The sequence below is a fragment of the Emys orbicularis genome, chromosome 5 (assembly GCF_028017835.1).
Source record: "Emys orbicularis isolate rEmyOrb1 chromosome 5, rEmyOrb1.hap1, whole genome shotgun sequence".
Taxonomy (NCBI): domain Eukaryota; kingdom Metazoa; phylum Chordata; order Testudines; family Emydidae; genus Emys; species Emys orbicularis.
Window position 1 is genome coordinate 144,029,414 of NC_088687.1, and position 71,151 is coordinate 144,100,564.

The 71,151-nt window shown below is 50.7% G+C and overlaps 1 protein-coding gene across 1 annotated transcript; it reads left to right on the top strand.

Moving 5' to 3' along the window:
* The first annotated feature begins 9,656 nt into the window (after positions 1–9,656).
* On the top strand, positions 9,657–39,406 carry LOC135879710 (C-type lectin domain family 4 member F-like). Its single transcript, XM_065405761.1, has 6 exons — positions 9,657–9,717; positions 25,091–25,198; positions 26,334–26,516; positions 37,194–37,345; positions 38,225–38,343; positions 39,244–39,406. Exons 1-6 carry the CDS (start codon positions 9,657–9,659, stop codon positions 39,404–39,406), a joined length of 786 nt encoding a protein of 261 aa, XP_065261833.1.
* Positions 39,407–71,151: the final 31,745 nt, after the last annotated feature.

Genomic DNA, 71,151 nt, shown 5'->3' on the forward strand with positions numbered 1-71,151 from the left:
CCATTCATTGACTTCCATTATTTGACCATTCATGGTAAAGAGGGATATAACTAGTAGGATGACTAGACAGCAAGTGTGAAAAACAGGACTGGGGGTGGGGGTAATAAGAGCCTATATAAGAAAAAGACTCCAAAATTGGGAATGTCCCTATAAAATCAGGACATCTGGTCACCCTAATAACTAGAAGTCTAATGATAAATCTGCAATACTTTATAAAACAATTAATCATGCCAACTCAATTATCTATTGCCACACTGTACGCCCCTTCTGCTCGTTATATCTCTCCGCTAATCCTTGGGTGGAGAGCGTGGCTAAAGGGAGTGTTGCCTCGAACTTCTTCAGTAATCAAGAGGAAGAAGCGAGATTTGGGAGCAACCTTATTAGGCGGAATGGGAGCTGGTTTGGGGGTACTTAATGCTGTGGATCAGCAATACTCGGCTAAGTGTACAGGAGAATTGGGCCATGATGCAGCCCCCCTCTCAGAACCTCTCAGTCCGGCATTCCAAAGCCTGGCATCTAGAACATTTGACATAGTGAATATTCTTCCACGCTGGCTCGAGATGCAGCAGCAAAACCACTTCCAAATATTGGGTGCTCTGAGTGTGTTGCAATCAAATCTCTCAGAATCTCTTCATGCATCGAGGCTCAGCAGTGGTTAATTAGTGTGGCAAAGTCTCTTGTACGAGATGGTTTAAATCAACAGCTGCCAAGAGAGTTAAAGAAAATAATTTATGAACATGCTAGTGACTTTGAAAAGTTATATCACTAATGGTGACGATTGCTCACATTTACTTATTTTCCCCAAAATGACACTCTCATGGCTTTGATTTTAACTTTGAAATCGGCTAAGGAGGAGAAAATACATCCATCAATATCTTTAGGCATGTATTCCAACAAGTCCTTACTTGTGCCTATCGAAGAACATAAATGGGTGCATATAAATAAGGAAAATAAGTACACTCCCATTAACCTATAGGCCTGTGTTAACCAATTAAATCTGGGATACACTTGCACCACGCAAGTGTGGGACGAGGATGAAACACGTTTAAGTCCTGAAGAAGGTACCTGCTTATATGAGGTTTTTCATCGTTCTGTCAGCCGTGCCTCTGCTGTGGTACAAGTAGATCAACACTGCTTTTGTATTAGGAGCCTGTGTCCTTATTTCTTTGTAAATATTTTCTACAAGGTTAGTCATGTTAAAAGAGGGAACCTATGTCTATGCCAAGTGATACAAATCTATGGGTGGGATGTTAATGTTACCACACATAGCGTGACTATGGAAACCATCCTGTATACTTACCCTTTGTATGATGAGTTAATGCCCAGCCATGTTGGCACAGATTTGGAGGCCTTTGAAAAACTTTTGGTGCATCCAAAGCTTGCCCAATATATAGATAATCTACAAAAGGAAGGGGCAAAAACATTATTGATGGTATAACACTCCATAACAGACATAAAAAGGATAAAAGAAGAGACTACTCCAGCTCATTGGTGGGAAGTTGTCTTCCATAATAACTTAGGTGATATCAGATCCACTTGGAATATCGTCTTACACCCCATTGGTGTATTGTTAATCATACAAGGTGTTATGTTAATATATCTGGTGATGTTAACTATTGGCTTTTGTATGTATAAAAAAGGAAATGATAAGAGGACACCCAGGGTACCATTTGATATTGATGCCTTGGGATTGTTAGTTTAAGTATCTGTTTTATATGTTTGAAGTAGTTATGCTTATCGCTATAACTCCTACAAGGAGGGGATTGTTGGGTTATGTCCATTTTGTATAATTTCAGGATCCCATATTGATTTTCAAAATGGAGTTTGTGCCCATGTGATCCAGCTGATCACAGTTTTCCCGCTTTTTATTTCTCCTCAGGAGTGGTAAAGAACTTCTAGATAGACCTGGTTTTTACCGCCTTTTCCACAGGGTTTCCCAGAAGGGGTTTTCTGCTCCTTCTACGGGGTTTCCCGAGCCAGATTATATAAGTCTGCCCCGAGTACTGCTCAGTTGCTGTCCATCTGAGTGACAGTAAGGGTCTGACTTGCACTCACCTCCCCATCCTAGTGGTAGAGGGGGCTCGGATTTTCCTTCCACAGCTCTGCTTCTACTTTGTCATCACCTGCAAGGAGAAGAGAAGGACAGACAGCCACATCCCACTTACCATCATCCACCTTCAGCTGCTGTCCCCCGACGGACCATCTGCTCTTCTACAGACACAGAGGAACATCAAGGGACTCCCTGGAGCTCCTCTGCAATGGCTTTCAACTAGCCGGAGGATTGAGGTCCCAGGCAACAATCGACGCTTGATCTATAGAAGGAGGTTTCTATTAAGGGGTTTACTTACCTGTTTATAGGGTTTATTTGGGGAAAATCACTGTCTTACATAATTTTACTGTTTACTCCCTCCTCTTCTTTGCCCCATTCATTGTGCACCAATCCCGCCATACACTTCATTTGTCTTTCACCTTATCACGACTGATTCCTTGTTATTCACGGTCGGAGGGACCCTTTATGGGAAGATCAACCCTACCAGATGACAGATGCTGGATAGGGAGGGTCGAATCTAAGGAAACAGGAAGCATAGGGATCTCTTGCCTTATCCCACATATATTTCTTTGCCTTTCTGCCCTTTCCTCTAACAAGTACAAAGAGAGTCCGAATACATGTTCTCTTGAGGTTAACAGTAGGCTGGAGCAGAACTTGGTTTTAACAGGAAACCCCCTTTTCCTCCTCTGAAAATGTTGTTTCTCACTTTGGCTGAGGATGGAAGCTAGCTTACAAAAACCTCCCGATGCAATAGGGCTGGGTTCTGCCATGCTAATCCACACTGGGTTATACCTTCCCCCACAAGCAGCCTCATTCAGTTCAAAGGGACCAGCTGCAAATTAAGGTACTTCTCATAGTGAGTCAAAGTGGCAGAATCTCACCCTCTGGCTCGGTTTACGCTACAGAGTTAGACACTGCGGGTTACTTACATCGGCTGTTGATTGTCATTCATGGAGCAGTTGTATTGTGAGCCTCTGTGACCGTGTAAACCACCAGACAGGAGAGGGACATTAACTGGTGTGACGTGCCGGTCTCCAGCAGAAGGTGTTACATCCTTCCCGACAGGAAAGGTCCATCGGCACCAGACGGACTGTTGTGGGATGTGAAAGAGGATAAGATACGTTGGTTGTTCTGCCCTTCCCCCGGGGAGATGAATCATGAAAGTGGATTCTTCCGTCAGCTGGGTTCACAGCTCAAAATACATGGCAGTTTCCTTTATATTTGTCTCTTTTATTTAACTCTTTTTAAATGCTCTTTTCTTAACCTACTCATATATTAAATACACCTTTTAAATTTATCTCAAACTGTTTTTATTCTTTAATAACATGCCAAACTAACCCTTTAAAAACAAAAATTGTTATTTTTCTTTAAGTTCTCTCTTTCTATTCTTTAACAACATGCCAAACTAGGCCTTTAAAATCATGTCTCCTTACTCAACCTCACCAAAAATCTGAGCACGGAGTGGGGAGCTGGGCAGGCGTAGCGCTGCTGGGATTGGGGAGCCTGAGCAGCAGGTGAGCTGGGAGCAGGGGCCAAGACCCTAGGGCGTAGCCGGGCTCTAGCTGGAGCTCCCCACACATCCCGGCGTTAAGAACATAAGAACATAAGAACATAAGAAAGGCCGTACTGGGTCAGACCAAAGGTCCATCTAGCCCAGTATCTGTCTACCGACAGTGGCCAATGCCAGGTGCCCCAGAGGGAATGAACCTAACAGGCAATGATCAAGTGATCTCTCTCCTGCCATCCATCTCCATCCTCTGACGAACAGAGGCTAGGGACACCATTCTTACCCATCCTGGCTAATAGCCATTTATGGACTTAGCCACCATGAATTTATCCAGTCCCCTTTTAAACATTGTTATAGTCCTAGCCTTCACAACCTCCTCAGGTAAGGAGTTCCACAAGTTGACTGTGCGCTGCGTGAAGAAGAACTTCCTTTTATTTGTTTTAAACCTGCTGCCTATTAATTTCTTTTGGTGACCCCTAGTTCTTGTATTATGGGAATAAGCAAATAACTTTTCCTTATCCACTTTCTCAACATCACTCATGATTTTATATACCTCTATCATGTCCCCCCTTAGTCTTCTCTTTTCCAAACTGAAGAGTCCTAGCCTCTTTAATCTTTCCTCATATGGGACCCTCTCTAAACCCTTAATCATTTTAGTTGCTCTTTTCTGAACCTTTTCTAGTGCTAGAATATCTTTTTTGAGGTGAGGAGACCACATCTGTACACAGTATTCGAGATGTGGGCGAACCATGGATTTATATAAGGGCAATAATATATTCTCAGTCTTATTCTCTATCCCCTTTTTAATGATTCCTAACATCCTGTTTGCTTTTTTGACCGCCTCTGCACACTGCGTGGACATCTTTAGAGAACTATCCACGATGACGCCAAGATCTTTTTCCTGACTCGTTGTAGCTAAATTAGCCCCCATCATGTTGTATGTATAGTCGGGGTTATTTTTTCCAATGTGCATTACTTTACATTTATCCACATTAAATTTCATTTGCCATTTTGTTGCCCAATCACTTAGTTTTGTGAGATCTTTTTGAAGTTCTTCACAATCTGCTTTGGTCTTAACTATCTTGAGTAGTTTAGTATCATCTGCAAACTTTGCCACCTCACTGTTTACCCCTTTCTCCAGATCATTTATGAATAAATTGAATAGGATAGGTCCTAGGACTGACCCTTGGGGAACACCACTAGTTACCCCTCTCCATTCTGAGAATTTACCATTAATTCCTACCCTTTGTTCCCTGTCCTTTAACCAGTTCTCAATCCATGAAAGGACCTTCCCTTTTATCCCATGACAGCTTAATTTACGTAAGAGCCTTTGGTGAGGGACCTTGTCAAAGGCTTTCTGGAAATCTAAGTACACTATGTCCACCGGATCCCCTTTGTCCACATGTTTGTTGACCCCTTCAAAGAACTCTAATAGATTAGTAAGACACGATTTCCCTTTACAGAAACCATGTTGACTATTGCTCAAGAGTTTATGTTTTTCTATGTGTCTGACAATTTTGTTCTTTACTATTGTTTCAACTAATTTGCCCGGTACCGACGTTAGACTTACCGGTCTGTAATTGCCGGGATCACCCCTAGAGCCCTTTTTAAATATTGGCGTTATATTAGCTAACTTCCAGTCATTGGGTACCGAAGCCGATTTAAAGGACAGGTTACAAACCTTAGTTAATAGTTCCGCAACTTCACATTTGAGTTCTTTCAGAACTCTTGGGTGAATGCCATCTGGTCCCGGTGACTTGTTAATGTTGAGTTTATCAATTAATTCCAAAACCTCCTCTAGTGATACTTCAATCTGTGACAGTTCCTCAGATTTGTCACCTACAAAAGCCAGCTCAGGTTTGGGAATCTCCCTAACATCCTCAGCCGTGAAGACTGAAGCAAAGAATCCATTTAGTTTCTCCGCAATGACTTTATCATCTTTAAGCGCTCCTTTTGTATTTTCATCGTCAAGGGGCCCCACTGGTTGTTTAGCAGGCTTCCTGCTTCTGATGTACTTAAAAAACATTTTGTTATTACCTTTGGAGTTTTTGGCTAGCCGTTCTTCAAACTCCTCTTTGGCTTTTCTTATTACACTCTTGCACTTAAGTTGGCAGTGTTTGTGCTCCTTTCTATTTGCCTCACTAGGATTTGACTTCCACTTTTTAAAGGAAGTCTTTTTATCTCTCACTGCTTCTTTTACATGGTTGTTAAGCCACGGTGGCTCTTTTTTAGTTCTTTTACTGTTTTTCTTAATTTGGGGTATACATTGAAGTTGAGCCTCTATTATGGTGTCTTTAAAAAGGGCCCACGCAACTTGCAGGGATTTCACTTTAGTCACTGAACCTTTTAACTTTTGTCTAACTAACCCCCTCATTTTTGTATAGTTCCCCCTTTTGAAATTAAAGGCGTTCTTGTCAATTTCACGGCTCCATGAATGACAACCAACCGCTGATGTGAGTAACTCGCAGTCTCTACACAGACAATGTGTTGCCCTGACTACACTGATATAAGGTCTATGCCTGTCGTGGAGGTGGGGTTATTATGTCAGTGTAGTAGGGCACTTACATCGGTGGGACCAAAGCTGTGGTGTGTACACGGACATGAATAGCTCGACGTAAGGCAGCTTACGTTGACCCAGCTCTGTAGTGTAGACCAAGCCAGAGGATGAGATTCTGCCTTTTACTCACTATGAGAAATACTTTAATTTGCAGCTGGTCCCCTTCAAATGAATGAGGCTGCTTGTGGAGAAAGGTGTGGATTAGCAGGGCAGAATCCAGCCCTACTGCATCGGGAGGTTTTTGTAAGCTAGCTTCCATCCTCAGCCAACGTGAGAAACATTTTCAGAGGAGGAAAGGGGGGTTTCCTGTTAAAACCAAGTTCCGCCCCAGCCTAGCGTTAACCTCAAGCGAACATGCATTCGGGCTCTCTTTGTACTCTGTGTGGCAGGAGATTTTTTCATTTGGGTTTAACCAAAAGATTCTAATTTTCATTAAAAGTCTTTTTCTCCATGCTAAGCAGTCCCCTGCAGCGCTCCTGAGCTCCGGATGGCCTCGTCTGGATGGGGAGAAAGGTTTGCCCTTAACTCAAGCTAAAACCTCATGGAGACAAGGTTGGTCATATTTTTCACAGTAGTTGTTAGGCTCCTCCACAGGCTTTAACTTGACCTGGTAACAACTCATGTGAAAACTACACACGGCCTTGTCTTCACTAGGATTTTACCTCAAGTTCGTTAACTCAAGTTCTAGGTCCAGTGTTGTTCAACATCTTCAGTAATGACCTGGTGTTACCCGGCGTTCTTTCAACCCAAAGCTCTTGGTAACATTTACTCCATGCGGGTGGTGTCAGGAAATAAATCAGGGGAGACACGGCCGTCCGACCGATAGATGGCCGGCACAAACAGGATAACACAAAGAGTCCCACTACCTCAAACTTTTCCCCCTTATTTATAATACAATGGCATGTCCCTTAAAGAAAACTTGTTAAGCAAGTAGTTTCAATGGTCCAGCAAGAGGCTTCCTTCTGATTATTGATTAACCAGGTGTGGGTTTTTCCCAGAGTTTGCAGCCTTGAGACCCTGTTAGACACATTCCTGAGGGCACATCCTGCTCTTCTAAAATGCATGCATCAGCAACTTCAACACAATTCTTATCAGGAAGGACACGGGGTCAAGCTGCTCTTTCTGTGGCACCCAAAACCCCCTCCCCTCCTTCCTTGGTTACGCTAAGCCTGCTGCATGACCACTTTACGGCCTGCTGACTTGGCTGCTTTTAGCAATAAGCCATAGTGGTTTACTGGTTTGCCAAAATCTCCCCGTACACTGGGTGTAGGCATGGAGAGCAAACTGATCAAGTTTGCAGATGACACAAGGCTAGGAGGGGAGGGTTGCAACACTTTGGAGGATAAGCTAGAATTCAGAGGGATCTTGATAAATTGGAGAACTGGGCTACAGACAACAACATGAAATTCAACACAGACAAATGTAAGGTGGTACACCTAGGGAAGAACAACCAAATACACAAATACAGAATGGGGGGGGGGGGAGAAGTGGCTTGGCAGCAGCACTGCCGAGAAGGATCTGGGAGTTGTGGTGGATTAACCTTTGCTTCCACACGTGCCCCCTCTCGTCCCATGTTACCGCCGGAGCAGTGAGCAGGTTCTGTCTCTTTGGACAGCAGAACTCCCACCTGTGGCTGGTCACACGTAAGAAAAAGATGCGGATTTGGACAGTCGTGGATGCCCATAGGATAGGGCCGGCCTTCGGGGCGGGCGATGTGGGTGACTGCCCTGGGTGCCACGGTTGGGGGGCGTTGTCAAGAGGCAAGGAGCAGGACACAGGCCTGGCCCCACACTGCTCCCAGCCTGCCCCTCACCGTGCTTTAGCGGGATGACGCTGGAGGCCCCACAACACAAGCGGGCCCCGGACACAGAGCAGGACTGCCATGGCTGGGGCAGAGCTGGGGGCAGCCCAGGAGGGGAGAGGGCACAGGCTTCCCCAGGCCCAGCCCCTCCGCTGCATGACCTCCGGCAGCCAACCGCACGCGCGGCGCACGGGGATGTGCTTTTACGCTCTCGCCAGAGCCCCACCCACGAGAGGGGGCCATAAAAGGCTGGGCACAGAGGGCTGCAACACTGTGAATAGTGGGGTGCTGAGAGCCACTGAACCGAACTGTAACCCTGCATGTGATGGAAACCGTTTCCAGCCAGGGGGTGCGGCAGCCCCCCTAGATCCAGCACCTATGGCCAGGTGCTGCCAATAGAGCCCTGTCTTCCTCTTCCCTCACGCCTCCTTCCCCCATCGAACCGCCTCTCCCCTCCACTCCCTCACCCTCCTGCCCCATCCCCAACCAGCCACCTCTCCCCTCCCTCTCCTTCCCCATCCACATGCCTTCCCCCTCCCCTCCTTCCCCCTCCAACCGCCCCTCCCCACCACCCCCATCCTTCCTCCCCTCCTTTCATCAACTCACCTCCCTGCCTCTCCCCCAGGGTTCCCGAGAGGGCGGGGATGCAGGGCTGTCGGAGGAGAAGAACAGGGGACGCTGGCCGGGGGGGGGAGGTTGGGACCAGGAACGAGGGGGCGGCTGGCCAGCCCCATGGGAGCTCAAGTCACCTCTGACTGACCTGCTTGTTTTGGGGCGGTTGGGCTTGTTTTTGAAAGGCAGGGTCGCATATTTATTTCGTGAGACGTGGCAACTTTGGTTGGCTTTTACCCATCTGCCTTGAGGTGAAAGGCTCTGTAGGCCTTTACCAAAGCCCTGATCCACCTCCTAGTTCCTCAGAATGGTAAATAGATGGGGGAAACTGAGGCATAGGCAGGTGAGCTAACTTGCCCACGGTCTCCCAGTGAGTTAGGTGCAAAGCAAGGAATAGGAACCGGGAGTCCCTATTGCCAGGGCTTGTCAGGGACCGGAGCAGCGGGGACAGCTGCTGGTCGGCTCTCTGAATAACTTCACTGCTAGACAACCTATAAGGCCATCTGCTCTTCCTGGGACCTGCCGGAGGAGCCACACCACTGGCTGGCTGCTGGCTCCCCAGCCCTGCTTCGAAGCCTGGCACCAGCTGAGATCAGCAGCTGCTCAATGTGTATCTTGCTCACTGCAGCTGTGCTTCCTCTTCGCCCAGTCCCTGCTCTGGCCGGCGTCCAGGCCTTGCTCCTGCTCTGCTCCAGCCCCTGCTCCCCTTCGGCTTTCGACGTCTGGTTTGATGCCCAGCCCTGCCCCTGCCTCACTACACTGCTTGGCCCCCCACTTCTGGCTTGGGCTTCTGTCTCTCTGGTACTGATCCCGGGCTCCGCCTCTGGCTGAGGACTCTGCTGTACCCCCCACCCTGGCTCTGGCATTTGGCTTCTGACCCTGGGCCCATTTCCTGGATGCTGCCCACGCTGGACCCAGCTCTAGCCCATTGGCTGAACGCTCACTTCCACCACTGGGGCTGACCGCACATGGCCCAGCTGGTGACAGGGTGGCTCTCACCACCAGGCATCACTTCCCATTTCTATTTCTGCACCAGGGCTGCTGTCAGAGAGAGGCTCTAACCCAGGAGGCTGCTGAAAGGACCCACAGACCAGTCATCGGGGGCTCGGCTCAGCGCGAAGGCAGGAGAATGGCGAGGGACAATATCTATGAGAACATGCAGGTGACGGAAGCTGCTCCCCAGCCCAAAGGTAAGCACAAGAGGCTGCACCGGACCCTGGACTCCCACTGGCCTTTCCTTGGCTTTGCGGTCTCTGCAGAGCGTTCTGGGCAGCGATCGCTTGCTCCACTGACCACGTCCCCAGAGCTCAGCCGTCTGCTGGCTAGACAGCACCATGGGCAGTGGGCGAGGGTGCTCGGTCAGTGCTTCCCAGTGCATTCTCTCCCCTGCCAGTCCCCAACGAGAGACGGGCACAGGGGGGAGAGATGGGAGTCCCTGCACAGCATCCCAGCCTCCTGCTGGCCAGCGCAGTGCCATGGGCTGGCCATAAAAGCCATCCAGGGTCCCCCTCCCCAGCTCACTGCCACCATCAGCCTCTCCCGGGGGTTCTAGCAGGGTTCAAAAAAGAACTAGATAAGTTCATGGAGGATATGTCCATCAATGGCTATTAGCCAGGATGGGCAGGGATGGTGTCCCTAGCCTCCGTTTGCCAGAGGCTGGGAATGGGTGACTGGGGATGGATCATTTGATGATTCCCTGTTCTGTTCATTCCCTCTGGGGCACCTGGCACTGGCCACTGTCAGCAGACAGGACACTGGGCTAGAGGGACCTTTGGTCTGACCCAGTCTGGCCGTTCTTATGTTTGGTTGGGCAGGTGTCAGCTGAACAAGGGCCTGCTCCGGGGGTTGTTTATCCCCTTTGGTTTCAGTGCAATCCAGATGCTGTGTGGCAGCTGTTCTGGTTTCAAACACATGAAATACGCCCAGAAAGGTTCAGGAGACAGGCAGGGAGACGGGGCTGACGGAAGTGGAGGGTGCGGTCGTAAGCAGCTGCAGCTACGCACCGAGCTCAGCTAGGCTCTCTGCAGCGACAAAGGAAAACACAAGGGAAATGTAGCCAGCGCTGGGTGACAGAGACCAAATCCAGACCACACAGAGCACACTTACTTCTGTCTACACATAGATCCTGGCTCGAATGCAGCTCTAGTCTTCTCCCTTTAATGTGCAGGGGAGACACAGTCTTCTGGCTTTGCCCTGTGATTCGCCCCTTGGCTGCCTTGCAGTGAGGAGCCCAGCATCCTGGGGATGGGTTATTAGACAGGGATGCTGTAGAAAGGCCCTTCTGAGCCCACTGCTGTCAGCCCCACTTTTCTCCTGCAAAGAATCATTTCCCCCTCATTTCACTGCCTCGTTGTTTTCATATTTCATAAGTTGGTTCAGGTTCCTGTTCTCATTTAAAAATGCTCCTTTGGGCCTGGACTTCACAAGCCCTAAACTTCCCTCTCAAGAAATGCTTAGGCAGGGGGAAAATCCGGCTCCCAGATCTCTCTCACAGGACGCCTGCCTGGCACTAGAGTCACTCCTGATTTAGGGAGGGTCGCTTTTCACATTCGAGTTCAGGTCGGTTCTGACCTTATTTGGCCTGATTCCGCTATTGCTGTTAACCACAGTCACGGAATAGGAGGCTGAGCAGTTATTGGATTTGGGGGATGGAGTTTGCTCGGTCAGTGGCATTTGAGCTGTAACTTTCCATGAATATGTTTCTTCTTCTCCTTCAAGGAAATCCTCCCAAGACATCGGTCCCTTGGCGGCTCAGGGCGGGGGGCATCGGGACTCCTGTCCTTCTCCTCCTGAGTCTGGCCCTGGCCATGTCCCTCCTGGCTGTGACACTTCTATGTAAGTCCAACTGCAGCTCCAAGCCCAACGTTTGCCAATTTCTATACAGGCCAGCTGGCTCGATGGGGGGGCCCTGGAGCCAGCAAACAGAGCTGAAAACAGGGAGTTGGAGTGGAGAGCTCTTGGAGGAGAGGGGAGACAAGCTTCCCTGGTTAGGGGGCCTATAACAGCAGCCAACCAGTGGCAAAGAAGCCAGGAAACAACTGGAAACAGGGGAGTTAGTGTCCGTGATTGTAAGGAGAGTTTGGGGAGGGGTAGTGGCATTCTCCTTGATGGGCACTTAGGTGGGAAGGGTGTGACAGACACAGAGGCAGCAGTGGTAGTGACCCAAGCAATGGAAGAGACAGTGAAGATGACCAGATGTGGAAGCTGCGGGATGATCCTGGTGCAGGTACCAGAAAAGAGCTTGTTTGTATGAAGTGCCACCTGAGAGAGCTGATGGAAGAGAAGAGCCGAGGTTTGGAGATGCAGGTGGAAACTATGGTTGAGTTTTGAAGGGGATTCGAGCAGATGATGGAGGGAAGGTGAGAGGAGGCTGAAGGGAAAACTCAAGACTGGCAGATCCAAGCTGGACTGGAGAACATGGAGGGGAGACTGCTGGGTGAGTAAAGTGGCCAGTGGAAATGTGATGATGAGAACCGGGCAGAGGAAAAGACCAGCTAGTGAGGGAGAAGTAGAGTTCAGGAATAGGTTTGCTGAGTTGGAAAGTGAAGAAGGCTTGCAGCAGGGAGTAGCAGAAGGTAGGAGGGCCAGGAAGAAGGGTAGAGCAGCTAGTCCTACAAGAAGAGGTGAAGAGTCAATGTACATACCCAGAGTTCAGAGCCCAGGAGGACAGAGGATGACTTGCACTAGATCGCAAGGGAGAACAAAAGACAAGAGGACTTGCATGCAGAAGGAACGGGAGGAAGGCTGGAGAATGGCGCCAACATCAGGAAGAGGCAGGTCTACGTGATTGGTGACTCCTTATTAAGAAGAATGGACAGGCCTGGCACCAGAGCTGATCCAGAGAACAGAAGGGTGAGCTGTCTGCCGGGAGCTAAATTATGGGGTGTGAACCTGAGGCTGAAGAAGATCCTAATGGGAGCAGGAAAGAATCCACTGATTGTCCTTCATGTGGGAACAAATGATACTGCTAGATTCTTGCTGGAACGGATCAAGGGAGATGATGCCAGGCTGGGGAAGACACTTAAAGAAATGAAGGCTCAGGTGATCTTCAATGGGATTCTACCTGTCCCTAGAGGAGGAGAATGGAGGTGATACAAGATGATGATTATCAAGAGACGGCTCAGGCAGTGGAGTTGTAAGGAGGTCTTTGGGATGTTCCACCACTGGGAGGCATTCACAGATATAGAACTGTTCTCATGGGACGGACTCCAGCTGGGGAGGGAGGGAAATAGATTCTGGGATGGAGGGTGGCACAGCTGATTAAAAGAGCTTTAAGCTTGGAATTCAGGGGAGACAGTTGAGAGATGCTCATGTAATCTCCACTTCCGATTCTAATATTGAGCAGGAGAAAATCAAGTAAGAGCAAATACAGTGATGGAGAAAGGAACAGAAGAGGGTAGGAGAATGGACATCAAGAAGAAAGAGAGTTCCCATACCAATGATGCTAACACTCAAGTAGTAGGTGATACTGGCAGTAGCATGACTGTACCTAATCGCGTGAGGAACCCTGGCAAAGCCGAGCGGAAAAAAATAAAGTGTCTGTACACCAATGCAAGAAGCTATGGGAACATAATGGAGGAACTAGATCTACTGGTGCAGGAAGTGAAACCAGATGTTACAGGGATAACAGAAACATGGTGGAATAGTAGCCAGGACTGGAGTACAGACAATGAAGAGTATGTGCTGTTCAGGAAAGACAGAAATGAAGATAAAGGTGGTGCTGTAACATTTTATATTAACGATGAGGTAGACTGACTGTAAAGAAATTAGAAGTGCTAGAATGGATAAAACAGAATGTGTTTGGGTCAAAATCACTTTGCGGAAGAAGGCTACCAGGTCTGCAACTAGGGGCCTTGATTTCAAAATGGGAAACTTTAAAATATTAAGGCAATTAACTAGGGGACTGGACTGGGATGAAGAACTCAAGGATCTGAAAGTTGGGGAGGCTTGGAATTACTTTAAGTCAAAGTTACAGAAGCTCTCTGAAGCCTGCATCCCAAGCAAGGGGAAAAACTTCCTAGGGAAGGGTTGTGGACCAGGCTGGACGAACAAGCGTCTCGCACTGGTGATTATGAGAAAGCAGAAATCCTACTAAGAATGGAAGATGGGATGGATCAGCAAGGAAAGCTACCTCTTGGAGATCAGAAAGTGCAGGGAAAAGTGAGAACTGCCAAGAGCCAAGCAGAGCTGGACCTTGCAAAGGGAATTAAATCTAACAGTAAACGGTTCTATAGCCTTATACACAAAAAGGGACTGCCCAACACAAAGGATGTGTTGGAGATTGAAGATAATCTAGGCATGGGCAAATGACTAAGCAAATACTTTGCCTCCATTTTTAATAAATGGAATGAGGAGTTTAGGGGTAGTGGCAGGCTGGCTAATGCGAACGAGGATATGGAAGTAGAAATTACCACATCTGAGGTGGAAGTCAAACTCAAAAGAGCTTAATAGGACCAAACTGGGGGGCCTGGATAATCTCCATCCAAGAATATTAAAGGAACTGGCACATGAAATTGCAAGCCCACCAGCAAGGATTTTTAGTGGTCCATAAATTCAGGGGTCAGACCCAGTGACTGGAGAATTGCTAATGGAGTTCCTATTTTTGAGAAACAGGAAAGAAGTGATCCAGGAAACTACAGACCTTTTAGTTTGACCTCAATTGTATGCTAGGTCTTTGAACAAATTTAGAAGGAGAAAGTAGTTAGGGGCTGTGACAAAGTTCCTCCTCTACCTTGGTGGGTCCTGCGCTTATTGGCGGATTTTCTTGCCTCAGAGATTCACCATGTGGGTTGGGGAACAGCCCAGAGACCTTCCCCTCTGGAAGAACCCACAGTCCAGGTCAATTGGGAGGTTTGGGGGGAACCCGGGCCCGCCCTCTACTCCAGGTTCCAGCCCAGGGCCCTGTGGACTGCAGCTGTCTATATTGCCTCCTGTAACAGCTGCATGACAGCTACAACTCCCTGGGCTACTTCCCCATGGCCTCCTCCAAACACCTTCCTTATTCTCACCACAGGACCTTCCTCCTGGTGTCTGATAACGCTTGTGCTCCTCAGTCCTCCAGCAGCACACCCTCACCCTCTCACTCTCAGCTCCTTGCGCCTCTTGCTCCCAGCTCCTCACACTCACACCACAAACTGAAGTGAGCTCCTTTTTAAAACCCAGGTGCCCTGATTAGCCCGCCTTAATTGATTCTAGCAGCTTCTTCTTAATTGGCTCCAGGTGTCCTAATTAGCGTGCCTGCCTTAACTGGTTCTAGCAGGTTCCTGATTACTCTAGTGCAGCCCCTGCTCTGGTCACTCAGGGAATAGAAACCCTGCTTGACCTGGGACTAATAGATCTGTCCCATAGATCGCTCTCCTGTAGCCCTCTGGCTTGGAGGGAGGAAGGTAGGGGCCTGCTCCTCCTGCTACTAGGCCTTGGGCTCTCCCTACAACTGCAGCTACTGTTGCTGCTCCAGCTACTCCCCTGGCTGGGCCAGAACCCCCCCTTCTCTGCTACCTACGTGCTGACTGGCTGCTAGTCCCCCCGCACCCTTGATTGCTGCTGCTCCAGTTACAGCCCCTTGGGGGGGGGCTGCTAGCCCACTCTCCAGAGGAGAGGAGGGAGAAACCCCAGCCATTGCTCCTGCTGCTGTGGACACCACCACCACCATCTCCACCTGAGAGGGGTCCTTCCTGCTGGCCACCGGACTGCTGCCCGGAGCTGCTGTGTTTGCTGCTGGGAGCTGCTGAAGCCCCGAGGAGGAGGAGAAGAAGAGGACCATCTACCAGTGGGGGAGCGCGTAGGAATTCCACAGACCACCGTGGAGGGGGCCCTTACGGACTGAGTAACTTTTGAACTGTGCTCTTGTGGTGGGGGTCTAGACTGTGTTTGTGGGGACACAGGGGGTGTGGCGTGGAGCCTGCCCCCTGGTCCATCTGTGTCCCCCCCGACCCCCACCACCACCATCATCGTTGCCCCCTCCACCACCCCCACCGGCTACTCACCATCTGCCTCGAACTCCTACCTCTGGGACTCAGCTACTCACCTAGGCTTGCCACGCCCTGTTGCCACCATTGGGCCTGAAACAGCAGCCAACCTTAAAAGACTTTATTTTCATTGCAAGCGCACGTGGGTGCACGTGCCCCCCCCTTTTGGACTGACCCCCTCCCCCCTGCAGCAAGCCCCCAGTTTTGCCCCTGCTGCCTACGCATTTGCCCCTTGCTGCCTTTTACTCCTCCCCTTTGCCCCAACCCCTCGCTAGCTCCAGCTTGTTTGCCTGCCCCGCCCTTTCCCTCTGCAGCCTTGGTTTGTTTGACCCGCCCCAGCCTCTGAAGCTAGCCCCGTGGTTCCTCTGCCCCACTCCCAGCCTGATTGTTCCCCTTCCCCTGCGGTCACCTTGCATTGATTAGCCCCTCCCCTCGTGCGCCCATGTCCCCTCCCTTGTGCTTGTGCCCCTTCCCGTTTTAGTTTGACCTTGTCTCACTGCACCCCCCAATGCTGTTATATTCCCCCTTCCTTGGTGCGACTAGAGGAGCCGGAAACCCTCCCCGAGTCAGTGACTGACCCCTAGCCCTTGATAGTCCTGCTCCCATCCAGCCCACCCCTTTTTGGCGCCCTCCTCCCCTGCCTGCAGCCTAGCGGGGAGAAGTGGTCGACCTGCTTCCCCTCTCCCTGCCCCCTCCGGTGTTTGTTCTGCCCCCGTCCTCATTATGGCAGGGGACGAGGCGAGTGGGACCTCTCGGGCAGACCCTGCTGCCCCTCCTCCACCCGCCCCACCATCGTCCCCCCTAGCCTCTACCTCAACCGCCGCTGCCGTGCCACCTGCTAACGCCCCTGCTGGAGCGCCGGCAGCGGCAGATACCGAGGTGACCTCCGCTGCTGCCACGTCCCTCGCTCCCTCCGACTCTGGGGGAGCCCCCCCAGCCGGCAGGAAGGGCCAGGGCACAAAGAAAAGTAAAGGCCCCGCCAAGAAGGCCAGGCCCTCCATGGCGGGGGCTGCCCCCACTGCCACAGCCCCGCCATCGGCTGCGGCATCCCTCCCCGCTGTTCCCTCCACCAGCTCTGTAGGTGTCCCTCCCCCGGCCCCCAGGGCATATGCCCAGGTAGCGGCGGCCCCCCCGCCTGCCGCTGCATCATCATCTCAATCAACCACTGCCTCTGCTACCATCTATAGTGACCGGGGCCCCTTCCCCACCTTGACTAGGAAGCACGGCGTCCGTTGCCTCCTGGTACCCGCCTCGCCCCACGTGGAAAACTACGTGTGGGCGTTGGCGAGGGTGGTGGGGCCCACGGCCATTGTGGCGGCCTCCAAGATGTACGGAAAGGTCGTCTTCTTCCTAGCATCGGAGGCCGCCGCCCAGGAGGCGGTGGAGAAGGGCCTGGCGGTGGGGGGCGTGTTCGTCCCCCTGGAGCCGCTAGAAGACCTGGGCGCCCAACTGGTCCTGACTTCTGTCCCTCCCTTCCTTCCTAATGCCGCCCTGTTACCTGCCCTCTCTACCCTGGGGAGGCCGATCTCCGTGGTCAGCCCTCTCCCGCTGGGCTGCAAAGATCCCGCCCTCCGTCATGTCCTCTCGTTCCGCCGGCAGGTACAGTTACAACTGCCGCCGGCGGCACGTGACGGTGCGGCGCTCGAGGGGTCCTTCTTGGTCCCCTACCAGGGGGCCCGCTACCGGGTGCATTATTCAACGGGGGAGGCCCGGTGCTACCTCTGCCGGGTGATGGGGCACGTCCGGAGGGACTGCCCCTTGGCCCGGCACAGAGGGGCATCCGGGACCCCCGAGCCCCGGCAGGGCGCCGGCCCCATCATCGCCGGCGCCCCTGGCTGCCCGGCGCCCGAAGCCGCCCCTCCTCCTTTCCGGCCCAACAACGCTCCCGCTCGGGCCCAAGGGGTATCTCCCCTAGTGTGCCCAGACGAGCGGGAGGGCCCCGCCTCTGCCGCCTGCGATCTGGCGGGGCCTGTGGAGGAGGGTGAGGTAGGGATACCGCCGGGCATAGAAAAGGGCATGCCCCAGGGTGGCTCCTCCCTCCTACATGCTGCCCCACCATTGCCTCCCCGAGTCCCTGAGCCTTCGCCCTTGCTCCCTGACCCGACTCCTGTTAGCCAGCCCCCGGATGATGCCATGGAGGGCTGGTCCTTAGTACAGGGGAAGCGGGGCAAGCGGAAGGCTCGAGCTCCGCTCCTCCCACCTGATGCGGTAGCCCCCCCGGAAGACCAGGAAGGGGGGCACCAATGCCGAGCCTTCCGCTTTGCCCCCTGCCGATTCCAATTCAATGGTGCCGGCTGGGGATGCCGTGGCAGCACTGGAAGGTAATATCGCCCCTCCTCCGGAGTCCCTTCCTATGGAAGCCCCTGCTGAGGCCCCTCTCGCCCCCTTACAATCTGAAGCCCCTGCAAGCACCAAGGCGAGCGTCGCTTTGGGTGCTGGCGGGGAGAACCCTGGGGTGGTGGAAGGTGATCTCCTCTCCATTTATGAGGAGATCAAGGCCGTGGGTCTGACCCCGGTTACCCAGGGGGAGGACGACCCTCTGCCAGTGGGCCTCGATTTGAACGACCTCGCCTCGGCCCCCCTTTCCCCGTGTTCCGTCCCCTTATCCACTGCCTCCGTTCCCGCCTCCGAGGAGCCCCTGGACTCTTCCACCAACCAGGCCGCAGATGGCACCCCGCTAGCGGCCGCCGAGCCTCTTGAGGCGATGGCCAGTGCCACGCAGCCGGGACCCGAGTCGCCAGGGGACTCCCTCGTGGCTGAGGGGCAGCCAACCTCCTTCCCGGGTGGGGGCCCCATCGTTGATTTTCCACCTACAGATGCCATGGCCTTACCATCTGCCTTGGAGCACGAGCCCGGCATCGCCGAGGACCCACCTCCCTCCCCGCAAATCTCTGAGCCCATTTGCGGGGTGTTACCCCCCCCACCCAGTGGCCTGGCTGCTGGGACCCCCGATCCCAATATCGCCCCTTCCCCTGTCCCTATTCCTGATTCCAGCCCTACCCCTGACACCGACCCCGTCCCTGTCCCCTCCACTTCCCGTGATGCTTTTGCCGCCCCTGGGGCTGTCTCCTTCTATACCCCAGAGGATGACCCCCAAGGAGCGGCCTTTGTTTTTCCCTGTCCCGACCCACCAGGGGCTGCTATTTTCCCTCCGCCGCCCCCCATTGAGCCAGGATCTGAGGCGGGCCACGTGGCGTCGGCCCATCGAACGCCACGTCAAGGGTCTGCCCCCTGCTTGCCCGTCTCGGTGGGCCACGGGGCTGTGACAGGGGCCCCACTGGGGGAAAGCCATAGATCAGTGACCCCACCCCCCCATACGCTGAGAGAGGAGCTACGGGAGTTCCTTGAGGACGTCTGTGGCTCCCGCAACAAGGTACAGCTTGCACTCCAGCGATGGGGGGATTTTCATCAGATCCTCCGGGCCGCGAGGGCCCTCATGGGGGAGGGTAAGAGGACCGGGAGGCAGGCCGCTGCGGCCTACCAACGGGTCCGCCTCTTCCGTGACTCCTTAATCGCCCATGGGGTAGGTCACGGATTGTTGCGCGGCCCGACGGAGGCCGTGAGCGTCTCTGCCGGCGAGGATCCCCCCCAGCCCTCCTTATGGCACCGATCATCTTTGCAACATTAAACACCCGGGGCTGTAGGATGGGTCTCCGCAGGAGCCAGGTGCTCCCCTTCCTTCGGGAGGGGGGGTACTCTGTGATTTTCCTGCAGGAGACCCATACGGATCCGGCCGCTGAAGCTAGCTGGCGGCTGGAGTGGGGGGACAGGGTCTATTTTAGCCACCTCATAGTTCGTACGGCTGGAGTGGCGACCCTGTTCTCCCTCGACCTACGGCCCGAGGTGCTGGGGGTCGCCGAGGCTGTGCCAGGCCACCTGCTACACCTCCGGGTCCGCATGGAGGGGCTTGTGGTTAATCTCGTCAATGTTTACGCCCCGACATTGGGCCCGGAGAGGTTGTGTTTTTATCAGCAGGCGTCCGCCTTCCTCGGCACCTTGGATCCTCGCGAGTGCCTGGTCCTGGGCGGGGACTTTAACGCCACCCTTGAGGAACGGGACCACTCGGGGACCGAGCAGCACCCGGCCGCTGCGGATGTCCTCCGGGAGATCGTCGAACATCACTCCCTGGTGGACGTCTGGCGCGACCACCACCCGGATGACGTTTCGACATTCACTTTTGTCCGGGTGGAGGTCCATCGGTCGTACCACTCCCATGGACCGCATCTATATGTCACGCTTCCATCTTTCCCGGGCCCACTCCTCCAGCGTCCGGCCGGCCCCTTTTTCAGATCACCATCTAGCCACCGTGACAGCCTCTCTCTGCGCGGAGAGGCCGGGGCCGGCCTATTGGCACTTTAATAATAGCTTGTTGGAGGATGTGGGCTTCGTGGCGTCCTTCTGGGAGTTCTGGCTGGCCTGGCGAGGGCAGCGGCGTGCCTTTCCCTCGGCGCGGCGGTGGTGGGACCTGGGGAAGGTGCGCGCCCGGCTCTTCTGCCGTGACTACACCCGGGGCGCCAGCCGACGGAGGGATGCGGCGATAGGGCAGTTGGAACGGGAGGTCTTAGAGCTGGAGAGGCGTCTGGCCGCCAGCCCCGGTGATCCATCCCTCTGTGGAGCGTGCCGGGAGAAGCGGGAAGAGCTCCGGACCCTCGAGGACCATCGGGCCCGAGGTGCCTTTGTTCGATCCCGCATCCGCCTCCTTCGGGAGATGGATCGCGGCTCCCGCTTCTTCTACGCCCTGGAGAAAAAGAGGGGGGCCAAGAAACACGTCGCCTGCCTTCTAGCAGAAGACGGCACCCCCCTCACAGATCCGGCGGAAATGTGCGGGAGGGCCAGGGCCTTCTACACAGGCCTTTTCTCCCCGGATCCGACCGATCCTAACGCTTGCAGAATGCTCTGGGATGAACTCCCGACGGTCAGCGCGGGTGACTGAGACCGGCTGGAGCTGCCTCTCACTCTGGCCGAGTTCTCGGAAGCCCTCCGCCGCATGCCCACCAATAAATCTCTGGGCATGGACGGGCTGACCGTGGAGTTCTACCGCGTGTTTTGGGACGTCCTCGGCCCGGACCTTGTCACCGTCTCGGCCAAGTCCTTGCAGGGTGGGGTCCTCCCTCTTTCGTGCAGGCGAGCCGTGCTCGCCTTATTGCCGAAGAAGGGGGACCTCCGCGATTTACGGAATTGGCGTCCCATCTCGCTCCTCAGCACGGACTATAAAATCGTAGCGAAGGCCATCTCGCTGCGGCTAGGGTCCGTGCTGGCGGACGTGATCCACCCAGACCAGACCTACACCGTCCCGGGCCGCACCATCTTCGACAACTTGTATCTGGTCCGGGACCTCTTGGAACTCGGGTGTAGGGATGGTCTGTCGTTCGCCCTCCTGTCCCTGGATCAGGAGAAGGCGTTCAGCAGGGTGGACCACGGGTATCTCCTGGGCACTCTGCGAGCGTTTGGCTTCGGGCCCCAGTTTGTGGGTTTTCTCCAGGTGCTGTACGCCTCCGCAGAGTGTTTGGTCAGGCTCAACTGGACCCTGACCGAACCGGTCAGCTTCGGGCGAGGAGTACGTCAAGGGTGCCCCCTCTCGGGCCAGCTGTATGCTCTGGCGATCGAGCCCTTCCTCTGTCTCCTCCGTAGGAGGTTGGCAGGGTTGGTGCTGCGGGAGCCGGAGCTGCGGCTGGTCCTGTCGGCGTACGCCGACGACGTGCTCCTCGTGGTCCAGGACCCGGGTGACTTGGTGCGGGTGGAGGCTTGCCAGACCATCTATTCGGCGGCCTCCTCCGCCCGGGTCAATTGGGTCAAGAGCTCTGGCCTGGTGGTAGGGGACGGGTGACAGGCGAGCTCCCTCCCACCCGCGCTTCAGGCCATCCGATGGAGCACGGGTCCGCTGCTCTATCTCGGCGTTTACCTTTCTGCCACGCATCCGTCTCCGCCGGAGAACTGGCTAGGTTTAGAGGGCAGGGTGTCGGAGCGGCTCCAGAAATGGACAGGACTGCTCCGGTGTCTCTCCCTTCGAGGGAGAGCACTGGTGCTCAATCAACTAGTCCTGTCCATGCTCTGGTACCGGCTCAACACCCTGGTCCCGGCCCCGGGCTTCCTGACCACCCTCCGGACGTTGATTCTGGAGTTCTTTTGGTCAGGACTGCACTGGGTCTCTGCGGGGGTTCTCCATCTACCCCTGGAGGAGGGAGGGCAGGGCCTGAAGTGTCTGCACGCTCAGGTCCACGTCTTCCGCCTCCAGGCCCTGCAGAGGCTCCTTTATGGTGCAGGTAGTCCGGCATGGAGCGTATTGGCGCACGCCTTCCTGCGCCGCTTCCGAGGGCTCCGATAGGACCGGCAGCTCCTTTGTCTCCATCCGAGAGGTCTTCCGCGAGGCCTCTCCGAGCTGCCGGTCTTCTACCAGGACCTCCTCCGGACCTGGAAACTGTTTCCAGTGACCAGGTCCGTGGCGGCCACCGTGGGGGCAGATCTCCTCGCGGAGCCCCTGCTACACAACCCCCAGCTTCGTGTGCAGGTGGCGGAGTCCCCCATGGTGTGCCAGAGGTTGGTCCTAGCAGAAGTCACCAAAGTCGGAGACCTCCTGGACTACGACCGGGGAGACTGGCTGGATCCCCTGACGCTCGCTCAGCGCATGGGGCTCTCCAGACCTCATACTCCCTGGCGCGTGCTTCAGGAGGTGAGGGCCGCTTTGCCGCCCGCTGCTCGGGACTATCTCGACCAGGTCCTGTGAGAGGGCACGCCCCGCCCACCTTCCACTCCGAGCCCTCCAGACCTTTTCATCGGGCCCCTGCCCCATGGACCCAATCGCGCCCCCCCCCCGTCCCTTCACCATGAGCCGGCTGCACAATCTGCAGCCGGTTCTGTTCCGGACCGCGCCAAGGAAACATCTATACATGCTCATGCTCCATGTTCTTCATGTCCTCACCCTCGCGTCCCGCCCCGATACGAAGTGGCGGGACCTCCTGCCACCTCTGGAGGGTGAGGAGCCCCGGTGGGCCAGCCTTTATTCTACTCTGATCCCGAAGCCCACCGGGGACATAAGTTGGCGGCTCCTTCACGGAGCCGTGAGCACGGGCGTGTACTTGGCGCGGTTTACCCCTATCCCAGACACCTGCCCCTTCTGCGGCGTGAGGGAAACCCTGGCGCATGTTTACCTGGAGTGCGCCAGGCTGCAGCCCCTATTCCGGCTCCTCAAGGATATTTTGTTATGATTTTGGTTGCACTTTTCCCCTCACCTTTTTATTTATGCACTCCCTATCCGTCGCCCCACAAAGTCACGGGACCTCCTGGTCAACCTCCTCCTGGCCCTAGCAAAACTGGCCATCTATAAAACCAGAGTGCGGAGGTTGGCCGATGGAGTCTCCTGTGACTGTAGGGCCTATTTCCGGTCCTCCGTTCGTTCACGTATCCGGGCAGAGTTCCTCTGGGCGGCGTCCACTGGCTCCCTTGACACCTTCGAGGAGCAGTGGGCGCTGTCCGGGGTTCTCTGCTCGGTGTCCCCGTCTGGTTCCCTTCTTTTGACCCTTTGACCTCACTCCTGTCCCTGTTCTTTTATTAGTTGTCCCCCGTAATTTTTTGGTCTCCAGGTCCTGTGGACCCCCCCTTAGGCTGGGGGGGGATCCTTTAGCAGTGGGCGGGCAAAGCCCGCCCACATCCTGGATCTCAATAGGACCAGACTCCTGTACCCCACTGATCTGGGTCTGTCACAGGGCATAGAGGTTAATAGTAAATGGGATAAAATACAACATGGTTTTACAAAAGGTAGATCATGCCAGACCAACCTTCTCTTTCTTTGAGAAGATAACTGATTTTTTAGAGAAAGGAAATGCAGTATATCTCATCTATCTGGATTTCAGGGCTTTTGATTCAGTTCCACATGGGAAATTATGACCAAATTGGAGAAGATGGGGATTAATGTTGCTGTTAATCCCTACGTGCATGAACTTGCACTTTGCACGACTGAATTTCATCCCATTTCTACTACTCCAGGTTTCAAGGTCGTCCAGCTCTACTCGTATGATATTCTGGTCCTCCTCCACGCTGGCAATAGCTCCCAACTCTGTGTCATCTGCAGATTTCATTAGCGCACTCCCCCTTTTTGTGCCACGGTCTTTAATGAAAACGTTAAATAAGATTTGTCCCAAGCCCGATCCCTGAGGAACTCCACTAGTAACCTCCCTCCAGCCTGACAGTTCACCTTTGAGCATGACCCGTTGTAGTCTCCCATTTAACCGGGTCCTGATCCCCCTTTCAATGGGGTTGGGAAGGAATTTCCCCCCAAATCAGATTGGCAGAGACCCTAAGGTTTTTTGCCGTCCTCTGCAGCCTGGGGCACGGGTCACTTGCAGGTTTGAACTAGTGTAAATGGTGGATTCTCTGTAACTTGAAGTCTTTCAATCAGTAACTCAGCCAGAGGTTATGGGCCTGTTACAGGAGTGGGTGGGTGAGGTTCTGTGGCCTGCAGGAGGTCAGATTATGATCATGATGGGCCCTTCTGGATATAAGGTCTATGAGACCTGTCTCTGCCTCAGTTCTCCACCTGTAAAACGGGGGGAGGAGACTTCCCTACTTCACAGGGGTGTCGTGCGACATTAAATAACATATTAAAGCCTGTGAGGTGCTCAGATACTGCAGTGAAAGGAGCCAGAGGCGTACGACGGATCGCGGGAAAGGTTCCGCAGACAGCACTTAGATCACAAGTCTGTTGATGATGCACAAGCTGGAAGAGAAGCTGCTCCCTGGGGCATCGCTGGGTTGGCCCTGCAGCGCTAAGGGGAGTGAAGGCTGATTTGTAGGGACAGATGCTCTGCAGGTGTCAATCGAAGTAGCCCCTCTGAAGTCAGATTGACACCATCTGAGCAGCTGGCCAGCAGTCCTGCAAGCCTAGATCCTCAGAGGCATTTGGGCTCCTGGTTTCCATTGGAATCACTGGGAGTTTGGGGCCTGAACACCTCTAAGGGTCTGGGCCTACTGTTAGCAGACAGGCCCCTGAGACATGCCAGGAGCGGAGCTGTCAGGATCGTTAATAAGCACTTGGATGGCCACAGGGCCCAGAAGCTGCACCCAGGTCCTGCTTTGCATAGTGCTAGGTGCTGCACAAACACACAGGAAAATGAGGTCATAGAATCACAGAACCATCGGGTGAGAAGGGACCGCAGGGGAATCCAGTCAAACCCCTGCCAAGATGCAGGATTTGTTGTGTCTGACCCATCCCAGACACATGGCTCCAGCCTCCTTTTGAAAACCCCCAGTGTAGGAGCTTCCAAAACCTCCCGAGGCGTCTGTTCCATCGTCCTGCTGGTCTCACAGGCAGGAAGTTTGTCCTGAGATTTAATCTCAATCTGCTCTGATGGAGTTTGTAGCTCCCTGCTCCAAAGAGCTGATGCCCTACGTTAAGACGGTGTAACATACACCAGGAGAGAGCCCCGAACGGGGCCTTGGCTTTGCCTGTGTCCCTCCTCGGGAGGGAAGGTTTCCAAGATTAAAATGAAAGAAGTCATAGAGAACAGGCTCGCACTCGGAGCATATTCCTTCTCCGGGCATGGCTGGTCTCCAGCCGCAGTTCAGTTCGGTCGCTGACCTGCAGACATGTGATTTCTAGATCTCCGGGGACAGAGCAAGCTGCAAGTGGTTGAAGAAGCGGTGCAGAAGCTCCAAGTCTCTCTGCAGCCTGACAACGCCTCGGACGCCTCAGCAAAGGGATCAGACAGTAAGTCGCAGGACGAGGGTCTTAGGCATCAGGGTCGGCTCCCCTCCCTTGGCCTAGAAGCTGAGCACTCTCCGGCCTATAGGGATGGTGGGTGCCTGGCATCCTCCTACTCCCCTCCATAGACTTCCCTGCCAGGTGGTCCCGTCCCCCGTCTAATGAGCTGCTGCTCTGCCCATTCCTCTGCCAACGGAGGCTCTGCTCCCAGGGACGGGTGGCTGCTCCAGGTTCCCTCCTAGCTCCCTTCCTGGCAGTGGCAGGCTGGCTGCATCCGTCCCACACTCCTAAGCAGGATGCCTAGTGGTCACCTTCTTCTGTCCTTTCCCTGTTGCTCCCTTCGCTCCATAGTTTTCACCTTGGCCCTGTATTGTCAGGATTGCATTCGCGGGAAAGACGGATGCAGCTCATGAGACATACAGGGGCGAATTCAGACCCTGGTGTAAGCAGGACGTCAGTGGAGCTGCACTCGTGGGTCTCAATTCCCCCCAGTCCCTGAGCCCCTCCCATGCAGCTCCAATAATTCGGGTAACTGCCACAGTCCCATTGCTGGAGGCAGAGCGCCCCCTTGTGGCCACGTCTCACAACGCTCTGTCTGTCTGGCACAGGGCTGCACATAGAAACCGGTCCATGGATCAGGTTATTCAGCGTCCAATCAGAAGATGGGCCTGAACTAAACCCCGGCACAGAACACGCCGGAAAGCTGGGCTGTTCAAAATCCCGGCCTGGAGCCCAGGGCCATGGCTCGGGTCCAAGGATGTTCTTGCAGCCCCAGTTCTGCCACATGCTGCAGATGACCCACTCACAGCTCACAAGGTGGGAGCGATTGGGAAGAGGTGGCTGGGGAGATTGGGGGGACAGGGCTAGAAGTCAGAAGTGCTGGGGTCAATTCCCAGCTCTGCTGCAAACTTCCTGTGTGATCTTGGGCACGTCTCCCTGCACCTCAGTTCCCCAGCAGGAAAATCATCCTTTATTTCTCCCACCTAGAGTCGATTTTGACTGTGAGCTGTTGAGAGCAGGGACTGTCCCCTCCTGTCCGTACAGCGCCTGGCACAGAGAGGCCTGCAGGTGCTGCTCTACTACATGTGCTGATAATCAAGTGTTCTGCATCTCCACTGAAGTCACTGTGACTTTCTTCTAGGTCTGCAGCTATTGGATGAAGCGCAGGCAGGAGTCCGGATGCTGAAAGACCAGCTGGGTAATGTCAGTGCAGCGTATGGAGAAATCCAGATCCGTTTGGACCATGTCAGTGCAGCGTATGGAGAAATCCAGATCCGTCTGGACAACGTCAGTGCAGCGCGAGGAGCAGCGCAAGGTCGCTACCGTAAGTACTAGCTGCAGCGCTGGCTGGTGCCGTTTCTCCTGGTGCTGAGGATAAACAGAGGATTTCAGGCTCCAAGGCTGACAGCGCAGCGCCTTTCACCAGCACCGAGTTCTCTTCCATTAGAAATCACCTGTGGCTGCACCTGTGCCCACACCGTGGTGATCAGTGTGGAGTTAAATTACACCCTAGGCCTCATTAGCCTAATGGGATCACCCAGCTGTAATCATGCGGTTCTGGCAGGACCCAACTGAGAGTGCCAACTCAGGACAAATTGCTCAAACAGGGCAGTTACAGCCCAAGGCTGGGGTTTTTCCACCTCCAAGGCAAACCAAACCAGCCAGACAAAGAGGACTTTGGTCTCACCCCACTGGCTAACCACAAGTCATACAAGCAATTCCCTTAGACACTCCAGTTTCCCAGTATCAGCACCAGTGCCACTCGTTATGGGGATAAATGGTTATGAAAACCAATACCCCAGTAAAAGAAAAAAGGTTCTCCCGATCCCAGAGGACCAAGCCCCAGACCCAGGTCAATATACAACTCAGATCTTACCCACAAATCACGCTGTTGCCAATCCTTTAGAATCTAAAATCTAAAGGTTTATTCATAAAAGGAAAAAGATAGAGATGAGAGTTAGAATTGGTTAAATGGAATCAATTACATACAGTAATGGCAAAGTTCTTGGTTCAGGCTTGTAGCAGCGATAGAATAAACTGCAGGTTCAAATCAAGACTCTGGAATACATCCCCCACTGGGATGGGTCCTCAGTCCTTTGTTTAGAGCTTCAGTTTGTAGCAAAGTCCCTCCAGAGATAAGAAGCAGGATTGAAGACCAGATGGAGATGAGGCATCAGCCTTTTATAGTCTTTTTCAGGTGTAAGAACACCTCTTTGTCCTTACTGTGGAAAATTACAGCAAAATGGAGTCTGGAGTCACACGGGCAAGTCCCTGCATCCTTTCTGAGTCACAAGATGTATCTGCCTTCTCTCAATGGGTCAATTGTACAGCTAATGGTCCTTAATGGGCCATCAAGCAGGCTAGGCAGAGCTGACACCAACTTGTCTGGGGTGTCACCCAGAAGCATAGCAGAAGTTTGAAATACAGACAGCATAGAGCCAATATTCATAACTTCAACTACAAAATTGATACACACATATAGACAGCATAATCATAACCTGCAAACCATAACCTTGTCTTAAACACCCCATTTGACCCCCTTTATACAAGATTTGGTGCCACTACAGGACTTTGGTTGCAACCATGTTCTATATCGTCCCAGTTCAAATCAATAATGTCACACCCCCAACGCAAAATTGATGCAGGAAGCGATGACACAAACATCACTGACTGCATCCCAAGAGCTCCCCATCCTTGGGTCTGTCTTACTACAGCAAGGATTGGTGTATAACAGAAATGGTTTATCAAAGTCATGTTCAATAACATGATTGAATCTCTTTACAAACTCAAGGTAAAACTTGGTTAGAACAATAGTGGATTGGATCTGCTCTTGCAGCATGGTTTCTGTATGTCTCATGTGACCTTGCCAAGAGCTAAAGAAAACAGCTACTTTATCCATACAAGCTCTGGCAAATGTTTGGATCCCAATTAACATCAAGTCAATGTAGATATTAACCTTGTTCATAGTACAGGAATTTTGGCATTTAGCCATGAAAGCAATATGGTAGTGTGCCTCAGTTTCCCATTTCATACAGCACATCAGGTCTGGAATGTCTTTTCTCCTGTGGAAAGTTCCAATACTGTTTACAGGCATTAACTGGGCAACATTAGCATTACAAGGCCTTTTAACATAAGGTGTGTTCCTATGTATCATTTTCAACATGTTCAAGGGATTTTTCAAAAGATTAGGCACATTGTACAGTTTTACAGTTCTTGGTAATAGCAACACATTAGTTACAAAAATTACCATTAGCAATAGCAACAAATCCATTGCAAGTGTCCATTTACAATTATGTTTGCTATGCCACACCTTTGGCTCAATACCATTGGAGTTTGGGCATTTTAGGGTTAAGCTGTGGCTTCCCTTTTCAAAATTAAGTTCTTCTTTTCCTCCTTGTTCTGAAGGATTAAACCAGGGGTCTCAAACTCAAATGACCATGAGGGCCACATGAGGACTAGTACATTGGCCAGGGGCCGCATTACTGACACCTCCCCCCCTGCTGCCCTCGGCCCCGCCCCCACTGCACTCCTTCCATGAGGCCCCACCCCTGCCCCACCTCTTCCCACCCCTTCCCTGCCCCCATTCCAACCCCTTCCCCAAAATCCCCACCCCAACTCTGCCTCCTCCCTGCCCCCAGGGGGTGCAGGAGAGGTGTGGAGTGTGGTGGGGGCTCAGGGCAGGGAGTTGGGGTGTGGGGTGCAGGAGGGGTGAGGGGTACAGCAAGGGGTCAGGGTGCAGGGTGCGGCAGGGGGTTGGGATGCAAGAGGGGTGCAGGGTGCGGCAGGGGTATCAGGGCAGTGGGTTGGGATGCAGGAGGGGTGCGGGGTGAGGCAGGGGGTCGGGGTGCAGGGTATGGCAGGGGGTCGGGGTGCAGGGTGCGGCAGGGGGTCGGGGTGCAGGGGGTTCGGCTGCAGGGCGGGTTCGGGGGTCAGGATCTGGCCCTGCGCATACTGGGGGCAGGGCAGGCTCCCTGCCTGCCTGCCTGTATGCCCTGCCTCCGCAAGAGGCTGGAACGTGGGGAAGGGGAGGGGGAGGGGCTGTGTGTTTCTGTTGCTTGAGGCAGCGCCTCCAGCAGCTCCCATTGGCCGCGGATCCCCGTTCCCAGCCAATGGGAGCTGCTGGGGGCGCTGCCTAAAGCAACAGCCACACACAGCCCCTCCACCCCCCGTTCCCCACGTTCCAGCCTCTTCCCGGAGCTGCGCAGGGCAGGACAGGGCAGGGCAGGCAGGGAGCCTGCCCTGCCCCCGGTGCACGTCCGGGCATTGCTCTGGTAAACACTGGGTGGAGGGCAGGGGGGCTGCGAGGGGCTCGCGGGCCACGTGTTTGAGACCCCTGGATTAAACCCTGATTTCTCTTGCTTAACAGAATTCACTGGTTGATTGGCTGGGCTTTCTTTGCTAATGGCTATTAGTAAGTCTTTCCTCTCCCAGCCAGGCAGGTAATTTGCATTAGCACAGACACTAGCTTTTAGATTTTCAGCTGCTATCAATTCCAAGGCTGGACTCGGTCTTACAGAGATACCACACGAATTCAAAAACTGTTCTGCTCTGACAAACCAGTAACCAAATCTGTCCTCAGACCCTGAAGCACAGACTGCTCACTTAAAGAATCAGAATGGAGACATTCCTGTTCCAACACCATTGTCTTCCCAACAAGCTGACCAAGCACAGCCACTTGGTTATAGGGCTGCTCAACTTTCTTAACAGCTTTTACTCCATCTGAGACCTTCTCAGAGCTATCCACACTGGATCTTTCAAAAGGAAAGTCAGTGGAATCATTTACAACAGAAAATTTCTGGCTGCTAGGAACTGAAACTTCCTTGATTACATCACTTTCACACCCTTCAGCTACAGCAAACTGCTTGCACTGATTACCATGAGGATCTTTTTCCTGAGGATTCTTCTCTAAGCAACAATTCACCCCTCACAGAAATTCTGCCCTTACCCTCTTCACCTAGGGCTTGCTCTAAAGGAACACTTTCCTGAGCAGCAACAGACTCTTGCTGGGTCTCACTTACATCCATGCTTACCTTTGGCCCATCAGGTGGATTTCTACACAATCCCCTTTCAGGCAAACTTATAGACTTCCTAGATAAAAGGTTAGAAACATTCTCCTTCCCTTTGCCACACACAAGTTCAGGAATCCTTTCCTTCTTGCTACAAGTTTCCACACCATCATTAGGTAACACAATCAAATCACCTTTCGGCTCTCCTTGTGCCCTGGCTAGGGTATTACCCTGATTAGACAGAGTTAAACATTTTATTAAGATGATGTTAAAAAAAAGTAAACAGAGTTTGAGCCAAGAAGTTTCTGGTTATCAGGGAATAATGTACAGATTATCGAGGGTGCAAAGTTTGGTTTAAGATCAGGTGGCATGAGGAATACATACTCTGTGATATCCCCGATTGGGGGTAAAAGGTTGATGGGTCAAAGTACAGGCATTGAGATATGAGGGTATGAAGTTCATAGAGTGGCTATGTTCGGGTGTGGAGTATAATGAGTGGATATGATGATGAGGATGGATTGACCCTCATTTGGTGAGATTTAATGTTCAGGGGGTTTATGGTTCCAGTTCATATGATCCAACGGAGAAGGTCAATTGGTCCCTTTCTCGTAGTGGGAGAACAATGTCACTCTGGCTCACGCCTCCTGGTACTGTCGGTGGCCGGTGATGTGCTTGATGTAGATGTCCCTGGACCATCGGATGGCGTCTGAGACCATGAGGCGCCGCATGAGCTGTGCATAGCGTCGACCGATCCCGCAGGTCCGCAGCACATGCTCGTTGCAGGGGTCCCAGGCGCCCAGGGCTCCGACAATCAGGGCGTCCATCTGCACCTCGTAGCCCTTCGCTCTCAGGATGTCAGCCAGGGGGGCGTACTTTTCCAGCTTACGAGCTCGGGCTTCGCGAAATGCCGGGGTCCTGTTCTAAAAGGAGACCGTGACGTTGACGAGGATGATCTTTTTCTGGGCCTCGTTGGTGACGACCACGTCAGGTTGTAGCTGGCTGTCGGTACCGGGGATGGTGCAGTTCACGGAGATCTCCCCCAGGCGTGGTGCGATGGCTTTCACCAGGCAGTTCTGGATGGCATTGTGGTGCAGCTGCCAGGCTCTGGAGTGGGGTTTGCAGCTGCATAGGACGTAGGGCAGGGTCTCGTAGGGGTAGCCGCACTTCCTGCAACGCTTGTTTCGGTTCCCATGGCGGACGGCTCCGTTGAGCGGGACGCAGTTGAGCCGGGCACAGTGGATGAACCGCCAGTCGGTGAAATGGGTGAAGCCGCCCCCGGCGAGGAAGTGGTTGCTGGCGTCCCACTTGCTGGTCAACTCAAAGGCTTTACCCTGGTCCGGTTTACGCTTCAGGGTTTCCACGTACAGTGAGTGGATGGCGGCCTTCAGAGTCCTCTCCAACAAGCCCCTGGCGCTCAGGGTGACGATGGTGTTGTCGTCAGACCTGATCTGCGGCACCCAGACTCCCAGCTCCTGGCACTCCTCGCACCACTCCCAGCGGCAGCCGATGCGCTTCCCCAGGCGATGCATGGCGTTGCGAGTGCGGGACCACAGTGAAGCGATGTCGCGCCCGTCCCGTCCGAATTCCCCATCCAGGGAGCCGCTCAGGAAGGTGGCAATGTCTTGGTTCGAGAGGGGTCTGTTGATCCGCTTCTCTGTCGCATCACGCAGGGTGTTCTCCGCAATGTTCCTTACCATGGCGTCGGGACATGTCAGCAGGCAGAAGGCGTGGGTGATCACCGCGACGTTGCACAGGTCACTCATGCGGGGGACGTTGGCGCCGCCGTGCCTGTGGGCGATGTAGACCAGCTCATTGCTGGCTCTCTGGGGAAGGAACAGCCACTTCTTCACCAGCTTCCGGATGATCTTGTCTGCCTTGTTGAGGGGCACCTTCGCCACGGCGGATCCCCTTAGGGTGAACGAGATGTGTGGGATCAGGAAGGTGTTCAGGGCGTTTATCTTCTGCCACGGTGCCAGCAGGGAGGCATCAATCTTGGCGGCGTCCTGCAAGATCTCCTGGATGGTGTCCTCGGGTGTCTGCCAGACACGAAAACCTGTTGGCGTGCCCAGGTGCTGGTATGCCTGCCCCTCTGCCAGGGGGATGATGGGCTCACCCTGGATCTGGAACCCCGTTGCCTGCACCGAGTCCCTTTTGCTGCCGTCAATGTGCAGAGTTGCGCACTTCTTCGCATTGAAGCAGAGCCCCATCCAGTCAGTAGCTCGGCTGGTGGCATTTAGCATACCTTGGAGGCTCTCTGGGTCGTCCGCGGTCAGGACCAGATCGTCCGCGTAGGCCAGAATGCTGATTTTCTTGCCGTGCAGGTCAAAGCCGGTCGGGCCGCTGGAGATGGCTCGGATGAGCGGTTCCATGGCCAGGTTGAAGATGATGGGGCTAAGGGGGCATCCTTGTTTCACGCCGCAGCAGATGGGGATGGCGTCTGTCTCTCCCTCCGTGGGGCGGATGGTGGTGGTGCAGTCCTTGTAGAGGTCCCGGAGGATCTGGATGAAGGTTTCTGGCATCCCGAACTCTCCCAGGGTGGCAAAGATGTGATGGTGGGGTATGGACCCAAAGGCGTTGGTCAGGTCAAGCCATTCTACTGCGCACTGCCTCTTGGACCTCCTGGCTTTCTGGATGGCCGTCTGAAGGAGGAAGTTGTGCTCGTAGCATCCCACGCAGGACATGAAACCCTTCTGCACTGAGCTGACGGCGCCCCCTCACACTGACCAGTCTGTGATCCTTGCCGCGAGGCAACTGGCATACAGCTTGTAGATGGTGGAGCAGAGGGAGTTGGGCCTCCAGTTGCCGGGATCGTCTCGTTCGCCTTTTTTGTGGATGAGCACGGTCATGAAATTTTTCCAGGAGTGGGGAATGCAATGGAACTGCTTGCATTTGTTGAAGATGGCAGCGAGCACCAAGCAGCCGGGGTCTCGCTTCTTCAGCAGGGGGTAGTGGATGCCAGCTTTTCCAGGGGCAGTGTTTTTGGTCCTCGTCAGCCTCGCCTGCACCTCCTGCGGGGAAAAATCTCGCTCCAGGTCCTCCATGAGGTCGATCCGGGGTAGCGGGGGAAGGCACTCTGGGCGTCGCAAGTTGGTCTGGGCCTCGTGATCAAACACATCCTTGAAGTAGGAGTAGAGCCTCTTGGTCTGGATGGCACAGTAAGAGGAGGTCCCGTTGAGGATCTCCCTCATGGCTTTTGTCCGGTTCGTCCAGTATAGCTTCTGAATACGGGATGCAGCCGCCGGATCATAGCGGCTGCCGACGTCCCCTCTCCTGCCTTCTCTGGCGGTGTTGTTACGGCTCAGTGCAGGGAATCTGCGAGTGGCCCGTGCGGCCTCCTGGGGTTCCCTCCTTCTGGCTGTAATTTCCGCAGACAGTTCTGTGGTCAGTCTGTCCATCAGGGTGTCAAAGTTCTCAAAGTCCTCAGACTTTGCCAGCTCCTCCATCCAGGCGGATTGCCACGGCGTGGCGACCCTCGCTTGCGGCCATCGCTCCTCCTGCTGCGTTGTCTCTGCAGGTTCAGATGCTGCGGGGATGGTCTGTGGCCTTGTTGTCCCTCGGACTGGGGAGCGGTGTTCAGGTGGGTCTTGAGGTGGGGCTCCTGGTGCGGTGGGGAGGGCAGCTCTCGGTGTCTCTGAGGCAGTGCTGGATCTTCCGGGAGGGAGTGGGGTTCTGGAAGCACCGGTGCTGGGCTTTGTGGGGGCGCGGTCGTGTTTGGAGGCACTGGGGATGGTTCTGGTTCTTCTGCGGGCGGCATCCGGCTGGGGGGTCCTCGGTGGGGCATGGGGTTTTTGGCGGTCGGAGGCTCGTTGGGTAACCTTGGAGAAGGTGTTGGGTCTCCTGGGGGTGGGGTCCGGCCGTGGGATCTGGGGGCTCTCCTTGTTCCCTGGCTAGGATATCACCCTGATTAGACAGAGTTGCTACATCCTTTTCCAACCGCACATTAGCAACAGGCAAAATACAAGCACCAGAATTGTCTGGTCTCTGGGATTTCGCCATGACACTAATTGGATGCAACCTAGTTACAGTGCCATTCTCCCCAGCAGACACAAACTTAGGATCATTCCCTTCCTGGGCTTTAGTTGAATTCAGAACCAACTCTGAGACAACTGCACTATTCTCAACCATCACAGGCTGAAAGGCACCTTCTGTCTGCTTCACAGACAAAGAAGAGCCGGAGACACATTCTCCTTTACCAGACACACAGCTTGGGATCCCATTCCCCTTGTCCCAGCACACATGGCTGTTCACAGACAACTGCTTGGAGACCGAGGTAGCTCCCTCCATAGGCAAGTCAATACCCCGATAGACACAGGCACATTTCCTTCACTTTCACAATTCTCCACACAGGTAACAGGTAAGGGATACGGACACTCATCTTCCACTATCCTTGCCTTCCCAAACTGCTGACTAGATAAACCCATTAGCTCACAAGGCTGCCTAGGCTCCTCCAAACTTTCCCTGCCTTCCTCTCCTTTGTCCCAGCACACAGGGCTGGTTACAGACAAATACTGAGAGAGTGGGGCAGCTTTCTTACCAGGCACATTGCTGCTCTTCTCACTACACTGAGCTACTTCCAGCAAATCACAGTTAATCTTTTCAGGTTCATTTTAAAAGCTGTACTAGCCAACAATTCATCACCCATTAAAAATCTACCCTTTCCTTCCTCAGTTAGGGCTTCAACCTGACCGCTTACTTTAATCTGCTCCTGAGAAACATTTTCCTAACCAATGAGATCTTTCTTCTCTTTATCTAATTCCAGATTTACTTCTGAGACATTAGGCAGACATTCAGACACTTCATTCACAGACAAACAGCTTTTCCCCACCAGGTTAGAATCCCCCTCTCCCTGGCCATAGCAAAACTCGTTAAACACAGAAAACTGCTTAGAGTAATACAACATATTACCATAGTTATAAACTGGACTTTCAAGAGGATACAGTTTCCGCTGTTCTTCCATTGCCTTTTTGACTTGGAGCTGGAGTCTAGCCATCTCCTGTTGCATCTTGTGAGTCTCCTGTTGCCTCTGTCGAACTTTCTCCTCAGCAGCCAGCAGTCCCAGACGCCCCTTACGAGCTTTTTCTTCTCTCTCAGCAGCCTCTTTCTCCAGCTGGGCCAAGGCTTGCTTCTCTTCCATTCGAATTTCTGCCAGTTTTTGCTCATGTTCAAACGGCAGGCTGTCCATCAGGGCTTGCAGTTTCATTGCTTCTGCTGTTGCTTTTTGGCTCATGGTCACTGATCTTTAACCAACCAAACTCTCAATCCCAAATTTCAAATGTGGATAGCGTGGGGTACTGACCCAAAGCTTAATTGAACTGGTTCTGTGGATCCTGCCGACTACGCCACTGTTCTGGCGGAACCCAACTGAAAGTGCCAATTCAGGACAAATTGCTCAAAACAGGGCAGTTACAGCCCAAGGCTGGGGTTTTTCCACCTCTAAGGCAAACCAAACCAGCCAGACAAAGAGGACTTTGGTCTCACCCCATTGGCTAACCACAAGTCACACAAGCAATTCCCTTAGACACTCCAATTTCCCAGTATCACCACCAGTGCCACTCGTTATGGGGATGAATGATTATGAAAACCAAACCCCAATAAAAGAAAAAAAAAGGTTCTCTCAATCACAAAGAATCAAGCCCCAGACCCAGGTCAATATACAAATCAGATCTTACCCACAAATCACACTGTTGCCAATCCTTTAGAATCTAAAATCTAAAGGTTTATTCATAAAAGGAAAAAGATAGAGATGAGAGTTAGAATTGGTTAAATGGAATCAATTACATACAGTAATGGCAAAGTTCTTGGTTCAGGCTTGTAGCAGTGATAGAATAAACTGCAGGTTTAAATCAAGTCTCTGGAGTACATTCACAGCTGCGATGGGTCATTCAGTCCTTTGTTTAGAGCTTCAGTTTGTAGCAAAGTCCCTCCAGAGATAAGAAGCAGGATTGAAGACCAGATGGAGAGGAGGCATCAGCCTTTTATAGTCTTTTCCAGGTGTAAGAACACCTCTTTGTCCTTACTGTGGAAAATTACAGCAAAATGGAGTCTGGAGTCACACGGGCCAGTCCCTGCATACTTTGCTGAGTTACAAGGTGTATCTGCCTTCTCTCAATGGGTCAATTGTATAGCTGATGGTCCTTAATGGGCCATCAAGCAGGCTAGGCAGAGCTGACACCAACTTGTCTGGGATGTCTCCAAGAAGCATAGCATAAGTTTGAAATACAGACAGTATAGAGCCAATATTCATAACTTCAACTACAAAATTGATACACACATATAGACAGCATAATTATAACCAGCAAACCATAACCTTGCTTAGACACCTCATTTGACCCCCTTTATACAAGATTTGGTGCCACTACAGGACTTTGGTTGCAACCATGTTCTATATCGTCCCAGTTCAAATCAATAACGTGACACCAGCTACCAGCTCTTCTTAGATGCTCCAAACCCGTCAGCTCACAGGCAAAAAGTGATACTGGCATTTCAGCGTATGGGGCGTTACTTTCAGAACCATCACTGAGCCAGCGCCCCCGGCAGGGTGTTGGGGGAGGTGCCAAAGTGCAAAACACCCGAGACCTTCACCACTTATGATCATTGAAAGATGTTGCTGCAGAACCAGGGGATTTTCCACCCTGGGCAGCTCCATTCCCCCTCCTGAATTCCCCCTGCCAGCTCAGCTGAACAGTGAGTCTCCCCTTTCCCATTACAGCCGTGCTGCTCTGCACTGGGACCAGCGCCCATGCTCCAGCCCAGATGCAGCTGCATTTCAGTGCTGGGGGAGTGACCCCGTGGTGTCTGCTTTCTGCAGCGCTCTTCGGGATCCATCATGTGGCCACAAAAGTTACTTATTGTGATGCTGGAGAATCAGGATTCAGAAGCTCCCTGAGCTTGGGGCAGCTGAAGGGCAGGGGAAATGCAGCACTAGAAACCCTGAGCCCCCTGCGTGTGTCCCTGTGACTTTAGCCCGGGCGTCTCACCTCAGTCTCTGCTCCCAGGTGACGTGCTGACAAAGCTCTCCAGGGGCTGGAGGTTTTACGGTGGGAACCTCTATTACTTTTCACAAGAAAGGAAGTCGTGGGATGCGTCCGAGCGGTTCTGTGTGTCTCAGGACTCGCACCTGACCTCTGTCTCCTCCCAGGCGGAACAGGTGAGTACAGGAAGCTCCTAGGGGCTTGGACAATGGGTCAGTGTCTTGTTTCATACCAGAAGGAGGTGGAAGGTGGCAGCTGAGGTTGGAAACCATCGGAGAGGATGCCAAGCCTTAGAACGTGACTCAGGGGATTCACCCATCAGTTTAAAAGCAGAGACGGGCAGAGGAACAGTGCCAGAATCTGGACTTCCCAGAGTCTGGAGTGCCGGGGGAGGGGGATTTGGGGTCAGGTTCATTTCTGATTTTCACTACTTCCAATGTAGCATTTCCTGCAAACCCAATGACCTTTCCCAGGGAGGACCCGCTTTGATCCCTCTCCCCAGGCCTGAGCTCCTGCTGGACAATCTAGAAGCCTGTATCTGGAAGGCTTGTGTACAAGGGGCCATGCACCTCTCAGATAATCCTCTCTCCCCACGTGCCCACTGTAGCCCTCACCCCAGGCCTCTGGGGCACTTTCTGAGGAGGAACATCCCACCCTCCGGCAGGGCTAGACTTTGCACCCAGTTCTCTGCTCCGAGCTTTGCTTCCTCCAAGGGCAGGGCGCTGGTGTGAACTCTGAGGTGCCCGTCAGTCACTGCCGCAGCCCAGCTCTGAGGGGCTGTGGGGGGAGTGTTCTGAGACAGGTCGCTGCTGGTAGCCCCAGGCAGATACAGATGCAGACACAGACACAGAGATGCTCCAGGACTCCCTCAGGGTCTCCCAGCTAGTCACTGTCAGCGTTGGGGGCAGGACACCATGTCTCCCGCTGCCCAGTGCCCTGCTCACACCACCAGACGCCCTTTCCTCTCCCCCAAATCTGTTCAGCCCAGGCAGCTGTGGCTGCATCCTGCAGCCTCTCTTGGGTGACCTGGACATGCTGCAAACTGTGTTGTGCAGGAGTTTCTCTCCAAGGAGACCAAGGGAGAAGATCACTGGATTGGACTCACTGACCTGGGGACAGAAGGCAGCTGGCGCTGGGTGGATGGCACAGAATACAGAGCAGACACAAGCAGGGGGTGAGTAAAGCTTGAGAGAAGTGATTATTTATTACACGTTTGCTCACAAGCTCTTTCGGGCAGTGTCTGTACGGCCCCTGGTGTCTATGCAGCACCCGGCACAGCGGGCCCGATCCTGAGGGAGGCCCCCGGGCACTACCACAACAGCAATGAATCCTCTCAGGAATTTCTGCTAATGCCCCTTTGCTTAGAGCAGGAGCCTAAACACGGAGCGTGTGTTCAGTGCCCACTGAGACCCAGGGCCAGAGCCTCCTCTGGGGTAACTCGGCATTGACTTGAATGAACCACAGGGATTTACACCAGCTGAGGATCTGGCCCCAAGTCACCTCAGGACAGCCAGGTGAGTCTGGAGTGAGCGGCAGGTTCACGCTCTCCTTGGGATTGCACTGCGCTCTCCCCTCTGTCAGGCTGGGGAAGGGGAGGCTGTGGGGCCGGGGGCATGGCCGGAGCCAGCTGCAGTCGGTGCAGTGACCTCAGTGGGCTGTGGACGAGGCCCATAAGCAGGGCCGTGGAGAAGTTAATGACTGACCCCCGCTGCCCTCTCTTCCCGTTCCTGCGTTCCCATCGCGGGGGTGCCTGGGACGTGCTGTGCCACGTGCTTTGGTTCTGGGCACTGAGATCGGAGTTGCTGCTGTCAGCATTTGGAGCCACAGACTGACTTGGGCTCTTTGCTGGCCTGTCAGGCGCAGGGCAGTTGCTACCCCCCAGCCGTCAGAAGCCCTTCGTTACCATGGCCACAAGAGCTGTAGAGAACTCTGAGGGGTGGCTGGGGGGTGGATCGCTTCACCGCATCATTGCTGGGTGTCTTGGTCCCCTGCCAACAACAGAGTCCACAGAGCAGAACTGAGCTCAGGAATTGGCTGTGGTTCTCCACTGAGACATTAACACTCTGATCCGTAGGTTCTGGGCGCGGAATCAGCCAGACAACTGGGATCAGGGGATAGGAGGCAGAGAAGACTGTGTTCATATCCATCCACTCAACCGGAATTTGTGGAATGATGTCAACTGTACTGTGCCTTCCAGGTGGATTTGTAAGCAGGCCCATGGACAGGCTGGGCTGTGACTTGCAGATCCCAGCACCTCAGAAAGCGCCTTAATTTCCAAGCTATGGAGCATGTTTTCCAGACACCTGCCGATGAGGAGCCCTGTGCACTGGAGGGGCTGCATGGCCTGTGCATTGCAGGGACACTTTGTCCTGCTGTGATATTTCCGGCTGTAGCAGAGACACTGCCCTTACGCTGCTCAATTTGGCTGGCTCTGTAATTTGTTTGTTTCCAGGTCTGTCACTGAATAAAGTCCTTGGATCATGGAGTTATTGTTTCATAATCACCCAATAAATAATGATTTGCTTGACTTGAATTTCTAATTTTTGCACCTTTGGATCAGATGTTATGATGATGTCAGAACCATCTATATATACATTTAAAACGTCCAGTTGTATCTGGTAAGCAAGGTATGTCGCAAAATATGTTTGGCCCAGCGAGGAGATAAATTCAGGCTCAGCTGGGAGACCGGCTTCAACAGCTGTTCGAATTCTCCTATCCCTGCCCTGCTGTGCCACGTATCAAAACGTGTCTGTCCCTTCCAACCCAACAGGAGCAGTCCCTCCCAAAACTGTCACTTCCTTGGAAGGACCCAATCTGCTGTTTTTCTGCATCTCAGGCTGCTCTTCCTTCAAAGACATGTAATATTTATTCCCAAGGGCATTTAGTACTGGCAGAAAGATGATAGCCCTGACGACTGATGTTGTCAAGACTGAATCCCCACTCTGTCACTCTGAGTGCAGAAGTGGGTGCCTGCAAGGATTTTAAAAATTAATACTGGCCACTCCAGGCCTCAGCTGGTCAGCGGGGAATGACAGTGGCGGGGAGAGGGCTTGGCTGGGCCTCTCCAGGCAAGTGGTTCCTCTGCAGAAAAACCTGAGAGTCTCTGGATTAAGTTTAGAAGTGTGAGCAACAAGGGTGATGTCATGGTGGGCGTCTGCTATTGACTACCAGACCAGGGGGATGAGGTGGACGAGGCTTTCTTCCGGCAACTAATAGAAGTTACTAGATCACGAGCCCTGGTTCTCATGGGGGACTTCAATCACGCCGATATCTGCTGGGAGAGCAATACGGCAGTGCACAGACAATCCAGGAAGTTTTTGGAAACTGTAGGGGACAATTTCCTGGTGCAAGTGCTGGAGGAACCAACTAGGGGCAGAGCTCTTCTTGACCTGCTGCTCACAAACCAGAAAGAATTAGTAGGGGAAGCAAAAGTGGATGGGAACCTGGGAGGCAGAGACCATGAGATGGTCGAGTTCAGGATCCTGACACAACGAAGAAAGGAGAGCAGCAGAATACAGACACTGGACTTCAGAAAAGCAGACTGACTCCCTCAGGGAACTGATGGGCAGGATCCCCTGGGAGAATAACATGAAGGGCAAAGGGGTCCAGGAGAGCTGGCTGTATTTTAAAGAATCCTTATTGAGGTTGCAGGAAAAAACCATCGCGATGTGTAGAAAGAATAGTAAATATGGCAGGCGACCAGCTTGGCTAAACAGTGAAATCCTTGCTGATCTTAAACGCAAAAAAGAAGCCTACAAGAAGTGGAAGATTGGACAAATGACCAGGGAGGAGTATAAAAATATTGCTCAGGCATGCAGGAATGAAATCAGGAAGGCCAAATCACACTTGGAGTTGCAGCTAGCAAGAGATGTTAAGAGTAACAAGAAGGGTTTCTTCAGGTATGTTAACAACAAGAAGAAAGTCAAGGAAAGTGTGGGCCCCTTACTGAATGAGGGAGGCAACCTAGTGACAGAGGATGTGGAAAAAGCTAATGTACTCAATGCTTTTTTTGCCTCTGTCTTCACAAGCAAGGTCAGCTCCCAGACTGCTGCACTGGGCAGCACAGTATGGGGAGGAGGTGACCAGCCCTCTGTGGAGAAAGAAGTGGTTCGGGACTATTTAGAAAAACTGGACAAGCACAAGTCCATGGGGCCGGATGCGCTGCATCCGAGGGTGCTAAAGGAGTTGGCGGATGTGATTGCAGAGCCATTGGTCATTATCTTTGAAAACCCATGGTGATCGGGGGAGGTCCCGGATGACTGGAAAAAGGCTAATGTAGTGCCCATCTTTAAAAAAGGGAAGGAGGAGGATCTGGGGAACTACAGACCATTCAGCCTCACCTCAGTCCCTGGAAAAATCATGGAGCAGGTCCTGAAGGAATCAATTCTGAAGCACTTAGAGGAGAGGAAAGTGATCAGGAACAGTCAACATGGATTCACCAAGGGCAAGTCATGCCTGACTAACCTAATTGCCTTCTATGAGGAGATAACTGGCTCTGTGGATGAGGGGATAGCAGTGGATGTGTTATTCCTTGACTTTAGCAAAGCTTTTGATACTATCTCCCACAGTATTCTTGCCGGCAAGTTAAACAAGTATGGGCTGGATGAAGTGACTATAAGGTGGATAGAAAGCTGGCTAGATCATCGGGCTCAAGGGGTAGTGATCAATGGCTCCATGTCTAGTTGGCAGCCAGTTTCAAGCGGAGTGCCCCAAGGGTCGGTCCTGGGGCCGGTTTTGTTCAATATCTTCATTAATGATCTGGAGGATGGCGTGGACTGCACTCTCAGCAAGTTTGCAGATGACACTAAACTGGGAGGAGTGGTAGATACAATGGAGGGTAGGGATAGGATACAGAGGGACCTAGACAAATCAGAGGATTGGGCCTAAAGAAACCTGATGGGGTTCAACAAGGACAAGTGCAAAGTCCTGCACTTAGGACGGAAGAATCCCATTCACTGTTACAGACTAGAAACCGAATGGCTAGGCAGCAGTTCTGCAGAAAAGGACCTAGGGGTTACAGTGGATGAGAAGCTGGATATGAGTCGACAGTGTGACCTTGTTGCCAAGAAGGCTAACGGCATTTTGGGCTGTATAAGTAGGGGCATTGCCAGCAGATCGAGGGACGTAATCGTTCCCCTTTATTCGACATTGGTGATGCATCATCTGGAGTACTATGTCCAGTTTTGGGCCTCACACTACAAGAAGGATGTGGAAAAATTGGAGGGAGTCCAGCGGAGGGCAACAAAAATGATTAGGGGGCTGGAGCACATGAGTTATGAGGAGAGGCTGAGGGAACAGGGATTGTTTAGTCTGCAGAAGAGAAGAATGAGAGGGGATTTGATAGCTGCTTTCAACGACCTGAAAGGGGGTTCCAAAGAAGATGGATCTAGATTGTTTTCAGTGGTACCAGAACAAGGAATAATGGTCTCAAGTTGCAGTGGGGGAGGTTTAGGTTGTGTGACAAAGTTCCTCCTCTATCTTGGTGGGTCCTGCGCTTATTGGCAGATTTTCTTGCCTCAGAGATTCACCACGTGGGTTGGGGAACAGCCCAGAGACCTTCCCCTCTGGAAGAACCCACAGTCCAGGTCAATTGGGAGGTTTGGGGGGAACCCAGGCCCGCCCTCTACTCCGGGTTCTAGCCCAGGGCCCTGTGGACTGCAGCTGTCTATAGTGCCTCCTGTAACAGCTGCATGACAGCTACAACTCCCTGGGCTACTTCCCCATGGCCTCCTCCAAACACCTTCCTTATTCTCACCACAGGACCTTCCTCCTGGTGTCTGATAACGCTTGTGCTCCTCAGTCCTCCAGCAGCACACCCTCACCCTCTCACTCTCAGCTCCTTGCGCCTCTTGCTCCCAGCTCCTCACACTCGCACCACAAACTGAAGTGAGCTCCTTTTAAAACCCAGGTGCCCTGATTAGACTGCCTAAATTGATTCTAGCAGCTTCTTCTTATTTGGCTCCAGGTGTCCTAATTAGCCTGCCTGCCTTAACTGATTCTAGCAGATTCCTGATTACTCTAGTGCAGCCCCTTCTCTGGTCACTCAGGGAACAGAAAACTACTCATCCAGTGACCAGTATATTTGCCCTCTACCAGACTCCTGTACCCCACTGGTCTGGGTCTGTCACAGTTGGATATTAGGAAAAACTTTTTCACTAGGATGGTGGTGAAGCACTGGAATGGGTTACCTAGGGAGGTGGTGGAATCTCCTTCCTTAGAGGTTTTTAAGGTCAGGCTTGACAAAGCCCTGGCTTGGATGATTTAGTTGGGAATTGGTCCTGCTTTGAGCAGGGAGTTGGACTAGATGACCTCTTGAGGTCCCTTCCAACCCTGATCTTCTATGATTCTATAATTATATGAATCAAACAAAGGGCAGTACGGAGATGAGGCACTGGTACGTTGTATGTAAGAACGTTCAAGGGATGGTTTAGCAGGGACCCAGTCACCGGTGCTCGGTTGGCTAGAGCCTTTTGGATCAAGCCTGCACAGAGACATATTGCATTTGTTGTTTGTTGTTTTTAAAAGCGTATGCGGAAGGGGTCTCTTGCCACATGGTGTAAAAGGTTTTAAAGCACGTTATGAAAAAGTAGAAAGATGCCTTACACGTATTTCTTACTGTAAATTTTTGAGCAGCTGAGCGATGGTTCTTCAGAGGACTTGGCGGTTCTGGACACCGACAGCTCCAAAGGGACCAGCGGATTGGGCCTGATCTGTTTTGACCCAGACCCAAAACCAGATGCTCAACATAATGCCGAAACAGAGGGGGATGCTTATTCTATAGGCCTGTACTATCTAAAGTTGAGGGAGAATTTCGGTATTAAGCCTGTGCAAGTTCATAACCATAAAACTGTGATGCGTGCAACTGTGCGAGCAGCTGTGCACAGAATCATCAAGCACTGCCTGAGAGAGAAACAAAATGAGGATTGTCCTGGGTGCACCATAGATGCCCCCGGTCAGAGGCATCACGACTGTGTGTACTGGTCTTTAGATGTAAACTGTAAAATTAAAGAAATTAGCGGTAGTTTGTGTCTCGAGAGTGTGTTAAATATCATCATCACGTTGGGATATGCACTGCAGTGCCTCTGTTTAACCCAGGAACATTTAGCTCTAGGGGCAGAATTGGTGGAGAAAGTGACAGAGGCCAAGGACCCAAATAGCATTTTAGATGAAATCATCAAGCTGACAGATAAAGGGGGAAAAGTCAAGGGGTGGGGTGTTCTTAAGATAGGCTATCTCTGAGCTTCATGCAGTCACAAAGCGATGGTTTTTGTCTTTTATAATCAGTAGATGGAATAAAATACTTGTTATAACTTTCACGAAGTGTCTTTCAATGCAATCCCACCATTTCTTAAATCTTTAACAGTGTTTAAAAAGTTAGGAAAGAAGTCTGTGTAAAAAACCAAGCAAACTGAACGGGTGACCCGTAGAGCATTGCTAAGGCAGACTATAGTGCATGGAGCACTGGCAGCCTTATTAGTCTTATCGGTTTTTAAAATGTAGAGAAAGCAACAGCTCCAGCCTGTGCTGTATTATTTTAATAAAATCGACGGACCCAAAACAAACACAGGAGCTTGTACCTGTGTCTCAGCACATGGGTTGCAAACATTTAAAAACAAAGACCTTCTGATAATGCGACAGAAAAATTAAATCTAAAAGTCCTAAGAAAATGAAAGATTAATATAACTTTCACATGGATTTGTTAAAAAGTGGGGAGGAAAATAAACTTCTCTCTGATCCACTGGATTACAGAATAAGGAGAATATAAACTGTGCTTTTAAACCTGGGGTGTTTCTGCAGGCTCTATTTTATGAAACACACATATAAAAATGTTTTTAAAAGGGGCTCTGTCTTCATATAGGCTTGTCTTTTAAAGTGTTTTTTCCTTTACGAAACTTAATATAACTTTTACTTGCTTTGGTTAAAAAGTTGGGGAAGAAGCAGCCTTCTTATCTCTGATCAGCTGACTCACAGATGCTGTTTCTGCTAACAGGGGCTTTGCTGCAAAAGCACAATGTTTCAAATTGTCCTCACTAAAAATAACCAATGTTAGTCTAAAACATAGGGGGAAAGCTTTTAAAAACTGTTTGTTACTAAGGGCTTATGGTTTTAACCTTTATTAATGCACCTATGTAAAAGTGCTACATGGCGGGAAAGATGCTTCGGGTCTGTTTTTTTAGATAAGAATAAGGCAGTTAAAGATACCACCACCTCCCTAGGGAACCCATTCCAGTGCTTCACCACCCTCCTAGTGAAAAAGTTTTTCCTAATATCCAACCTAAACCTCCCCCACTGCAACTTGAGACCATTGAGCCTCTTTTCTTTAAGTTCTCTCACTCTATTCTTTCAACCTTTTTCTCTAAATAATCAACAAAATGAATCAAATCACAAGCACGCAACATTTCCCCTATTCAAACATAAAAAATAATCAAAACAATTTTTTTTAAATGGCCGACAGCGCCAAACCTCAACACCAACGGAAACGGGAATGGAGGGTGGGACATTAGCCCTAAAGAGGGCATGGAAACCTGTCAAAAATACATGGTAATGAATACTATCGAGCCGTACACTATTAACAGCTTTTCTCCATCTTTAATATGGCAACTGTCATAAATATAAAGGGAAGGGTAACAACCTTTATGTATGCAGTAATATAAAATCCCTCCTGGCCAGAGGTACAGAATCATTTACCTGTAAGGGGTTAATCAGTTCAATTGACCTAGTTGGCACCTGACCAGAAGGAACAATGGCGAAAGAAGATAATTTCAAATCTCGGGGGGAAGGGGGAGGGGGACGTTTTGTTGGTGCTCCTTTTGTTTGGTTCCCTCTCGGGACAAAGAGAGAGACCAAGCAGGTAAACCAGCTCCTAACAAGATCCTGAAATGATACATCTAAAATTACAGAAATTGTAAGTAATAGCAAGGAAATGCGTTAGATTATCTTTTCTTTTAGCTTGTGAATTTTCCCTATTCTAAGGGGAGGTTTATTCCTGTTTTTTTGTAACTTTGAACTTGAGCTTAGAGGGGAATCCTCTGTGTTTTAAATCTTTTTATTATCCTGTAAAAAGTCCCTTCCATCCTGATTTTTGCGGGTGTCATTCTTTTACTTTAAAAAAAATAAAATTCTTCTTTTAAGAACCTGATTGATTTTTAGTGTCCTAAGAACCAAAGGGGTTGGTCTGTGCTCACTTTGTTAACCTATTGATTGGTATATTATTCTCAAGCCCCCCCCCCCAGGAAAGGGGGTGTAGAGGCATGGGGGGATATTTTTGGGGGGTTAGGGCTCCACGTGGCTCCTCCCTGAATGTTTGTTTAAATCACTTGGTGGTGGCAGCAATACCATATAAGGACAAGGAAAGAAATTTTTGACTTGGGGAAGCTTTTAAGCTAAGCTGGTGGAATATAAGCTTACAGGGTCTTCCACGCGGGTCCTCACATCTGTACCCCAGAGTTCAGAGTGGAGAGGGAACCCTGACAGCAACCTTTCAAGTGTTTGAAGATTGCTGTCATATCCCCCCTTAATCTTCTCTTTTCCTAACCAAACATACCCATTTCCCTCAGTCTTTGCTCTGACGCCTTGCATTGGGATTGGAGACGTGGATAGAGAGCTACAGCAAGACCAAGAAGAATAGAGGACATAGGGCTAAGAAAAGGGATGCGATTTGGAAGAGAAATAAGAGATGAGGAAAAGGAATGGGCCATGTTATCTGCATATAAATCAAAGGGATTGTGCTGTCTAGCTGTCACCAAACATCTGCAGAATTCAACCCAGGTTTTTGGCCCTATACGCTAATCTCTCCCCGAATGTGTATGGCAGGTCCCCACAAAGACTTTTTCTAACTGTTCTAGGGATCTCACTAGATGCTCTTTATTAAATATCATATCCCCATCCATGGTATCACCTGGAGAAATGTCTTAGTCTGTCATAATACATCATCAAGATGCTCAGATAAAATCTGGAAATATCCATATAAAATCCCCTAATCATGATGATATGGTGATGAACTTGATTTCTACTTACCATGAGTTTAACTACAATATTTCCATGAAAGAGTATATTAAATCTAAATGTTGTCCAGTAGAAGATGTTAATATTCCGTTTGCTACGCTATGTTCTAATACATTGACATTGACTATTTCCCTGAACCATTCTGGAGAATGGACATTTGAAGCTCCTTTCGAACTTAGGGTTGGGAAAAAGATGCAAGTAATGCCATCACCCTCTAGGTACCAAGTAGGACCATTTCTGGTAAAGAGGGATATAACTAGAAGTCTAATGATAAATCTGCAATACTTTATAAAACAATTAATCATGCCAACTCAATTATCTATTGCCACACTGTACGCCCCTTCTGCTCGTTATATCTCTCCGCTAATCATGGGGTGGAGAGCGTGGCTAAAGGGAGTGTTGCCTCCAACTTCTTCAGTAATCAAGAGGAAAAAGCGAGATTTGGGAGCAACCTTATTAGGCGGAATGGGAGCTGGTTTGGGGGTACTTAATGCTGTGGATCAGCAATATTCGGCTAAGTGTACAGGAGAATTGGGCCATGATGCAGCCCCCCTCTCAGAACCTCTCACTCCGGCATTCCAAAGCCTGGCATCTAGAACATTTGACATAGTGAATATTCTTCCACACTGGCTCGAGATGCAGCAGCAAAACCACTTCCAAATATTGGGTGCTCTGAGTGTGTTGCAATCAAATCTCTCAGAAACTCTTCATGCATCGAGGCTCAGCAGTGGTTAATTAGTGTGGCAAAGTCACTTGTACGAGATGGTTTAAATCAACAGCTGCCAAGAGAGTTAAAGAAAATAATTTATGAACATGCTAGTGACTTTGAAAAGTTATATCACTAATGGTGGCGATTGCTCACATTTACTTATTTTCCCCAAAATGACACTCTCATGGCTTTGATTTTAACTTTGAAATCTGCTAAGGAGGAGAAAATACATCCATTAATATCTTTAGGCATGTATTCCAACAAGTCCTTACTTGTGCCTATTGAAGAACATAAATGGGTGCGTATAAATAAGGAAAATAAGTACACTCCCATTAACCTACAGGCCTGTGTTAACCATTTAGATCTGAGATACACTTGTACCACGCAAGTGTGGGACGAGGATGAAACACGTTTAAGTCCTGAAGAAGGTACCTGCTTATACGAGGTTTTTCATCGTTCTGTCAGCCGTGCCTCTGCTGTGGTACGAGTAGATCAACACTGCTTTTGTATTAGGAGCCTGTGTCCTTATTTCTTTGTAAATCATTTCTACAAGGTTAGTCATGTTAAAAGAGGGAACCTATGTCTATGCCAAGTGATACAAATCTATGAGTGGGATGTTAATGTTATCACACATAGCGTGACTACGGAAACCATCCTGTATACTTACCCTTTGTATGATGAGTTAATGCCCATCCATGTTGGCACAGATTTGGAGGCCATTGAGAAACTTTTGGTGCATCCAAAGCTTGCCCGATATATAGATAATCTACAAAAGGAAGGAGCAAAAACATTATTGATGGTACAACACTCCATAACAGACATGAAAAGGATAAAAGAAGTTGTCCCGCCTTTTATTTCTCCTCAGAAGTGGTAAAGAACTTCTAGATAGAACTGGTTTTTACTGCCTCTTCCACTGGCTTTCCCAGAGGGGGTTTTCTGCTCCTTCTATGGGGTTTCTCAGGCCAGATTACAGAAGTCTGCCCGAAGCACTGCTCAGCTACTGTCCATCTGAGTGACAGCAAGTGTATGATTTGCACTCACCTACCCATCCTAGTGGTAGAGGGGGCTCGGATTTTCCTTCCACAGCTCTGCTTCTACTTTGTCATCACCTGCAAGGAGAAGAGAAGGACAGACAGCCAAATCCCACTTACCATCATCCACCTTCAGCTGCTGTCCCCCGACGGACCATCTGCTCTTCTACAGACACAGAGGAATATCAAGGGACTCCCTGGAGCTCCTCTCCAATGGCTTTCAACTAGCCGGAGGATTGAGGTCCCAGGCAACAATCGACGCTTGATCTATAGAAGGAGGTTTCTATTAAGGGGTTTACTTACCTGTTTATAGTGTTTATTTGGGGAAAATCATCGTCTTACATAGTTTTACAGTTTATTCCCTCCTTTTCTTTGCCCCATTCATTGTACACCAATCCCGCAATACACTTCATTTGTCTTTCACCTTATCACGACTGATTCCTTGTTATTCACGGTGGGAGGGACCCTTTATGGGAAGATCAAACCTACCAGATGACAGATGATGGATAGGGAGGGTCGAATCTAAGGAAATAGGAAGCATAGGAATCTCTTGCCTAATCCCACATATATTTCTTTGCCTTTCTGCCCTTTCCTCTAACGAGTACAAAGAGAGCCCGAATACATGTCCTCTTGAGGTTAACACTAGGCTGGGGCAAACTGGAGGAAGGTATAACCCAATGTGGATTAGCATGGCAGAACCCAGCCCTACTGCATCGGGAGGTTTTTGTAAGCTAGCTTCCATCCTCAGCCAACGTGAGAAACATTTTCAGAGGAGGAAAGGGGGGTTTCCTGTTAAAACCAAGTTCCGCACCAGCCTAGCGTTAATCTCAAGAGAACATGCATTCGGGCTCTCTTTGTACTCTGTGTGGCAGGAGATTTTTTCATTTGGGTTTAACCAAAAGATTCTAATTTTCATTAAAAGTCTTTTTCTCCATGCTAAACAGTCCCCTGCAGCGCTCCTGAGCTCCGGATGGCCTCGTCTGGATGGGGAGAAAGGTTTGCCCTTAACTCAAGCTAAAACCTCGTGGAGACAAGGTAGGTCATATTTTTCACATTAGTTGTTAGGCTCCTCCAGAGGCTGTAACTTGACCTGCTAACAACTCATATGAAAACTACACACGGCCTTGTCTTCACTAGGATTTTACCTCAAGTTCATTAACTCAAGTTCTAGCTCCAGTGTTGTTTAACATATTCAGTAATGAACTGGTGTTACCCGGGGTTCTTTCAACCCAAAGCTCTTGGTAACGTTTACTCTGTGCGAGGTGGTGTCAGGAAATAAATCAGGGGAGACACGGCCGTCCGACCGATAGATGGCCAGCACAAACAGGACATCACAAAGAGTCCCACTACCTCAAACTTTTCCCCCTTATTTATAATACAATGGCATGTCCCTTAAAGAAAACTTGTTAAGCAAGCAGTTTCAATGGTCCAGCAAGAGGCTTCCTTCTGATTATTGATTAACCAGGTGTGGGTTTTTCCCAGAGTTTGCAGCCTTGAGACCCTGTTAGACACATTCCTGAGGCCACATCCTGCTCTTCTAAAATGCATGCATCAGCAACTTCAACACAATTCTTATCAGGAAGGACACGGAGTCAAGCTGTCCTTTCTGTGGCACCCAAAACCCCCTCCCCTCCTGCCTTGGTTAAGCTAAGCCTGCTGCATGACCACTTTACGGCCTGCTGACTTGGCTGCTTTTAGCAATAAGCCATAGTGGTTTCAGGCACTTTACTTGTTGCCAAAATCTCCCCATAGGGTTCCCCTCCTTAAAAGTCACCTTTCACACAAGGGGGCCTTTACATGGTCGCTGTCACACCTTTTCTGGATGCACTTGCATTGAGATCCAGGGAAAGCTCAAGGCTCTCAGCTGCAACCGAGCAAATTATCTTCTTGTTGGCATCCCATACTTAGCACACCAGCACAGCAATTGACAAACAATCGTTTTAACCTCCTTTCCCGGGGGTACAGGGGCCGGTGGCAGTAACCACTGACTCATCTGTCGGGGGACTTGCAATTGCCGGATTTTGCACCAGGTCCGGCATGTCATTAGGCAGGTAATAAAAAACCACTTCTATTTGGCACCCCAATATTTCTATGATGGGGTGTAGGGCCAAATTCAGGATGTGCCAGTGGGGGACCATCCCAATAACACTTCCCACCAGTGGTGTGACAGGTCTTTGGCCAATTCTTGCAAAGACCCATTTAATTTCATTGGCATTATGATGCACGGTAACCATGACTCTGTGCCCTTCCTGTTTAGCAGTATGTAGCTGGTTCTGTAAATCAGGGTGTACAAGCAATGTTTGTAAAGCAGTTAAATCCATTCCAAGGGGCACAGGTGTTACAATAGAATACAAAGTATAAGACACTTTTAACTGACTATATTGAAATTCGGGTACATGAAAGTCAAAATCACATCCCCTGATTGCTAGAATATGACAGAAACATTTATTCTCATAAGGATTATAATTTACTTTATGGACATAACTTGGTTTGTTTGCCAATACCTCTATGTTAGTAGCATCCAGCACTCCAACTTCTAATCCAGTTCCACCCAAAGCAGTTCAATACATTCCTGGGAGCCTTTTCTTTAGGCTGCCCACCCCTCCTGGCTGCCAGGGAACTCCAATAACCTTCAGTAGTTCACATTGAGATAGTATTAGGGCAGCTCTACCTTCCCTGGGCCTTTACTGTACTGCCCCTTATAGTAATCAGGGAAGGTGTCGCAATGGCTTTTCTTTCCTTACATCCAATTTTATACAACGCCCAGGTGCATTCAGCTGTGCTTGCATGCTGGCAGTTGACTAAGAAGTAACAATTGGCAAGTCTGATTCTTTTAGTAACCAATGTTTTACATACCCTTTTTCCCTTGGTCATTTCACTTTGTGCTTTAAAAAAATAATTTATGTCCATCCTTTTATTCCCACCAACAGATAAACCTTGTGTCTCATGCATATTTTGCCTTTAAATGTGTCTTTACCACCTAAGGATGTTTCCCTGTTAACAGACTGGCGTTTCTTGACCTCCGCCCTTCTGCAGCGTTGGTTTCTGTGAATATAGTTAAAATGTTTGTTAATCCTTTTCTGCCTAATGCAGTATTTTCTTTTTTGTAACACAATACACAACAATGCTAGCCACAAGACAAACAACACAACACAAAACATAAAACACAAAACACAATCTTTGTCGCGACAATAGATCCATGGTATTCTGGGTTGTTCTTCAGCTGGTACCAGCTTTTCCGAAAGACAAAAAGAACGTATTTCTACCCCTTTTGGGGGGGCAGATTATTGCTTAAAATATCCCTTCCTTTTACAAATACCCTTGCTGATTGCAGGCAACACAGAGGATTTACCCCCATACATTCCTGTGTTTTTGTTCTATAGGCAGGCCAGGTTTCAATGGCTCCTACCTTTTAAGGGTTTAGGGGGCATTATTATCCCACAGGTTTCAGAGTGGTAGCCGTGTTAGTCTGCATCAGCAAAACTGTATCAGCAAAACAAATGAGGAGTCCTTGTGGCACCTTAGAGACTAATACATTTATTTGGGCATAAGCTTTTGTGGGCTAGAACCCACTTCATTAGATGCACGAAGTGAAAAATACAGGAGCAGGTATAAATACATGTAAGGATGGGGGTTGCTTTCCCCAAGTATGAGGTCAGTCTAACGAGATAAGAGTTCATTCTTGATCTTCTCTTGTTTGCTGTATAGGTTGTTGATCAGGTGGTTCCGCAGTTTCTTTGAGAGTGGGTGGCACAATCTCTCACTATCATCTGTGTGGTATGTTGATTGTAATGGATTTTTTACCTTCAGTCCTTTTGGTATTATGTCCATTTCTTTGAAAGGAAGATGATGTCTGTCTGTATCTGCACGAGTTTTTTCATGAAGTTGATGGATTTCCACTTCATACGGCTAAATTCAGTGCCTTGCATGGTGACAGGTTTCAGAGTGGTAGCTGTGTTAGTCTGTATCAGCAAAAACAACGAGGAGTCCTTGTTCAGTCATTACATTCATGAGATGATGTACCTCAGTTTTCCTTCTTATACAGCAGACCAAGTTTGTAATGTTTCTCTGCTGTGCTAAGCTCTAAGTGTATTCACAGGTAATAGCCGAGAAGCATCATTACCATATAACCTTAAAGGTTTTTCCAAAAATCATACACACTGTACATTGTTACAGGGGTACTTATTAACATTAAATTTATCCCAATGTTTAATATTAAGATCAAATCTATTAAAAGGATCTTGGTCCACCAGGCCTTTTATTTAGACCATTTGTTTTTGAGGCCAGTGTGTTCAATGTTCTCTTGAAATCTTTGCATTCGCTTTTTAATTTAGTTCTATCCTTGGGGTTTGGGTGAATTAAAACATAGGGGTGTCATGCATATAAGCAGACTCCTTTTGTACCTGTCTTCAGATTTCAGCACTGCACACACACAAAAAGTATATTTTTTCCTACTTAGGGTTAACCTGTCCCTCTCTTATTTCTAGGTTTGACTTTGTTTTCCACCTTCCTCTGGAGGGTCAGAATTTGAGCCTTTTGGTTTCAGGTAGTTTGTTTGCTGACCAGGCATGTTCATTATCGGCAGCTCCTTTGTGCTGCCATTTATGGGCAGTTCTCTTCTCCTCTGTCAGTGAGGTAATTTGCATTAACACAGACGCTTTCTGGCTTGCTTTTGGATCCAAAGCCAGCAGCAGCTCAGAGTCCCTGTCTTAAAAGGGACACAATCAACTTCCACCCATGCTTTGATTTCTTTTGACTTTCAACTCCTGTTTCCAAAACACACAGTGATCTGAAAAAGAAAACACAACCTATTGTGGCTCCCTTTAGAGCCCTAATAGGATTTTAATTAAGTAGCATGTTTGTTTGCATTTCTTTTACACCTTCTACAGTATACACTGAACATGTCCTGGGGAAAATGCACATTTCTTTCATAGTTTAACTTCTATAACATTATATTAGCCATAGCAATTTTTACATAAGGTGTAACTGTTTCTTTTGTTCTCACAGAGTTTTCATGTACCTTCATCAAAGTACAATCTGATTACTCAGAGCCACCTTAAGGCTCAGTGTTTCTAATGTTGCTTCTTTTTTTTTGTGCACCTCACCCCTGCTGTTGCTCCAGAGGGACACTGTCTTTTTTCCCTTATTTCTTTTACTACAGCTCTTATCTGCTATTTTCTTACCAAAAAAAAAAAAAAGAAGGATCCAGAATTTCTTCCCCTTCTCCTGGGTCTGACGGCCCTGCTGCAGCCACGACTTAAGATATTGAATGTTATAAAGCATTGAGGTGCCTTAAGGGTTAAGTGCTAAATACCAAAGCCAAACAACACCAGTTGCCTGTGTCTGGCAAAAAGTGTCTGGCAGTTTTGCAACTTTGAATGAAAGATTCAGATGGCTTTTAGTGGTGTTATTCATAGGCCTGCACACGGGGTGTGCCAGGTGTGACCAGGCACACCCTAATGCAGGGGTGGGCAAATGGCTCCACTCTCCCGGCGCAGCAAGCCGCCGGCCGCTCCCCTCTTCCTCAGCCCCAGCCAGAGCCCTCATCCCCCCCGCACCCTAATCCTCTGCCCCAGCCCTGAGCCCCCTCCTGCATCATGAACCCCTCATCCTCAGCCCCAACCCTCATCCCCCCGCACCCTAATCCTCTGCCCCAGCCCTGAGCCCTCATCCCCCCGCACCCTAATCCTCTGCCCCAGCCCTGAGCTCCCTCCTGCATCATGAACCCCTCATCCTCAGCCCCACAGCCCTCACCCTACACCCCCTCCTATCCCCAAACTCCCTCCCAGAGTGTGCACCCCCTCCCCCTTCCTACACACTCCCTCCTTCCCCCAAACTCCCTCCCAGAGCCTGCACCCCTCACCCCCTCCTGCACACCCACCCCCTGCCCCAGCCCGGAGCCTGCACCTAGCACCCAAACTCCATCCCAGAGCCTGTACCCCAGACCCCCTCCCCCACCCAAACTCCATTCCAGAGCCTGCACCCCTCCTGCACCCTAATCCCCAGCCCAGGACCTGCACCTGAGACCTCCTCCTCCCACCCAAACTCCCTCCCAGAGCCTTAGGCAGGTGGGGGGCGGAGTTGGGGGGGGCAGGTTCTGGGCACCACCAAAATTTCTACAAACCTGCCACCCATGTGCGGGGCAGCGTGTCTGGCTCTGTGCAGAGCAAAACAAGCTGCTAGTAGCCTCATGGTAAGGGGGCCGGAGCCGGGGGGGGTTGGATAAGGGGTGGGGGCAGTCAGGGGACAGGGAGCAGGGTGGGTTGGATAGGGAGTGGGATCCCGGGAAGGTGGTTAGGGGTGGGGGGAGTCTCTGGAGGAGGCAGTCAGGGTGCAGAGGGGGGTTGGATGGGGCATGCGAGTCCCGGGGTCTGTCAGGGGGCGGGGGGTGGATAGGGGTCAGGGCAGTCAGGGGACAGGGAGCAAGGAGGGTCCTGGGGGGCAGTTAAGGTGGGGGGGTCTCTGGAGGGGGGGTCAGGGGACAAGGAGCTGGGGGGGTTGGATGAGTCGGGAGTTCGGGGGGGGGGGCTGTCAGGAGGCAGGGGTGTGGAGAGGGGTTGGGGCAGGCAGGGAGCAGGGGGGTTTTATGGGTCGGGAGTTCTGGGAGTCCTGTCAGGGGGCAGGGAGCAGTTGGATAGGCGTGGGAGTCCCGGGGGTCTGTCTGGGGGTGGGGGTGTGGATAAGGGTTGGGGGAGTCAGGGGACAGGTAGGGGGTAGGGTCCTAGGGGGGCAGTAAGGGGACAAGGAGCAGGGAGGCTTAGATAGGGGGTGGGGTCTTGGGGGGCAGTTAGGGACACAGGTCCCAGGAGGGGGTAGTCAGGGGACAAGGAGCAGGGGGGGTTGGAAGTCCTGAGGGGGGCAGTCAGGGGGCGGGAAGTAGGAGGGAGTGGATGGGGGCAGGGTGGGGGCGGGGCTATGGCAGGGCAGGGCAGGGCTCCCTGGGTGCACACCCTAATGAAATGTTCTGCACACGCCTATGGTGTTATTTAAAAACAAAACAAAACAAAAACCAACTTAAACACTCCACATATTTACACAATATGTTTACACACACACACACACACACACACATCCTCTTTTACTTAACATCCCTTACACTGCTTTGATGTTTACACAGCTGCACATAGATTACATTGGTGTACATCATTTGGGGGCAGGTAAGTTCCAATAGAAACCCCTTATGTTCTTTTAGCGAATTTGACTAAATTGTTCAGTCAAATGATTCAAAGCAGATTGTCTTATTGCCTGGCTTATTTACAGACTTTCCTTTGGAAAAGGGCCCATTTTCCCTCAGAATGGCTGCAAAGACACCAAGAATTCTCTTCCTATAACAAGCAACAGAGGGTCCTGTGGCACCTTTAAGACTAACAGAAGTATTGGAGCATAAGCTTTCGTGGGTGAATGCCCACTTCGTCAGACGCAAGACTTTATTTAGTGCCATACGTGGAAACATACAAATTACAGAGCCAGCCAGGCTGAGCGGCGTAAGGGCAGTGTCTCTGCTACAGCCGGAAATATCACAGCAGGACAAAGCGTCCGTGCGATGCACATCCCATGCGGCCCCTCCAGTGCACAGGGCTCCTCATCGGCAGGTGTCTGGAAAACATGCTCCATAGCTTGGAAATTAAGACGCTTTCTGAGGTGCTGGGACCTGCATGTCACAGCCCAGCCTGTCCATCGGCCTGGGGACTGTCAGTATCATGTTTTCCCACATGAAGGACAATCAGTGGATTCTTTCCTGCTCCCATAAGGATCTTCTTCAGCCTCAGGTTCACATGTCATAACTTAGCTCCCAGCAGACAGCTCACCCTTCTGTTCTCTGGATCAGCTGTGGTGCCAGGCCTGTCCATTCTTCTTAGTAAGGAGTCACCAATCACATAGACCTGCCTCTTCCTGGTGTGGTGCCATTCTCCGGCCTTCCTCCTGTTCCTTTTGCCTGCAAGTCCTCTTGTCTTTTGTTCTCCCTTGCGATCTAGTGCAAGTCATCCTCTGTCCTCCTGGGCTCTGAACTCTGGGTATGTACATTGACTCTTCCTCTCTTCTAGTAGGACTAGCTGCTCTTCCCTTCTTCCTGGCCCTCCCACCCTCTGCTACTCCCTGCTGCAAGCATTCTTCATTTTCCAACTCAGCAAACCTATTCCTGAGCTCTACTTCTCCTTCACTAGCTGGCTTTTTCCTCTGCCCGGTTCTCATCATCATGTTTCCTCTGGCCACTTTACTCACCCAGCAGTCTCCCCTCCGTGTTCTCCAGTCCAGCTTGGATCTGCCAGTCTTGAGCTTTCCCTTCAGCCTCCTCTCACCTTCCCTCCATCATCTGCTCGAATCCCCTTCAAAACTCAACCATAGTTTCCACCTGCATCTCCAAACCTCGGCTCTTCTCTTCCATCAGCTCTCTCAGGTGGCACTTCATACAAACAAGCTCTTTTCTGGTACCTGCTCCAGGATCATCTCGCAGCTTCCACATCTGGTCACCTTCATTGTCTCTTCCATTGTTTGGGTCACTACCACTGCTGCCTCTGTGTCTGTCACACCCTTCCCGCCTAAGCGCCTGTCAAGGAGAAAGAAAACCCCACACAACACAAAAACAGAATGCCACCGCCCCTACCCCAAACTCTCCTTACAATCCCGCACACTAACTCCCTCATTTCCAGTTGTTTGCTGGCTTCTTTGCCACTGGCCGGCTGCCTTTATAGGCCACCTAACCAGGGAAGACCCGCCCCTGATCTGATGTGATCACAGGCTCTGCATCTCTCAGCGCCCTGCCCGTACCAGCCTCTGCAAACTGAACAGAACAAACCAGCAAGCAAACTCTCAAGATCTCACTCGCCAGAGGCAACGCATAGGGTGTGTGTGCAGGGTGAAGCGCCCCCCCCACACACGATTTCTGCTTGAAATGCCGGGGGGGGGGGAGAGGAAGTGGGGCTCTGTCTCTCCCGCTGACACTGACCCCCGGCACCCTCTGCCCCATCCCTGGCAGCCGGGCCCGGGCAGGGAGTGGAAGGGGCAGGACCAGCCACTTCTCATGTCGGCCACTCAGGGTCTCTGCTCTGTGCAGCGCAGCAGCTGCCTGAGAGATCCTGGTTGGGGAGGTGGCGGGGGCTACCCCGTCCAGGCCAGGCTACCAGGGACAGGGGTCAAGCAAGCTGGAGTCCCCTCTCCCCCCGGCACGTTTCCGGCTCACTCGGCCCCTGTCATAGAATCATAGAATCTCAGGGTTGGAAGGGACCTCAGGAGGTCATCTAGTCCAACCCCCTGCTCAAAGCAGGACCAACCCCAACTAAATCATCCCAGCCAGGGCTCTGTCAAGCCGGGCCTTAAAAACCTCCAAGGAAGGAGATTCCCCCCCCTTCTTTCTTGGAGTCATTCTGTCCCTTTCCTAATGATTCCCAACATTCTGTTCATTTTTTTGTCGCCACTGCACATTGAGTGGATGTTTTCAGAGAACTCTCCACAATGACTCCAAGAAAGTCTTTCTCTTTTCTTTTTTAATAAATTTTAGCTTAGTGTGACGTTATTGACATAAACTGGGACCATATAGATCATTGTTGCAACCAAGGTCCTGTAATGGCACCCAAATCTTGTATAAAGGGGGTCAAATGGGGTGTCTAAGACAAGGTTATGGTTTACTGGTTATAATTATGCTGTCTATATGTGTGTATCAGTTTTGTAGTTGAAGTTATGAATATTGGCTCTATACTGTCTGTATGGCAATCTTATGCTATGCTTCTGGGTGACATCCCAGACAAGCTGGGATTAGCTCTGCCTAGCCTGCTTGATGGCCCATTAAGGACCATCAGCTATACAATTGACCCATTGAGAGAAGGCAAATATGCCTTCAGACTCAGCAAAGTATGCAGGAACTGGCCCATGTGACTCCAGACTCCATCTTGCTGTAATTTTCCACAGTAAGAAGTGTTCTTACACCTGGAAAAGACTATATAAGGCTGATGCCTCATCTCCATTTTGTCTTCAATCCTGCTTCGTACCTCTGGAAGGACTTTGCTACAAGCTGAAACTTTGAACAAAGGACTGAATGACCCATCCCAGCGGGGGATGTACTCCAGAGACTTAATTTGAACCTGCAGTTTATTCTATCACTGCTACACGCCTGAACCAAGAACTTTGCCATTACTGTATATAATTGATTCCATTTAACCAATTCTAGCTCTCATCTACATCTTTTTTCTTTTATCAATAAACCTTTAGATTTTAGATTCTAAAGGATTGGCAACAGTGTGATTTGTGGGTAAGATCTGATTTGTATATTGACCTGGGTCTGGGGCTTGGTCCTTTGGGATCAAGAGAACCTTTTTTCTTTTACTGGGGTATTGGTTTTCATAACCATTTGTCCCCTTAACGAGTGGTACTGGTGGTGATACTGGGAAACTGGAGTGTCTAAGGAAATTGTTTGTGAGACTTGCGGTTAGCCAGTGGGGTGAGACCGAAGTCCTCTTAGTCTGGTTGGTTTGGTTTGCCTTAGAGGTGGGACAACCCCAGCCTTGGGCTGTAACTGCCCTGTTTGAGCAATTTGTCCTGAGTTGGCACTCTCAGTTGGGTTCCGCCAGAACCGCATTGTCACACTTAGTTAATAAGAATTGACTATAGCGTGTGTTTTGGGTAAGATATAAGTTGTAATTGAACCTGGGCATGTGGCTGATCCTTTGGGATTGGAAGAACCTTTTCTTTTATATGATGAGATAAGATTTTCAGTAATCATCATCATCATACCTGATGGGTGTGTCTGGATGGAGGCCTGAGGCTGGGTACTTTAAGGGAACTGCCTTGTTTGGACTTCTGAGTAACCAGTGAGGTACTACAGAAGCTGTTTTGTGCTGGTTGGTAAATCTAAGTATTGGAATATCCACCAGCGTTTGGGGTTTGTCTGATTGAGTGATCTCAGCTGGCTCCCATGGGCAGCACCATCACAGGGAGTCGCTGGGCAGAGGGGTTGTCTAACCTGTTCTGAAAAACCTCCCGTGATGGGGATTCCACAGCCTCCCTAGGTGACCTGTGCCAGTGCTGGACCAGCATTAGACGTAGGAAGTTTGTGCTAGTATCAAACCAGCAGGGCAAGATCTTACAACTCCATTCGAACTCCCTGGAGTAGGAGATTTATTTGGAGGGACAGACTGGAAACATGGTCGATATTCTGTTGAAATGTGGGGGTGCCCCCACCCCAGTCGAGCCAGCTGGCCTGTATGGAAGTTGGCAAACGTTGGGCTTGGAGCTGCAGTTGAACTTACATAGAAGTGTCACAACAAGGAGGGACTTGGCCAGGGCCAGACTCAGGAGGAGAAGGACAGCAGTGACGATGTCCCCCACCCTGTGCCGCCAAGGGACCGATGTCTTGGGAGGATTTCCTTGAAGGAGAAGAAGAAATGTATCCATGGAAAGTCACAGCTCAAATGCCACTGACCGAGGAAACTCCATCCCCCAAATCCAATAACTGCTCAGCCTCCTATTCCCTGACTGTGGTTAACAGCAACAGCGGAATCAGGCCAAATAAGGTCAGAACCGACCTGAACTCGAATGTGGAAAGCGACCCTCCCTAAATCAGGAGTGACTCTAGTGCCAGGCAGGCGTCCTGTGAGAGAGATCTGGGAGCAGGACTTTCCCCCTGCCTAAGCATTTCTTGAGAGGGATGTTTAGGACTTGTGAAGTCCAGGCCCAAAGGCGTATATTTAAATGAAAAAAGGAACCTGAAACAACTTATGAAATATGAAAACAATGAGGAAGTGAACTGAGGGGGAAATGATTCTTTGCAGGAGAAAAGTGGGGCTGACAGCAGCAGTGGGCTCAGAAGGGCCTTTCTCCAGCATCCCTGTCTATTAACCCACCCCCAGGATGCTGGGCTCCTCACTGCAAGGCAGCCAAGGGGCGAATCACAGGGCAAAGCCAGAAGACTGTGTCTCCCCTGCACATTAAAGGGAGAAGACTAGAGCTGCATTCGAGCCAGGATCTATGTGTAGACAGAAGTAAGTGTGCTCTGTGTGGTCTGGATTTGGTCTCCCCAGGTGAACGGCAGCTGCTTGGAGACGCAAGACTATCCGATTCTCCTCTTCCTGAAAGTCTCAGTCTGTCGCACCCCCTCTCTGTCTGATCTGGGCATCAGCCATTAGCTAGCGCAGCTTCCCCACGGGGTTCCTGGAACCAGCAGATAACACTCAGATGCCCAGATAATCCCCTTACATTGCAGAAGAGGCTTCTCTCACGCTAACCAAAGGGTGAAGCTGCCTCTCACTAATGTACCGAGTTTACAGTTCTCAGCCTTTCCTGAAACAGATTCTGGGAGCAGTTTCTCTGTCACCCAGCGCTGGCTACATTTCCCTTGTGTTTTCCTTTGTCGCTGCAGAGAGCCTAGCTGAGCTCGGTGCGTAGCTGCAGCTGCCTACTGAACCTCACATCCTCACCCGCATCCTCCACTTCCGTCAGCCTCGTCTCCCTGCCTGTCTCCTGAACCTTCCTGGGCTTCTTTCATGTGTTCGAAACCAGAGCAGCTAACACCTGCCCAACCAAAGATAAGACCATAAGAACGGCCAGACTGGGTCAGACCAAAGGTCCATCCAGCCCAGTGTTCTGTCTGCCGACAGTGGCCAATGCCAGGTGCCCCAGAGGGAATGAACAGAACAGGGAATCATCAAGTGATCCATCCCCTGTCGCCCATTCCCAGCTTCTGGCAAAGAGGCTAGGAACACCATCCCTGCCCAGCCTGGCTAATAGCCATTGATGGACCTATCGGCCTGAACTTATCTAGGTCTTTCTTGAACTCTGTTATAGTCTTGGCCTTCACAACATCCTCTGACAAGGAATTCCACAGGTTGACTGTGCATTGTGTGAAGAAATACTTCCTTTTGTTTGTTTTAAACCTGCTGCCTATTAATTTCACTTGGTGATCCCTAGTTCTTGTGTTATGAGAAGGAATAAATAACACCTCCTTATTTACTTTCTCCACATCAGTCATGATTTTATAGACATCAATCATATCCCCCCTTAGTCGTCTCTTTCCCAAACTGAAAAGGCTCAGTCTTATTAATCTCTCATCGTATGGCAGCTGTTCCATACCAAATCCCTTTTCTGAACTTTCTCCAATTCCAATATATCTTTTTTGAGATGGGGCGACCACATCTGCAGGCAGTATTCAAGATGTGGGCATACCATGGATTGATATAGAGGCAATCTGATATTTTCTGTCCCTTTCCTAATGATTCCCAACATTCTGTTCATTTTTTTGACGCCACTGCACATTGAGTGGATGTTTTCAGAGAACTCTCCACAATGACTCCAAGATCCCTCTCTTGAGTGGAAACAGCTAATTCAGATCCATCATGTTATAGGTATAGTTGGGATGATGTTTTCCAATGTGTGTTACTTTGCATTTATCAACATTGAATTTCATCTGCCATTTTGTTGCCCAGTCACCCAGCCAAAGCACTGAGAGGGGCCCCTTAGAATCATAGAATCTCAGGGTTGGAAGGAACCTCAGGAGCTCATCTAGTCCAACCCCCTGCTCAAAGCAGGACCAATCCCCAGACAGATTTTTGCCCCAGATCCCTAAGTGGCCCCCTCAAGGATTGAATTCACAACCCTGGGTTTAGCAGGCCACTGCTCAAACCACTGAGCCATCCCTCCCCCCTCCTCCCTTGTGCTGGGAGCTTTAGGAAAACAGCCTGGTCCTTATCTCAGAACTTCCAGCTCCATTTGCTCCTTGTCCTTGGAGGAACAGGTTCCCTTCCCCCATCCCCGAGCCCTGGGGAAAACCCTTCTCTGCTAACACAGCTAGCATCTCCCTCCCCCTGCTCATGGTTAGAAGCATGTGCTCAGGCAGGAAGGGGCAGAGGGTAAGGAAAGGAGGCGTCACTGTGAAATGGGGGGATGAGAGGGAGCTGGTCCCCAGAGATGGGGGCTGTGAGGATTCGATCCTGGTGATCTCCTCCTGGGAGAGGCTGATGGTGGCAGTGAGCTGGGGAGGGGGAGCCTGGATGGCTTTTATGGCCAGCCCATGGCACTGCGCTGGCCAGCAGGAGGCTGGGATGCTGTGCAGGGACTCCCATCTCTCCCCCCTGTGCCTGTCTCCCATTGGGGGCTGGCAGGGGAGAGAATGCACTGGGAAGCACTGACCGAGCACCCTCGCCCACTGCTCGTGGTGCTGTCTAGCCAGCACAAGGCTGAGCTCTGGGGACGTGGTCAGTGGAGCAAGCGATCGCTGCCCAGAACGCTCTGCAGAGACCGCAAAGCCAAGGAAAGGCCAGTGGGAGTCCAGGGTCCGGTGCAGCCTCTTGTGCTTACCTTTGGGCTGGGGAGCAGCTTCCGTCATCAGCATGTTCTCATAGATACTGTCCCTCGCCATTCTCCTGCCTTCACGCTGAGCCGAGCCCCTGATCACTGGCCTGTGGGTCCTTTCAGCAGCCTGCTGGGTTAGAGCCTCCCTCTGACAGCAGACCTGGGGGAGGGAGGAAGGATGGGGTTGGGGGTGAGAGGATTGGAGGGGGAAGCAGGGGGAGGGGTGGAGGGACTGGAGGGTAAAGGCAGTTCGATGGGGGAAGAGAGGGAGGGGGAGGAGTGATGGGGAGAGGGGGTAGGATGGTGGAAGGAGGCTGAGGTGGTTGGATGGGGGAAGGCTGGGGAGGGGAGGGATGGTTGAATGGGGAAGGAGAGGGAGGGCTTGGAGGGGAGAGATGGTTCGATGGGGGAAGGAGGCGTGAGGGAAGAGGAAGACAGCGCTCTGTCGGCAGCACCTGGCCATAGGTGCTGGGTCTAGGGGGGCTGCCGCACCCCCTGGCTGGAAGCGGTTTCCACCACATGCAGAGGTTACAGCTCGGTTCAGTGGCTCTCAGCACCCCACTATTCACATTGTTGCAGCCCCCTGTGCCCAGCCTTTCATGGCCCCCTCTTGTGGGTGGGGCTCTGGCGAGAGCGTAAAGGCACATCCCCGTGCACCGCGCATGAGGTTGGCTGCCGGAGGTCATGCAGCAGAGGCCCTGGGCCTGGGGAAGCCTGTGCCCTCTCCCCTCCTGGGATGCCCCCAGCTCTGCCCCAGCCATGGCAGTCCTGCTCTGTGTCCTGGGCCCGCTTGTGTTGTGGGGCCTCCAGCGTCATCCCGCTAAAGCACGGTGAGGGGCAGGCTGGGGGCCAGGCCTGTGTCCTGCTCCTTGCCTCCGGACCATGCCGCCCCCCCCCCCCCGACCGTGGCACCCTGGGCAGTCACCCACATCGCCCGCCCCTACGGCCGGCCCTATCCTATGGGCATCCACGACTGTCCAAATCCGCATCTTTTTCCTATGTGTGACCAGCCACAGGTGGGAGTTCTGCTGTCCCAAGAGACAGAACCTGCTCACTGCTCCGGCGGTAACATGGGACGAGAGGGGGCACGTGTGGAATCAAAGGTTAGTGTGTTACACAAGCACTCCTGGTGAGTATGAGCAGCACTGGTACAAGCAGCCAAGTGGGCACATGCCCAGCCATACACAAACTGTGGTGGCTGAACGCCGACATAACTTTGTAGCGTAGACACGGCCTCGGTAGCCATCTCTGGGGTCGTACAGAAAGTTTCCAGGCAGGACAAGCAGCCTCGCAGGTTCCACACACTCACCGAGAGCCAAGCCGGTCAGAGCTCAGGGGGAAAGGTTACAAACATGGGCTCTAGAGACAGCCCAGGGGGCTTGGTGACTGATCCATGCGGGACCCAGAGCTGTGTCTGCTGTGACGGCTGCATCCCAGTTCCTGAACCCCCTTGGAAACAGGCTCCTGATTCCCCATCTCACTGAACAGCGAGGAGATGGGTGTCTGTTAGCCGTGGGACGGGAATTGCTGCTGGCCGGATGGATCTTTGGACTGGTGTTTGCTGAAGAGATTCTGAGGTGCTGGGCGGGGACGGACAGGCCGCCATTCTCCTCAGGCCCCGGAGAGTCCAGAGGGGGGACACATACATTTGGAGCCCCCCCCGCCCCGAGACTGGGAAATGATCTGTGTGAGATCAGAGGGGAATGCTCGGAAGTTGTGGCCCAAACTCCACAAGTGAGTGTTGTGTTGTTACCTTGCACTGAAATACATGTAACAGCAACAGCACCGGGAGTCTCTGTACGGAACCCCACAGATTTACTGCCGAACCGCGCTGCTGAAGGGACTGAAAAGTGTCCCGACTACTGTCTGCGAGGGGCCGTGTGTGGGTTAAACGTTCGCTCAGTAAGAAATTGTCTGGGACTCTCTGAGCTGACTGGCAGCTACAGGCAGGGGCTGGTACCGTAGCTCTGAGCTTCAATTCTGTGCAATACTTTTCCTTTTTGAAGTCCTGAAAAGACAGAGCTCAGGCCTGCGCTTCAGCAGGGAGTTGTGCCGGGGGGCAGGGAAGGGGGGTGTCACAGTTACACATAATTCTGCCTCTGCCTGTCCCAGCCCATTGCATTGCTGTGCCCTGCTCCAGCATCACCACTGGTCCAGCACGGCCTGACTCCTGGCAACGGCTTCCCCCTCACCTGCCAGGTGGGTGGGGTCAGGGACAGGGTGCCCCTTTTAGAGGATTTGGGCTCAGCCCCATCAGTGTGCAGTTAGCGCCCCCCCCCCCACAGGTGATGGGTTTGGGACGCTGGCTGGATCAGACATCATGTGATGGTAGCTTGGGGTAGGGACAGAGCTGCTTGTAAAATGGAGCCTGCTGTATCACAGAGGGGAGACAAGGGGCTCAGAAAGATATAAGGGGCTGGTGGGTGAGGCCCAGAGTCTTGCAAGCGGCTGGTAGAGCTCCCTCACTCCACGAGAGCTGGTGCCTGGTGCCCTGATAGAAGGTTAAAGGGCAGAAAGAGACCTGTGGAGGATCCAGAGGGGATCCAGGGAGCACCCTCCCCCACACCAGCCAGAGGGAAAGGCCTGGCTGGAGCTACCTGAGTGAGGGCCAGGAGCCAACCCTTAAGGTCTGGTCGTCAGTGCAGAAGAGGGACATTAACTCATAGAATCATAGAACCATCCAGTTAGAAGGGGCCGCAAGGGTCATCTAGTCTAACCCCTGCCAAGATGCTGGGTTTGCTGTGTCTGACCCATCCCAGACAGTCAGCTAGCCTTTGAAACCCTCCGGTGATGGAGCTTCCACAACCGCTCTAGGCATTTGTTCTATTGTCCTACTGTTCATACAGTGAGGAAGTTTGTCCTGAGATTTCACCTAAATCTGCTGTGCTGTAGTTTGACCCCATTGCCTCTCGTCCTGCCGTCTGTGGCAAAAGAGAACCACAGTAGTATATGGTTGGATAGTATTCATCACCTCGTATTTTTCACAGGTTCCCAAGTTCTCTTTGGGGCTTATGTCCCGCCCTCCATTCCCGTTTCCGTTGGTGTCGAGGTTTGGTGCCATTGGCCATTTTGAAAAAAATGTTTTGATTTTTTTTTTATGTTTGTATAGGGGAAAAGTTGCATGCCTGTGCTTTGATACATTTGGTTGATTGTTTAGAAAAAAAGGTTGAAAGAATAGAGTAGGAGAACTTAAAGAAAAATAAAGATTTTTGTTTTTAAAAGTTAGTTTGAAAGGATAGAGGCAAATTATTAAAGAAAAGAAAGAGTTTTGGTTAGGTTTAGTAAAGAGAGGTGTTTTTAAAGGACTAGTCTGGCATGTTATTAAATAATATAAAAATGAGATAAATTTAAAAGGCGTATTAAACATAAGGGAGTGTTAAGAAAAGAGCATCTAAAAAGAGTTAAATAACATAAAAATATAAAGGAAACTGTTAAACTGTTAAAAATATAAAGGTTGGTTAAGAAAGAGGCATTTAAAATATTAAGTATACGGGTATGTTAAGAAAAGAGCATTTCAAAATATTAAATAAAAGAGAAGAATATAAAGGAAACTGTTCAGTAAGCACATGGTAAAAATATAAATGTTGGTTAAGAAAGAAGCGTTTAAAATATTAAACACAAGGGTAGTTTAAGAAAAGAGCATTTCAAAAGAGTTAAATAAAAGAGAAACATATAAAGATCGGTTAAAAGCAAGAACAGGACAGGAAAAGGGAATAGAAAGCCCCTCTGCAAAGGGCAAAGATAGACAGCACGTGGTTGAGTCAGGGAGAGAGAGAGATCTTACCCGTGCGGCTGTTCCTGGGGCAAGAGGCAGCTCCCAAGGCTCACAACCCCTCAGGCTACTTATCTCCGCCTCTGGATCGGACCAATCAGATGCTGTTCTACAGCTGCATCATAGAATATATTTCCCTGAGCCCATCCTATAGTCCCAAGATCTTTAAAAAAGAGCCATCTCCCTCCCCTCCCCCACTACCCCCATTTAACTGCCTTATTCTTATCTAAAAAAACAGACCCCAAGCATCTTTCCCACCATGTATCACTTTTACATAGGTGTTTTAATAAAGGTTAAAACCATAAGTCCTTAGTAAGAAACAGTTTTTAAAAGCTTTCCCCCTATGTTTTAGACTAACATTTGTTATTTTTTAGTGAGGACAATTTGAAACATTGTGCTTTTGCAGCAAAGCCCCTGTTAGCAGAAACAGCGTCTGTGAGTCAGCTGACCACATTTTAACAAAAGCAAGTAAAAGTTATATTAAGTTTTGTAAAGCAATAGAGCTCTGTTTTATAATCACTTGAAAAGACAAGCCTGTATGAAGACACAGCCCTTTATTTATAGGTGTTTTAATAAAAAAAAGTCATGCAGAAACACCTCAGGGTTAAACCCACACACCCTTACTAACAAAGAGTTTTTAAAAGCTTTTTCTTTTAATGAGGAGAATTTGTAGCTGCAGCAAAAACAGCCAAAGAAGATTGCTTCTTCCCCCACTTTTTAAGAAATAGAGGTGAAAGTTATATTAAGTCTTGTAAAGGAATAAAAATTTAAAAAGAAAAGCCTATATGAAGACACATCCCTTCATTTATCACTTTTCAATAAAAAGTGAGCATGCAGAAATATCCCAGGGCTAAAACCACCAAGAACCTGTTTATAAAAGTAATTTATAGTGATAAAAAAGTTTCCCCCTATGTTTTAGACTAACATTGGGCATTTTTTAGTTAGGACAATTTGAAGCAGCGTGCTTCTTCAGTAACGTCTGTTAGCAAAAACAGCGTCGGTGAGTCAGTGGATCAGAGATAAGAAGGCTGCTTCTTCCCCCACTTTTTAACAAAAGCAAGTAAACGTTATATTAAGTTTTGTAAAGGAATAAACACTTGAAAAGACAAGCCTGTATGAACACAGAGCCCTTTATTTAACATTTTTACAGATGTGTTTCAATAAAATAGAGCACGCAGAAACACGCCATGTTTAAAACCACAGGTCCTTAGTATTAGACAGTTTATATTCCCCTAATTCTGTAATCCAGTGGATCAGAAAGAAGAAGTTTGTTTCCTCCCCCACTTTTTAACAAATACGTGAAAGTTATATTAAGTTTTGTAACGAAATAAACACTTTAAAAGACAAGCCTATCTGAAGACACATTCCTTCATTTAGCACTTTTGCATATGTGTTTCAATAAAAAATTAGCATGCAGAGGCCTACCCAGCACTGAGTAGAGCGGTACTGTCACCTCCTGTGACTTGCATGCTGTCATAACTATAAAGGGAAGGGTGACAGCTCTCCTGTGTACAGTGCTATGGAATCCCTCCTAGCCAGAGACTCCAAATCCTTTTACCTGTAAAGGGTTAAGAAGCTCGGATAACCTGGCTGACACCTGACCCCAAGGACCAATAAGGGGACAAGATACTTTCAAATCTTGGGGGGGGGAAAGGCTTTTGTGTGTGTCCTTTGTTTTAAGGGGTTGTTCGCTCTTGGGACTGAGAGGGACCAGACATCAATCCAGGTTCTCCCCATCTTTCTAAACAAGTCTCTCTTATTTTCAAAATTGTAAGTAAAAGCCAGGCAAGGCGTCTTAGATTTACTTTGTTTTCTCAACTTGTAAATGTACCTTTTACCAGAGTGTTTATTTTTGTTTGCTGTACTTTGAACCTAAGACAGAAGAGGGGGGTCCTCTGAGCTCTTTAAGTTTGATTACCCTGTAAAGTTATTTTCCATACTGATTTTACAGAGATGATTTTTACCTTTTTCTTTAATTAAAAGCCTTCTTTTTAAGAACCTGATTGATTTCTCCTTGTTTTAAGATCCAAAGGGGGTTTGGATCTGTATTCCCCAGGAGTTGGTGAAAGGAAAGAGGGGGGAAGGGTCAATTTCTCCTTGTTTTAAGATCTAAAAGGGGTTTGGATCTGTATTCACCAGGAGTTGGTGAAAGGAAGGAGGGGGGAAGGGTCAATTTCTCCTTATTTAAGATCCAAGGAGTTTGGATCTGTATTCACCAGGGAATTGGTGAAGGTCTCTCAAGGCTACCCAGGAAAGGGAATTAGCTTTGGGATGGTGGCAGCGGACCAGAACTAAGCTGGTAGTTAAGCTTAGAAGTCTTCATGCAGGCCCCTACATTTGTACCCTAAAGTTCAAAGTAGGGATACAGCCTTGACATGGTGGCACAGCGGTGGGATCGTTTTAAACCCAAAAGCCAGTAAGAGATTTTTTTTTCCTTCTAGCTGCTTGGAGAGCAGAGCTGAAGGTAGATGCATATCTTATCTCTCCTTGCCTGAAGGCAGAGGTGTTAAGTTTTTTTAACAAGGTCCTTTGTTAAGAGAAGTGTTCAAATAAGTGAGCAAACTTTGATCTGGTAAAGGTAATTTACAAGCTGAATTTTTTTTTTCTTTTTACATCCTCGGAAGTAGCTAGTTAGAAAGTCTCTGTTAACTCAGCAGCACTCAGCAGGAGCCTAAGCTAAATACATCCCAGTTTCAGTCAACTGCAGAGGGTGTGACCCAGCACAAGAAAACAGGAAAATGACTACCAAAGACGCAGCTAACAAAATAGAACTGGCCAGACTAGAAGCAGAAGAAAATGAGAGAAAACATCAGAGACTGCTTGAAATTAAAAAACTCGAGAAAGAAGCTGAAGAGGAGGCCCACAAGAGAGAAATGGCGCTGGAAAAAGCCAAACATGACAGAGAAGAGAAAGCCAAACAGGAGGCCCATGAAAGAGAAGAAAAAGCCAAACAGGAGGCCCATAAAAGAGAGATGGAGCTGAAAGAAAAAGAGATGGAACTGGAAGCAGCAAGGACTAGGCAGGGTGCATCAGACCATCCTAACAACTCCTCTCCAGGTACCACTTCCCATCCCAGGAAATTCCCCACCTACAAGGCAGGCGATGATACTGAGGCCTTCTTAGAAAATTTTGAAAGGGCCTGCCTTGGATACAGCATCCCTCCAACCCAGTACATGGTAGAGCTGAGGCCGCAGCTCAGTGGACCCTTAGCAGAGGTGGCGGCTGAAATGCCTAAGGAACACATGAACAGTTATGAACTTTTTAAAAACAAGGCCAGACTCAGAATGGGGCTAACACCTGAGCATGCCCGTCGGCGGTTCAGAGCCCCAAGGTGGAAACCCGATGTGTCATTTACCCGACATGCCTACCACATTGGGAAAAATTGGGATGCCTGGATATCAGGAGCAAATGTTAAATCTACGGAAGAGTTGCCCTTCCTATTGCAAATGGAGCAGTTTTTAGAGGGTGTTCCTGAGGAAATAGAAAGGTACATCCTAGATGGGAAGCCCAAAACTGTAACCGAGGCGGGGGAGATTGGAGCCAAATGGGTGGAGGTGACAGAAAAGAAAAAAACTAGTAGCAGTTGGAGCGAATATCAGAAGGGGCAAGCCAAAACAAAACCTTATCACCGGGGACAACCCAAGGCCCCACCCACATCCCAAGGGAAACCCCAGACGCCTTCTCACCCCACCACACCAGTCTCCACCAACCAACATCGCCCCGGTGATACCTTAGCAGGGCGATGTTTTAAATGTAATGAACTGGGGCATATAAAGGCTCACTGCCCCAAGAACCCCAACCGATTACAGTTCATTACACCCCAATCACACCAAAGAACCCCAGACCCAGATGCCTCTCTCATACCCTCGGAGCGAAGGGAAACCTTGAGAGTGGGCGGAAAGAAGGTTATCGCTTGGAGGGACACTGGGGCACAAGTGTCAACTATCCACCAATCCCTAGTGGACCCCAAACTCATCAACCCTGAGGCTACAGTGACAATTCAACCCTTCGTGTCACAGTCTGTAACCTTGCCTACAGCCCAGTTGCATGTCCAGTACAAGGGCTGGTCAGGAATGTGGACTTTTGCAGTCTATGACAATTATCCCATTCCCATGCTGCTGGGGGAAGACTTGGCCAACCATGTGAAGCTAGCCAAGAGGGTGGGAATAGTCACCCGCAGCCAGG

What these genes read in the sequence shown, in the direction of transcription:
- LOC135879710 (XM_065405761.1), top strand. Translation starts at nt 9,657, where the DNA reads ATGGCGAGGGACAATATCTATGAGAACATGCAGGTGACGGAAGCTGCT. An exon ending in CTCAGCAAAGGGATCAGACA is followed by an intron (nt 25,199 to 26,333) that starts GTAAGTCGCAGG and finishes ACTTTCTTCTAG; the next exon opens with GTCTGCAGCTATTGGATGAA. An exon ending in AGCAGCGCAAGGTCGCTACC is followed by an intron (nt 26,517 to 37,193) that starts GTAAGTACTAGC and finishes CTCTGCTCCCAG; the next exon opens with GTGACGTGCTGACAAAGCTC.